Source organism: Populus trichocarpa, chromosome 15 (assembly GCF_000002775.5).
Source record: "Populus trichocarpa isolate Nisqually-1 chromosome 15, P.trichocarpa_v4.1, whole genome shotgun sequence".
Taxonomy (NCBI): Eukaryota; Viridiplantae; Streptophyta; class Magnoliopsida; order Malpighiales; family Salicaceae; genus Populus; species Populus trichocarpa.
Window position 1 is genome coordinate 3,473,438 of NC_037299.2, and position 57,401 is coordinate 3,530,838.

At 30.8% G+C, this 57,401-nt stretch overlaps 3 protein-coding genes and 1 long non-coding RNA gene across 4 annotated transcripts; all 4 read left to right on the forward strand.

Annotated features, from left to right (window-relative positions):
• Nucleotides 1-21,032: 21,032 nt before the first annotated feature.
• Nucleotides 21,033-22,283, forward strand: LOC7462492 (thaumatin-like protein). The gene is made up of 2 exons (XM_002322063.4): nucleotides 21,033-21,229; nucleotides 21,469-22,283. Exons 1-2 carry the CDS (start codon nucleotides 21,163-21,165, stop codon nucleotides 22,146-22,148), a joined length of 747 nt encoding a protein of 248 aa, XP_002322099.1. The 5' UTR covers nucleotides 21,033-21,162; the 3' UTR covers nucleotides 22,149-22,283.
• Nucleotides 22,284-22,619: 336 nt separating this feature from the next.
• On the forward strand, nucleotides 22,620-24,339 carry LOC112324256 (uncharacterized). Its single transcript, XR_002977998.2, has 2 exons — nucleotides 22,620-23,707; nucleotides 23,796-24,339. It is a non-coding gene; the product is annotated as an uncharacterized LOC112324256 (long non-coding RNA).
• A 7,626-nt stretch (nucleotides 24,340-31,965) lies between these two features.
• LOC7462491 (pentatricopeptide repeat-containing protein At3g18020) lies at nucleotides 31,966-35,794 on the forward strand. Its single transcript, XM_052447413.1, has one exon. It carries the CDS (start codon nucleotides 32,031-32,033, stop codon nucleotides 34,035-34,037), a length of 2,007 nt encoding a protein of 668 aa, XP_052303373.1. The 5' UTR covers nucleotides 31,966-32,030; the 3' UTR covers nucleotides 34,038-35,794.
• A 4,170-nt stretch (nucleotides 35,795-39,964) lies between these two features.
• Nucleotides 39,965-40,750, forward strand: LOC7462489 (probable calcium-binding protein CML27). The gene has a single exon (XM_002322060.4). The coding sequence runs from the start codon at nucleotides 40,041-40,043 to the stop codon at nucleotides 40,563-40,565; it is 525 nt and encodes a 174-aa protein (XP_002322096.1). The 5' UTR covers nucleotides 39,965-40,040; the 3' UTR covers nucleotides 40,566-40,750.
• Nucleotides 40,751-57,401: the final 16,651 nt, after the last annotated feature.

Sequence of the window (57,401 nt, forward strand, 5' to 3'; positions counted from 1 at the left end):
TGGAGAGGTTTGACCTTGAATTAATAAACTTTAGTCAACGACTAAGTTACAGCTCTAGAAGAAAGAAAGAATGGTGAATTCAATTCTTTAGATATGTTATTCTTTGAAAAAAAACGAAGACAAAAACCTGGGATATTGGAAGCTTCATATATCATTTCTGTAACATGGTTGTCTAAGCCAAGCATGGATCATAGAGTATTGTCTTTGAAATTTGGAGGTGGAAAATAATTGTTGTGTCAAAAGAACAAATGGCATGTGTGTGTGTGACTGCGTGTGTGTGTGTGTGTGTGTGAGAGAGAGAGAGAGAGAGAGAGAGAGAGAGAGAGAGAGTTGTCCCAGCCATTAATGCAATGACATTGAGAGATGGCTAACACGACAAGCTAGCCAGAATTATTTTCGAAAGATCATCACGGTCGGTTCCTCGGCAAAGCGCATTGTCTCATTTCACACCTCTCCTTGCTTTTTCCTTTCCTTTCTTTCCTTTTCCACTTCTTCACAACCACTGAATCATAGTGTACTGATCTCTTAATTTCTCTCGTTTCTATCTGTGCAGAAGCAGCAGCAGCAGCAGCAGCAGCAGCAGGAGGAGGAGGCAGCAGCCTGATCACCAATATGTTTTCAAAAGGGACAAAGACTTTGAAATCAAACTAGAGAGAGATAGAAAAAAGAAGGGGAGCTTCTTTCTTTCATGCATGCTACTTTTCCCTTATACCTTGGAATTAGGGATGGGATGATACCATTTCTCCCTCTTGTAATAACAAGACCAAAAGTAGAGTCAAATGCAGGCGTAACAGATTCTATTACTGAGTCAAAAGTATATATCTATAGTACTCTACGTTTTGCCTTTCAAACGATACATTGTGATCCACATTATTTTATATATAATAAACAGTATCATTTAGGATTCTTGAACCCTAAGAAAATCACAATAATTTGTTTTTAGATATGCTAATTTAAATGTGAAGGGTTCTTCAAACAGTTCTCTAGCTTGATTACGAGGAAAAAGGTTTAACCTAATGTCTTCAAGCTTGGATCCACTCCCGTTTGCCCCATTTTCATGCCCTTAACAATTTTATTCGTGCTTGTATATCAAAAGTCCATTAATAAATTATAAGTTAATATAACCTTACGAGTATAGTTTAAATTTGTTCTATGAAGATTAGTAATTTGAATATCATATAAGATTATGAAAATTTATATAATTATTAATTTTAGAATTTTAAAAATTTAGTTGAAATATATGTAAGTTGTCCCGATAATCACGAATGAAAAATAATAATAATAATGAACCTAATGTGTTGAGAATCAAATTTGCCATATTTCCTATTCATTTGGAGTAACGATTTACCTAATTAACCGAGCCATGAAATGTCCACTCATGGGTTTCTGCAACCTGCAGTTTACCTCTCCATGCATTTAATCTATTCACTTGCTTGTTAAATAACTGTACAAGATGGGCAGCCACATGTTGTACTATTACTCAGGCTATAATTTAACATAGAGCTAGCTAGCAGTGTCTAGCAATATTAGGTTTGACAATTTTTTTAAAGCAAATTTGGGCTCAGTTTGGTTTTCCTAGAGAGTTTTTTCCTAGACTAGCAAGGTAGTAGGAAAAGATATTTCCCAAACTAATAATACGTGCAGGTAATATATGTGCATTGCGCATGGAGCACATGGTCAACCACAAATCTCAATTCTTTCGTTCCTTTCTCAAATATTTCACTTATGGAAAAGTCAACATACATTTTATAAATATCCAATGACATGGAAAAAACAAAAATATCTAATGGCTAGGAAAAAAGAAAAAGAAAAAGGAAAACAAATGAGGTGTTCGGAGCTTCAATGATGAAACTTTCAGCACCACCAGAACAGAAAAAATATTGACAAAATAAATATATAGACACAATTAAAAAATCAACTTCGAAGCTATTGGTGAACCAAACGTGTATTCTAAAACTAATGACATGTTCACTTGCCAGCATCTCATCACCAGCTCAAAAGGTGGCTTTTCATGGTGCCTATAAATTTGTGTTGTCGATATTTTTCTGGTGGTACTGAGAGTTTTATAATCGGAACTCCGATGTGTCTCCAACATTTATTTCTACCTTTGTTTTATTTTGCTTTTCTCTCTTATCTTTTGTTTTTTTGCCATGTCATTTTTTATATATATAATCATTGGATCATTTGTGTTTCTTTATAAAAATATTTGTTGAGTTTTGCATAGATGAATTATTTGAGAAATTAATGGAGAAATTTAAATTTGTTTGTTCCACATATGATATATGCACAACACACACCTAGTTTGGAAATATTTTTTTTCTACAGTGCTAGACTAGAGAAAAAATCTCTTTTCTTAAATTATCGAAGGCCTGTAATCAAGATATAACTATATATGCTTCTCAAACTTCAGTGCACTCCACCTTGGTTTTGTAATTTTACCCTTCTAGTTTCGATCGAATGATCTCTCCCAACAAGAGGAGAAGTACCCGATCTTTATTGCAAGATTCCATTAAATGAAAAGAAAAGGGAATGGTGAATTTAACCCAAGTTGCTGTTCATTTTCTTGGGGGGAATTTCCCAGGAATGTGTTTGATTAAATTAAACTAAATAAGAAATAGACAATTATTTTCATAATTAATGTGGCTGTTTTTTTATTTGTTCAATCTTTCATTGACTAGTCTCTATCATATTTGTAACTAAAAACATTTCAAACGAAGGAAGCAAACTGGTGGGGGGGGGGAAAAGAATAGGCAAGAAATCAGGAAATTACATAACAATAATCAGAAAAGAGCAAAGAAATTGTTTTGTTGTTTTCTTAATTTCTTGGACAGAGGATGAGACAGGTGATTGGGTTGCTGTGTATGGAAACAATGGAATGAAGAATGTGGAAATGGCAGGGAGTGAATTGACTGAGCCAAGAGGGCCTAAAGGTTGCAGTCTGCCATGGAAATTGACAAGACCTGAGACTATGAGACATATGGAGACAGGGAGGTGGTGGACCAGAGATGTTATCCTTGGTGTAGTTAAGGCCATCATGTGAACTCCTCCCCCTTCCCTTGTATTTTTGAGCTCTGTATCATGTGAATGTGATCTCCTATTCGATTATCATGAGCTCATCATGTCATGTCTCATTCCTCTTCTGCCCAACGCCAAACTTGAATAATCTTATGGAGTTAAATCTTGTCCCTTTCTCTCTTCACTGGACGCATGGAATTTTGAGGACATTGCTACGGGTAGGGAGGGGCCTCCAAACTCTCAAAGAAAGAAAGCTATAATATAATATAATATAATATAATCCTGCCCTACGGAAGGGACTTGCTTTACAAAACGAAAGGAAAGGAAAGGAAATCAACTCCCAGCTAAGCTCGTTCTTATCCCATCATTTTATATAGCTTCGCACATAATTGAATATGACCAACATTATCTATATATATATATTACTTGTGTATTGAAGATAATAATATTATAATAATTTTAATTATAAAATAAAAATTAATTTGATGGGTTAACTCGGAACCTGGACTAGTATAAGTTTAAAAAGAAATAAAAAAAGAATTGACTTGATTTGGTCTGATCAAAAACTCAGTTCAACTTGAAATAAAATAATAATAATAATAATTTTTATCTTTGTCCCGGTTGACCCCGATTGAGTTTTAAAATTATAATAATAATAATTTTTATCTTTGTCCCGGTTGACTCCCGATTGAGTTTTAAAATTATAATAATAACAATTTTTATCATTACATTGATCCAAGTTAATATGGGTTGACCCTCTTAATCTGTGACTATGGCTTTAACTAGTGATCTAGGCTTTACTATGGATCGACCCTCGAATTGGATTTTAAAACTATGATAATAATCATCTTTATCCTTACATGTCTTATTTGGACAGTTTTGAAATTGAGATTTTTTTACAATGATAATTTAGAAATAAAAAATAATAAATATTACCTATAAAGGAAGCACATAAATTCACTTTAAAATTATCTTAGAGACAAATTTATTCTTATGTCTTTGTCTCTTCAATCAAACACAATTTTATCTTTATAATTTTTGTCCTTTCTGTTTCAGAACAGTAACCAAACACTACTTAAAAGACATATAAAATGATCAAGGATTAAGCCTTGTTAACAGGATTAGATCCCAAATCACTGCCTTGGATTTTAGAGCGTGTTTGACAGTGTGGTTGCGGGTGCTTTTCTAATAATTTTTCGTGCCAAAATGCATGTCAATGATGTTTTTTTATTTTTTAAAAATCATTTTTGACATCAGCACATCAAAACGATCCAAAACATACAAACCATATTAAATTTTAGTAAAAAAAAATTAAAATTTTTTGGGAACGCAGCCACAGCCGCGTTCCCAAACATTCCCTTAATAGTGCTGTACTACAAACCCATATATATCAATTTAGACAACTTTTTATTAAGAGTACAATAGATACTTTCATCATTAAAAATAATTGCAAAACAACTTATCTTATGTAGGATGTGAAGGGAAATTGTCATATTTTCTATTATATAATCAACATCTTACCTAGAATCTCTAAAAGATTAATTAAGGTTTCTAATTATTATAAAATTAGATAGTAACTTTTATTTTCAATTCTACCGCTATTAATTTTAGTCAGTTCGCTAAAATATTTATGGAACAACCTTATGAACAAAACTTTCATTAAACGAATTAGGGCAGGGTGGGGGGGGGGGGGGAATACAAAAATTGGTGCTTTGGGATGCATTTGGTATGTTGGACAACACAAGACAAGTTATGTAGTATTTGATACACACATTGAACAAGGCATGATAAGTTATACAGTGTTTGGAACAAATCCTTTTTATGTAGTATTTCTCAATCTTCTATATAATCCAATGTATATCCATCACTTTTTTTAAAAAAAAAATGGTTGACTAAAGTTTGACCAAGTTTTTCTATGATTTACTAAAATAAGCTTTTACATGTAGGAGATTAATTGTAGCTAATTAAGGGACTAAGTTACATATATTAAAAACTAAAGGACCAAAAATTATTTACAAAAAGAAAAAAATGACATAAAATTAAAATATATGGACTAAAATAAATTGTTGAGAAATTGAAGAATCAAAAAGATTTTTTTTGCATAAACTCCGTCAACCCTGTCCTCTTCGGTGCACCAAATTCAAGATAAACTTGTATTTATCTCTATATATTTATTGCCCTCCAGTGTAAATTTCACCACAAAATATCCAGTTTACAGAGTCACCAACCCTTGATGTAATGTAATCTTTATATTACACACGTGTGCATGTACAATATGCTGAGATTATCAAGAATAAATTTTAAGAAAAATTGTGATTCATCCAATCACAGGATCAATATAAGAGTTATTTTGGTCAACTCATAAATAACAAGGTACGGGCTAGATTAGACAAGCTGAGCAATTATAGGCTTGGCAGAACATTTATTAAGTACAGACCCTTTAATCATTTATGGGCTGGGCTGGGCTGGGCTGGGATGGGCTGGGAAAATTATCAAATATCGAGGTTAGAGTTATTTATGAAAAGGCCATCTGAAATATTCAATTGAACTTTGATGTCTGAATTGTTGAAATTGAAAGTTGAAAGACGAAAATGGAAATTACTAGATATGGCAACTTAGTCCTTGTTTAGAAGTGATGCTTTTAGATACTTTTTTTAGAATACTTTTGTTTTGAAAAAATATTAAATTGATTTTTTTTTTTTTTCGATGATTTCAAAAAAACATTTTAATGTATATTCAAATAAAAAATAATTTTTTCAAAATATTTTACACTATAATACCGAACATCGTAACAATTAACATCTATACCACGTCATCTTAATGGCAAATGAATATTTTTTTCACCCCGTTGCAGATTGAAAGGGCAACAATATGATATTCTTGCTCCTCACTCCAGCAACCTTATAGTTATGCTATTTCATTTTAATTATTTTTTTTTCTACTTATAAACATTAGATTTTCTTTTATTTTGTCGTGCTTCATGCATAAAAGTATTATGCTGCTGCTACATTCTCAAAACTCTATCTAGCTCCTCGCTCTAAGAGAGGATGGATAAAGAGACATGCCTACAATCTAGTTATAATGCAGAGAAAATGGATAAAGGAAGAATTAATTAGTAGAAAAGTAACGAAAAAGAGTTTCTGGAGAGGAAAGCATGAGTGTAAATAATGGTTCATGGACAGATGGATGAAACAATAACTGGTCAAGAAAGCATACCTGAAATTGTGATACTAATTGCGGTTTAAAGTGCTTTTTATTTAGAAATATATTAAAATAATATTTTTTTTATTTTTTAAAAATTATTTTTGAGATCAGCACATCAAACCAATTTAAAAATATAAAAAAATAAGTTTTAACAAAAATAAAATTAAAAATTAAAAAAAAAATACAATGCAAACCGTGTTTTCAAACGGGTTGTAACGGGGTCATATATACAGCCTTGAGTCAATAGAGCCGATGCAGGTGAATTTATCTGGAGAAGTGTCGGTGCTAGGCATGATAGGTTTGCTTATACTATTGGTGTTTGCTCTGCTACAAGAGCTGAATTAGCTATATATGTTGGGTTAACTCCTGCCAGGGATGAAGCTTACAAGGGTTATTGTCCTTGAATCATCGTCTTCCTAGATTGCGGTCCAGCTTCCTACAGAGAGTAGTTGCAATGACACTGTCCATGATCATCACCTTGTTCGGCTTATTCGCTGGATTTATTATATAGATGAAGACAAATTCAAGTCCATCATGCACATAGAGAGGCTAGTAAGTGTACAGACTGACTCGCCACCTATGTTTTCCCCTGCCATTTGGGAATTCACCATTTCCCTTCTATTATTTGGGGATGTTTATCCATTGTTTTAGCATATATGTATATGGGATAATTTTTTTGAGAACGGGTGTTGTATAATCTATTTTTTCTTTTCATTTTTCTTTAGGGTTTGAAGCCCTTTTTCATTACTAGAAAATTGTTAAATATAAATAGAAATACCGATGAAAAAAACCTTGTCAGTAAATTACGGTGACGTTTACTGATGAAACATGATGTTGTTGTTTCTTTCGATATTCACCGACAAAAATGTTTCCATCAATGAATGCCAAGGAAATTACAGGTGGAAATCAAGGGATGAAAAACAATTTGGACAAGTATTCTCTTGTTTTTTCTGTTGGAAAATATGATGTATCAATATTACATATAGAATTACCAATGAAAACTAATCGTTGTTAATATCTGCCAATTAACTTGTCGGTAATATTTAAGTTATGAACTGTCAGACAACCCCCCTCTCCCCCTCCCCCATTTCTTCTTCTTCTTCTTCCTTTTTTTTTTTTAAAATAAACAACACCCTTCCTCCCTTATTTTGTCACAAATCAAGCTCTTATCATCATAAATCTGGCATAAATCTGGTCACCTCAACACTTAGTCTGTCAGTATTCTTGTTCTTGTTCAATTTTGTTTTTTTTAAGATTTGCCACATCAAGTAAGCAAACCTAATCCATTTTTTATGTTAATGTTTTTTTTGCATTTTTATGTAGTATATGTAGTTTGTTTGTGTGTTTACTTGTTTTATAGTTTTTCCCATATAAATTTGTTGTATGAAAGTACGATTTGTACGGGTTTATTTGAGATTTTAAAAAATTATATTTGTTTGTCATTTGATGGCATTGTGTTTGATTTTGTAACTTAAATATTTTATAATGAAATAAATAATGGATTATTTAATGGGTACGTTTCACATTTTATCAATTTTATTATTAAGTTGAAAATTTAGGTAAATTTGGAGGAATTTGAATTTTTTGGAGAAAATTGATAATCATTAAAGGATACTATTAAAATAGATTGAATAATTTTGAATTCAACCAATGATAGCTAATAAACTAGGTACCGATAATTTACTTTGTTCTCATTATTAATTAAGACATGTTGTCATCAATATTCTATATAAGTTTCATATAAGTAATGGACGATCGTTCTTGGATGTATCAAGTTTCACTCACAGGATTGCGCATAATGGATTATTTTAATGGGGCTGAGGATTTATTAATTACGCATTACGTAATTTGAAAAATATTAGTGAAGCTGGTATTAGATGTTCATATAAGAGCTGTAAAAATAAAAGTTTCTCGATCCAGATATTGTTACTATGCATCTTATACAAAAAAGATTCATGGAAAAATATTTATGTTGGTTTGCACATGGAATACCCTATATTCCTTACGAGACCATGGTAGAAAAGATGGTTGGGTCAATTTCTAGTTCTAGCAACGTGTATGTAGTTATAGATGATAAAAGGAATCATTATAGGAGTATGATTATGGATGTAATAGGAATGAATCATAGTTATGCAGGTGAATGTTCAATTATAGATGAATAACAAAATGCAGATGCAGCTTGATTTTTTTTAACTTTTAGAAGATTTTGACGAACCATTATGGGATGAGTGCATAAATCACAGTGAATTATTGGTTGTTACACAGGTGTTCATCATCAAGCCAGATCATGGGTTAAGTGAGGCCGGTTACGACAAAATCATTAAATGAGAGAAAAACATTTTATCTAAAAGGAATAGGTTGAAAAGGAATTTTTATGCTTATAAATCCATGATACCAGAAAATTGATATATGTCCAAACTTTTACATGTTGTACTATCATGAAAATACATATTTGACTAAGTGTGGAACTTATATGCATTCTCAGTATAAACCTAAAACTGATAGGGGAATGACTCTTGTCGCACATAGAAAATTGCTTTCCAATCACTCCTAGACTGTAAAGGTTATTCATGTCTCTAAAGATTGTTGAGCACATGACATGACATGACATTATTCATATGATGTGGTGGATGGAGTCATGGTACATCCTTCCGATGATAAAGCATAGAAGCAATTTAATAGGGTGCATCCTCAGTTTTTAATGGAACCATAAAATGTACGTTTTGGATTATATAGGATTTAATCTATTTGGTTCATTTGTTGCACCATATTCTTGTTGGCTGGTGATATTCACGGTTTACAACTTATCATCGGAGATGTGTATGATATCGGAGTTCATGTTCTTATTTACAATTATACTCAATCCTAATAGTTCGGGTAGGAATATATAAGTTTGTCTTCAACCGTTTATTAATGAGTTGAAATAAGTTATTATCATTCAGGATTTTAACAAGTGATGTCTCAAGAAAACAAAATTTTCAAATGAAGACAACTTTAATCTGGACTATTAATAATTTTATATGTATGAAATGGTTTCTGGTTGGAGGATACATGAAAAATTAGCATGTCCATATTATATGAAAAATAACAAGGCCTTCACTTTAACAAATAATGATAAAACTTCTTTTTTTTATTGCTACCGGAGGTTTTTTCCAATTGATCATAAGAATAGAAAGGACTGTTTTTTAGGTATAGTTGAAAGAGATGTTGCACTACTGGTATCATCGTGATGCAGACCTCTTGATCATGTGATCAAGCAACTCCCTAATGAAATAGATAACAACCTAGAAAGCTAAAAATCAGGTTTGATAGAACCTTGACCTAGAGGTAACCCTGTACCTAAGAACTAAAGGTATTGGAAAATGACTTGGACCCGGATATAAAGTTGTATCTAAGAACCCTTAGTATGTCAATGACGCCATGAAGCCAGTTAATCTTTGATAAGTCCGTGAACGATCTTTATCCCTACAAAGAAAGGTTGTTTTGCCACAAACAAACAAAAGAAAAACTCACGTTTATTCTTGAACTTTCTATTGAATGTTTCAGCTAAAAAACATAATATAGTCTCCTTTAACTAACTTTAATGGACCCCTTTTGGGTTGCAAGTAAATGGGCATAAACTAGTAACCAACTACCATAAGTCCAATAATAAAATAAACTCTCAAACAATGTCTAATGAGCTATAACAAACTCAAATTAAACATAATTATTCAATATGAAAAAATAACTAAACTAGGATAAGAAAAAAAAGTCTTCACGCCAAAATTCCTCCATGTAGCCCGAATATTCAATTTTCACACATTATCAGCAGATTTTCAATCCTGACTTCAAACATGTCGTTCTCTTTCATCTGGATTAAGTACCGAGTCTACAATATATGGTCGAAAACATCAAGCTTGATATGTCTAGTTTTTATCTCAACTTGAATCGCAGCAAAATTCCACTTGTAGCTCAAGACATGTCCCAAACAATACATAAAGGTCTAGTCTGACATATTTGACAAGATTTGTTTGGTAATTTTGCCCCTCGAAAATAATATATTTCTAAACTCCATTTAACCTTAAAATTTACCAAACTATAGTTGCATATGTCTAATATCTCCTTGTAAAATATTAGGTCGCTCCGATATACAGTTTGAGAGATATATCTGATCTTGTAAAACTAATCATTAAACATTTTAAGGTCAAAAGTCGGACCTCATTTGTCTCATACCATTCTCTTCTTTTTAAAAAAGATTTGTCCTCAAATTTGTATCATGTAAAACATCTTCTTAGGTCAACAAATCAGTATCAAGCTGAAGAATAGTATCATCATTAAAACCAAGAAGAACCTTGCTAGCAAAGAAGGTCCCCTGATATACAAGCTCTCATTTTCAATAATCTTCACCTTCTTCAATTTCAGTTCTCCTGATATATTTTTTTAGGTGTCAAAGATACAAGAGTTATAGGTCTTCCATTCATCTCAAAAGAATACATATTTGTCACTCCATCTTGCATAATTCTCTTATCATATTGTCATAACTAGGAAAGGCATTAGCACCCCTAACGCACCTTATCTGAGGTAAGCTGTATTACGTGATTTGGATGTGGCTTAAAGGTATTAATGAGTTCCTAACCTATGGTTCATCTATGGCTTAGATTAAAGATTTATTCTCAAGAATAAATCTGGCGTTTCAAATTCATTATGAGTTCGTATACCTAAATAAATTCTTGTGATAAGAATTCATGTAGGTGTCTTGACAGGATTCACCTATCCTAGAAGACGAAAGTGTTTTTCATAACTCGTATATTGTGGTAAAAATATTTCCGATTAAAATTGGTGAATACTTGAAATAATTCTGGGAATTTTCTAGTTAACTTCATGTATTTAAATGCCAACCTATTTGTAGGTTTAGCACTTATACCAAAATATTGATCATTAATTCTCATAAATTAAAATGTTTATGAGTTATTGAAATATCGATCAAGTTCTCATAGATTCAATAAACTGGTTTTTAAATCCAAAAATGCATGTAAAGATATTTTTTGAATATATATATATATATATATATATATATATATATATATATATATATATAAAGTGTTAAATCTACATATATTGTTTCAAGCAAAATATGATTTTTATCTTTTGAGAGACTTGGCTAAATGAACACCAAATAAATTATATTTTTCTATTTTTGAAATAACAAAAAAAATTCAAAAATTTTGGAAAATTTTGAGATTTTGATGAAAAGCAGGTATTTTAATACTAGGTCAGCATCAAGTCTACAACCCTAATATTAAATAAAATTGCTGAAAAAATATACGAGGGACCCACAAATAATTTTAAATTGGTCTTTGAAATTTTTTAGAATATTTAGGAATTTATTTGGGATATGTTTGGCAAAAAATCATTTTTATTCATAACAAAACTGTTAAAATAGATTTAATGGTGTGTTTGCCAAACAACCCCTCAGGCCAAAAATGCCTTAACAAAAAAGTAACCAACCAATCAAAGCCTAGGTACCTGACCCAAAAACAAAACCAATTAGGTTGATTAAAAAACACTGGTTCAACCCTAAACCAAATTGAAAACCATGATTTGACCTGAAACCCTTGGTTCGACCATAAACCGAACCAAAGACTACTGGCTTGACTCGAAAAACAAACCAAAACTTAAACTAGAAACCAAAATGAATCAGACTTTAAAAAAAAAAACTCAAAAATTATTTATCAAAACAAATCAAAACCTAGAAAAAGATGAAGAACATCGATGTACATTCAAACTAAACCCAACAACACATATATCAATCCAGACAAGTTTTCAAGCAATCAAAGGCAGGAATTTGTTCGCAATCAACCATGGAGGGTTTTGGTTCTTGTTGGTTTTACTAGAGTAGAAGGGCAATAAGCCATTTCTTGCTTTTTGATCTTGAGAATGAGGTTTTAAAGCCCTTAATAAAAACCCTCTGGGAGGCTTTCAAGTGTGAACACACAAAACAAATGGGTGGTTTTTTAAAAATAGGTATCCAGTAAAGGTTGATTTGGTTGACCACTTTCAAAAGACTTCGTCAGAGCAACTACGATGTAAACATCATTGAAAACCACCTGAAGTTGGTAAAAGAGGTGCACACCTTTCGTTTGGATCCAACCTTACTCAATTTAAAGGTTTGTAGCTTCACATATATTCATTCAAAGATGTAAACTCAATCAACCAAAAATTTAAAAATATAGGGAAAGCTGATCGAGGATAAGATATTAGAGACTTCTGGGAAAGAATTGGGGTGTAAACATCCAATTTCATGGGCATGAGTTTGTAGAAGGGGTGTTTCTCAGTTGAATGGTGATGTTTATAGCTCGTAAGGTGGTAAGAGACAACACATTCATTCGTCTAAACATGCTCACTCGATCATCTAAAATTTCCAAGGAATGAGATGAACATAAGGGTTTTTTAATTTAGGATTTGGTCAATTTCAATTTGGTTCATGCTCTTTCAATTCCTTTTAATTGCACTTGTAATTGTTTTCTAACTTTTAATTGTATGCAATTACACCCCTGTTAAATTCAAATATCAGCCCCAAAGTTCAGCACCTTTTACAAACAAGTCCTTGGTTGTCAATTTTTCAATTTCATCTTTAATTGACCATCAAAATTTAAATTCTTTTTAATTTGGCCCTTGATTTGACCAATTTCTAGCCCTAAAATTGCATGCCACTTACATGTTGGTCCTTGGTCTTAGGAATCTGTAATTAAGTTCTTAATTGGCCACAAAACTTTAATGTTTTTCAGTATTATGCCGTCTATTTTACAAATTAAACCTTCTAAAGTCTAATTCCAATCCCCAAACTTTAATTTCTTCCAATTAACACCCAAATTGAGTCCAAAAACTTATTTTCCTTGCAATCAATTAAGCCTTTCAAAATTCTTATTGCATCTTTAACCATTCAAATTTGTATTTCTTTACCCCAAATAAAAATATTTACACCAATAGGGCCTTTTGTCAGTCAGAATTGGGCTGTTAATTTTTCAAATCTTATACATTTTAGTCCTTCAACTTTTTCACTTGTCATCTTGGTTCTCCACCACCAACTTGAAAAATCTTCTAGGCTTTCTTCTTGTATTTATTTTTGTGGTCAAAAGTGGGTAACAACAGTTTTGAAAGACCTAATGGTTAGCTTTACGGAATGGTACTCTTCTGTTTAAGTTGTCTCTCCACCTTCATGGTCATATGCACCATCTCCTCCAACTCCACATAATGATACAGCTTCATTATATGAGTAATATCATGATAAAGCTCATTGATGAATTTAGTTATAGTAGCCTCCCTATCCTTCTCAATATTAGCTCGAATCATAGCAAGTTCCATCTTTTTGAAGTACTCATCAACACTTTTTATACCTTGACTCAAACCCTGCAATCTTTGATACAATTCTCTATAATAGTGGCTAGACATAAATCTTCGCCTCATAAGGAATTTCATATCATCCTAAGTATCAACTTCCCTCTCATATTTTCTCCTGTGGTTTGTCACTAACTGATCCCACCACACAATTGCATAGTCAATAAAATTAATCTTAGCAAACCTGATTTCTTGGGCTACAAATAATTGTGACAATAAAAAATTCACTCCACCTTATTGTCCAATTCTAAATAAACTTTTAAATCATTATGTTCTTGAAAAGCTGGCATTTTCAGCTTAATTGTATCCAAATCTCCACTTAACTCAGCATTATGGTCCTAGTACCTATAATTACTACTTTAGCTAAAATTATCACCATATCTTTCCCCAATAAACTGATAATTTTTTCTTATCCAAAACATTCCTCATGCCTCATAGACACATTTGTAAAATCAACATCACTCAAGTCCGCATTATCAGTCACAAATTCATCCATATTAGTGTTAACTCACCTAACAACCCTACTAGATCTAATTTGAACACTACTATGATTATTAACATATTACCTCTCCAACCTATCTCCAAATTCATTGGCCATCTAATCTATCCGTTGATTCATAATGCATAACTAAGTTATGATTTCAGTGTATCCTTTCTGTGGTGCCTTGTTATTGGTTTCCTTCGATATTTTTGAATTTGAAAATTGGTTAGTTGACAAGAAATATATATTCCTTACCCACTTCATCGTGTGTTTACACTCCTTTCATGTTCCACTCAAATATAAGCTTTTTTACTCAAATATTTTTGTTATGTCTTTTTCCTCTCGTCTCATATTTGTTCAACTTTTGCGGAATTTATTTTAGAGCCTAACTCTGATACCAACTAATACGGACCTCTTGATCATGTGGTCAAGCAACCCCCAACGAAGTAAATAACAACCTAGAAAGTTGGAAATCATGTTTGATAGAACCTTGACCTAGAGGTAACCCTGTGCCTAAAAACCAAATGTATTGGAAAATCAATTGGACCCAGAGATAACCTTGTATCTAAGAACCCTAAGTATATGAATTACACAACTATAATAGTTAATTTTTTATAAGTCAGTGTACAATCTTTATCCTGTAAAGAAAGGTTGTTTTGCCACAAACAAACAAAAGGAAACCCCATGTTTATTCTCCAACTTCCTGCTGAAATTTACAGCTAAAAAAACATAATATAATCTACTCTAACTAACCTTAATAGACCCCTTTTGGTTTGAAAGTTAATGGGCCTAAACTAATAATCAGCTAACATAAGTCTAATAATGAAATAAATCCATAAACAATGTCTAATGGGATAGAACAAACTCAAATTAAAAATAATTATTCAACATTAAATAAATAAATAAAAATAGGATAAGTAAAACAAAGTCTTCATGCTAAAATTCCTCTATATAACTCAAATCTTCAATTTTCGCACATTCTCGGTAGATTTTCAATCCCGATTTCAAACATGTTGTTCTCTCTCATCTAGATTAATTACTAGGTCTACCATATATGGTTGAAAACATCAAGCTTGATATGTTTAGTTTCTATCCCAACTTGAATCGTAACAAAATTTCACTTGTAGCTCAAGATATATCCCAAACAATACACAAAGGTCTAATTTGGTAAATTTGACAAGATTTGTCTAGTAACTTTGACTCTCAGAAATAATATGTTCTTAAACTTCATTTGACCTACACATTTACCAAACTATAGTGGCATATGTCTTGTATGTCCTTATAAAATTTCAACTCGTTCTGATGTACTGTTTGAGAGATATATTCAATCTTGCAAAATTAGTCAGCAGACATTTTAAAGTTAAATTCAAACTTGACTTGATTCGTATCATATTGGGTGAAGAATTATATGATATGGTCTCATAGTAAAAGGTTTTTTTTTTTTTCAATACAGTAAATAGAAGTTTCCTAGTTTTCATGTAACCCATAATTGAGTAAAGCGAAGTATTTTTCGAGAGCTTCCTTATTGGAAAACTAATATTCCCCGCCATAATTTAAATGTCATGCATATAAAAAAAAATGTTTGGAGATATTTTTTAAAAGGTGATGGACGTGAAATGGAAGACAAAGGACAACATGAAGGCTAGAATAAATATATCTTTGTTTTGACACCGTAAGAATATAAAGTTGGTTATAATGGCCCATGGGTTACAAAGCTCAAAGCTAACCTTGTCTTAGACAAGAATGCACAGTTACTTGTCTACTAATAGCTTAAGAGTCTATATTTTTCTAATGGATATGCTTCAAACATATCTAGATTGGTGAATTTGAAGGATGACAGAGTATATGGAATGAAGAGTCATGACTGTCATATATTTATACAAACACTCATTCCACTTACTTATCGAGATTTATTTTCAAAATGGATATAAGGTGCACTTACAGAGATTAATCACTTTTTTATACATATATTCTCTAACAAGTTGCATACCTAAAATATAGAGAAGCTTAAAATAAATATCATCTAGACAATTTGCAAACTTGAAATTATATTCTCTTCATTCTTCTTCAACTCAATGGATCATCTATCATACATTAATTGTTTGAGACAAAAATTTGGGCCTTGTCCAGTATAGATGGATGTAATCATTCAAAAGGTTGGGGATTACATATGCATCATAATTAAATTAATATTGTCTTTATTTTTTAATTTAAAACATTTATTTAATTCCATGCAAATACTTGTTCAATCATAAGTAAAAGTTAAAAACAAGATTCATGTTAAGGATTCGATAAGCGAGACTTATATTGTTCAAAGAGATATATCATACATTTATCATTTGAGGTCAACTCTCATTGGTTCAAGTGGTCTACCTTGTTGCACTCCTGGTTCTAGCGACGATCCGCCTCCTCCTCTAGCTTTTGTTCATTAGATAAATTATATTCAATAAAATTCTTCAAATTAATAATAAGAAATTGTTTTTTATTTTATTTTTTTGTATTGTTTATTTTAATATTTTTTAAAAATATATTAAATACAATACTAACAGAATTACCAATGAAATTTGAATCACTGATGGAAGACTTGACGGACTTCGTCCCTTGAAAGTTCCAGAAAGTTGAAATTCCATTGGTAATTCTGGAACTTTCAAGGGACGTAGTCCGTCAAGCATTCCATCAGCGATTCAAATTCCATTGATAATTCTAAGTATGTTGAATTCCATTGATAATTCCATTGATAATTCCTAAGTTCTAGTCCCTTGTAGAGAGTTTTTGAATTCATTCTTCTTTTGGTATGTTGACTTTTAAAAGAAATACATACTTTAAAAGTATAGTTATTGAAATCTTAGAAGGTTTATTAACATTATTTATTTACATGAAAAGACAAGCAATAAAACTTGAGAATAATAAATTTATTCTCGACAACAATAAATTACTAGCTTACACTAATTCTAAGTATCTTCAACAAGTATTCTATATTAATTTTGTTTAAGGATAAATCATATATATATATATATATATATATATAAAATTAGTATTCATGCTAGAATTTTGTTTTGATTTGGAATTTACCTTGATATATAAAATGACATGCTTATAAATTAAGCTTGCGTGAACATTAGTTTACACTTGGAAAATTAATTTGATTAGAATGCACTTGTAATGATTAACTAAACAAACTTTAGACACTAATTTAAGAATTTTAAACAACACTACTATATTTAAGCCCTATCCATTACTTGATGAGTAAAAAATTTAGATATCCATATCATATTTATTGGATTTCAAGTATCTATATGGGTATTTCAACTTAATATTATGTGTGTTAATATTAAGATCTGTATATATTATATTGTATTAAAAAAAATATAAATGTTCTACATTTATATCTATATGATACAAATTTATATATTCTACGTTAGGTTTGAGTTGAGTTTATATCTTATCTATTATTCATCATGCAATATAATAATTCAAAAAAATTCTCTCATTCAATGCAAGTCGGATCGAATAATTATTCATTAATTTCAGATGAAATTAATGTCTTTGCTATTTATTTCTATTAATAAGTCCTTGTAATTTCTAAATTATTTATTAATTTCGAGACAAAAAAATTCTGAAAATGAAAATGTACGTTTGAATTTATTTTCCACAAGTGATAATTTATTTCAAAGTGGAAGGCTAAGCCCCTTAATCCAATCTAAAAGAATTTTATGTACTCCATTCTTTGAAATTAAGCTATATGTAATAATTGATAATGACATTAAAAATAAAAATTATAATATATGATTAATAATTAATATTTGTTCAATAAAAAACAAATAGTAGAAAATATGTATAAAAATAAAAATAAAAAATACAAAAAATAAATCCAGGTTTTTGTCATAGCCGGTCTAAGAACGTGCCCAGGCTGTCACAGGGGAGATGGATGAAGCCTTTTGAACTTCTTTTTTTTTATTTCTTTTTGTTTTTTTCAGTGTCACATCACCAGAGTAATTCACCAAAGTAATTCCCCCACAGAATTATTTTCCCATTCAAACAAGTCGCAGCCTCGTACGATACCCTAAGAAACTTTTTAAAAAACAAAGAACGAAAGTTCTTCAGTGGGGTAGCAGTGCTGATGGCCTCAGCTTTGCCTTTTCCTATGCTATCCCATGCCCGTTACCACATATTTAAATGTGTTTTCGTTCTTGTATTTTAACAGTGTTTTAAAAAAATTTAATTTTTTTTATTTTTTTAATATTTTTAGATCATTTTAATGTGCTGATGTTAAAAATATTTTTTTAAAAATAAAAAATTATTTTAATATATTTTCTAATAAAAATATTTTAAAAAACAACCGTTACCATATTTACAAACACTCGTAAATCTAACACAACACCACATTTTATTACTTGTTTATGCCTCCTCTAACTATAGGGATACAAAAACAAGACTCCAACGGCTTAGATCTCTCCTGTGCTCCATTACACGACAACTATTCCTGCAGAATCTCTTTCACCGATGAGATTTTTGTTTGGGACACAGAATGTGAGCAACAAAATATTATATGTGAAAGGATCTTGCTCACGTGCATGTTCAGCATTGAATGGAAGGTGCACATCCACCCATCTGTGCCATTGATCTTCAAGATCTTTGATCACGTCACATGGACCCCAGGATTTGAATTTATCTAGGTTTACAGAACAAGTATCTGCTGGCAGGCTCCATGAGAAGGTATTGGATTTGTTTTTTTTATAAATCTTGTAATATCACCGATCTTAAACAAAAAAACTAAAAAACCAAGAAAATAATAAAAAGAATAATAAAAAAAACCAAACCGTGAAAAAAAACCGATTAAACCAATTAAAATTTTGAAAAAATCGAACCGAACCGAACCCAAACCGGAAAAAAACTGAGCCAAACCGGAAAAAAACCGAGCTAAACTGAAAAAACCGAGCAAAACTGGTTTGAACAGGTTTTTGTCCTAAAAAACCGAACCGAACCGAAACCTGCTGGTTTGAATCGGTTTCGGTTTCGGTTTTTTTTAAATAAAAAAATTTCGGTTTGGTTATTTTTTTATATATAAAAACTGAACCGAACTGAAAATAATTACTCCTATCTTAAAGTTAATAAAAATTTATATTGTTATTAATTTTATAATTTTGAAGAATTAATCCAAGTATATCTAAAATACCACTAAAACAAAGGCGAATCTCGCCTTACCATGAGATTTCTTTTGTGGGTATGACTGAATATATGATTTTTCATGAAAAAAAAATCTGTTTACGTTTTTGGGAGCTAGATTGGAAAAGGAAGAAGAAGAAAAAGAAATGGCAAATGTAGCTGCAGAGTGGATAGTCATAGGGTACCGTCTGGGCAAGCTAGTATTGGAGGGTTCCACAAAGGCATGTGAGGAGGTTTTCTTTTTTCTGGGGATGCAGACATCTCCTCCACCACCCTCTCTGACATCTCTTCGAAAGCTGTGCAGTTTGTCCACCGCACTTTCCCAGATGAACCCTTAAAACCTGGGTTTTTTTTTTTTTTTTCAATCTAACACAGTTTTTCATAAAGTTTTTACAAATTAAAACAAAATGTAAAAAACATTATTTAAAAATTAATATAATTTTATTAAATATATGTTTGAAATTATAGTAATGGTTATTTTTTAAATTATTTTTGTTGAGAAAAACATTAAATAATATATATATTTTTTATTTTTTTAAATTTATTTTTAATATTATTATTTCAAAACAATATAAAAATTTTAAAAATTTTAATTTAAAAAAAAAACATTCATATTTTTAAGACAAGAAAGTTGAACAGCAACCAAAAACAAACATTAAAGTTATGTTTGGCGTTTTTAAGCATGACTTTAACCCCTAATTATAAATTAACTTTAAGAATACGTTTGGTGAAAACCGCGTTTTTAAAAATTTTTATTTTTTTTTAGTTAAAATTTAATATATTTTATATGTTTTAGATTGTTTTGATGTACTGATATCAAAAATAATTTTTTTAAAAAAAAAAAAAAAATATTGACATACATTTCGGCATGAAAAATTATTTGAAAAACAATCAGATCCACATTGTCAAATTCTCTCTAAATAAATCTTAAACTATCCCAACCCAATAAACCCTAAGTGTATGATTAGGGTTTGCTATTATTTTATTTGCATCACATGATTCACTATTATCTTCTACTGTCTTCTCTCTTCCACTAGGATCATTGTCCTTTGCAAGCAAGACTCTCTAACTGTATTGTTTTTGCATCCAAATATTAAGCTACTTAGATCACTCTCTCTCATATTCCTAGTTATTATACTTCTATTAATTAACGTTTTAGATGTTGATTTCCCCTCTAAGTTATATTTCTGCATTCCTTCTTGTACCTATTCTTTTTATTAAAAAATAAAAATAATGAGAAAATCTAAACTATCATCAACTTTTAATTCCTAAACTCTAAAATAATATTAAAAATCAAATATTTAAGGTTTATTTTTGTTTAGTTTAGGGTTGAAGGTTAAGGTAGCGGTAAAAAATAACAACTTTAACTAGACTGTGTTATTTTTTAAATAATTTTTTAATATATGCTAGTTTGTTAGCATATTTTATCAAATTATGTTAATTTAAAAAAAATCTAAAACTTATATATCTAAAAATTAAAAGTTTTTCACTTATATAAGTCTATTTCAATCAATTCAATTTGATTGATCTCTATTTTAAAAAGTATTTAAGATAATGATATAAATTGTTTAAAAATATATTTTTTATTTAAAAATATATTAAAATAATATTTTTTTTATGTTATAAAATTTATTTTTAATATTAATATGCTATAAAAAAAATAATTTTAAACGAATCAAATTTTCAAAAATTTTCAAAACTGTCAGAGCAAACTTTATTGGCTTTTCAAAATAATCAAGCGGCAGTAACTCTACTGACTTTATTCCACTTCTTTACTGTACCCTCACATTTTTTTTCCCTATAAAAACCCTACTAACGGGAAGCTCTCGAAAAGAGGAGAGAGAGGATTCTTTCTGCATAGTTATCCTCTACCTCAAATCCATTGTGTGGTGGTCGCAAGCTTCTCTCAGTTTTTCACCATGGCAGCAATGCTGAGATCTCTGCTAACTCTTACTCTCTTCACTCTTATATTCTCCCACATTTCAGGTACTAACTCGTGCCCTCTTCGCTTTTGAGTCCTTTTTTGCCTGTTTTCTTAGGCCTAAGTAAAGATCTAGTCTTTTTTAAAATTTCCCTATATTTTCATGTGCTGTTGTTTAGTTTGGCCTGGACCATACCACATTCCCTATAAACACAGCTTATTATGAGCAAATATATCAGTTTCTTAATTGTTGATTGTTGTTAACATTCTAATTGTTATTATTATTTGTTTCTACATAATGCAGAGGTCTCATCAACAACAATAACACTTCACAACAAGTGCACCCATCCAGTGTGGCCAGGCGTCCAACCAAGTGCAGGAAGGCCCGTGTTAGCCCGTGGAGGGTTCAAGCTCCCACCCAACAAGGCCTACACCCTCAACCTCCCACCACTCTGGTCAGGCCGTTTGTGGGGTCGCCATGGCTGCTCCTTTGACGCCTCTGGGCGGGGCGGCTGTGCTACTGGAGACTGTGGAGGCTCCCTCTATTGCAATGGCATTGGAGGCACCCCACCTGCCACACTAGCAGAAATCACCCTAGGCAATGACCAAGATTTCTATGATGTTAGCCTTGTAGATGGCTACAATCTTGCAATCTCAATAACTCCATTTAAAGGCTCAGGCAAATGCAGCTATGCAGGGTGTGTTCGTGACTTGAACATGATGTGCCCTGTGGGGTTACAAGTCAGGTCAAAAGACAACAACAGGGTCGTGGCTTGTAAGAGTGCTTGCTCTGCTTTCAATTCCCCGAGGTATTGCTGTACTGGTAGCTTTGGAACCCCACAAGCTTGCAAGCCAACTGCTTATTCGAGGATCTTCAAGGCAGCTTGTCCGAAGGCCTACTCTTATGCTTATGATGATCCTACTAGCATTGCAACCTGCACTCGTGGAAATTATTTGGTCACTTTCTGTCCTAATCAACACTGATGAGAGTGAGGTATCAGTGGCTGATCTATTCAATTAGGAGTGTTTGTTTCGGGTTATTATATAATGTAGTGCTAGTATTTATTCAGAGTGTAATCGGTTTAATGTATTTTTATAAAGAGTACTTTTTCATTAAAATTACATATATATATATATATATATATATTATTGGTAACATTAATATATAAAACTATTGAAAAACAAGAAAAATAATTAATTTAATATTTTTTAAAGTAAAAAATATTTTAAAAAACAAGTTTACATTGTCATGGTTCCATTGAAGTACCTTTCTAAATTCTAATAGATACTTAATTATGTTATATAATTAATAATATATAAAAAATATTTTGGCTTCATTTTGTTTTTAATTTTTTGGATTACCAACATTGAAAAAACATTATCAATACGAATGAAATACATAATTGATTCTTCAATATTATACAATAAAAAAATAATAATAATATAAAGTTTTTTTTTCAAATATGTTTTATAAATCAAGATATTTATCTTAGTCTAACTTTAAACTATAAAATAGATTCCAATTAGAATCTTAAAAAGTTATTGTTCATGTATTAGTATGTGATTCTATCATAATTAAATAAAAATTTGCCTGCATTACCAACATTGAAAAAACATTTTCAATATGAATGAAATACATAATTGATTCTTCAATATTATGAAATAAAAAAAAATGATAATATGAAGTTTTTTTTTCAAATATATTTTATAAATCAAGATATTTATCTTTGTCTAACTTTAAATTATAAAATAGACTCCAATTAAAATCTTAAAAAGTTATTGTTCACGTATTAGTATGTGATTCTATCATAAGTAAATAAAAATTTACCTTAAACAAATTACGTGGATAATTTAGTAGATGCATTATTAGACCATTAAGATAGATTTAGGTTCAAAATGAGATTTGGTTACGTCAGACTAGAATAACAGTTTTAAAAAAATCATACATTGAAATTTTTACATGAGTTTTTGGAGTTTGTTTTCTCTATTATAATGATTGTGTCACTATAAGCACCGTCAAATTTTTAAATATAAAAAAATCTTGCCGAGGACTTCTGGTTTTGATAATTTTAAAATTCTTTTTATTATTTTTTGAATCGATCGACTCATTTAAGTAAATAATAACACAATTTGAGTTCGATGATATTATGTTTCTGAAGAGTGATATAATCAAATTATACTATTATATTAATTTTTTTTTCTCATTTATCAATTTATCAATTTTTTTAATTTTTTATACTAATAGTACAATTTATCATATTTGCAATCACCCCATCATAAAAAATGAATTCAAAACTCTTTTTTATTTTTTTTTCTTATATTCAAAAGAAGCGAATAGTAGCTTTTCCCCTAGGTGAGAAATTTGCTTCTCATTAAGTCATTTGACATAAATACCCTCATCTCCCCCAAATCACCGAAAGCATCTGCAACAATCTCCCAAATCACAGAACGCATCTGCAGCTGCTAATCTTGCACGACTGGTTTGCCAAGGAGATAAATAGTAGAAGGAGAAATTTGCTAGAAGTCGAGCAGCTGCCAAAAAGGTCGTTGCTTTTGTATCTTTTCATTGTGTTTTCCATGAGATTTGCTAGAAGGAGATCTGGGTAATTATTTCATGCAATGTTCATGCAGGCATTTGCTTCGGCTGCTTTCTTTCCCATCATTGGGCCATGATGTCAACAAGCTGAAGCACTAAAACATCATAAGAGAAATAAGTCCTGTGTTGTACAATTCCTGCCACTGATTAGAATGGATACACAGTCCTTGGTTAGACATGAGAGATTGCAAAAACAAACAGGGGTTGATTCTTGCTAGATACATATTTTCATTTTTTTTTGTTTGAGAACCCCATGTGAATACTCAGTCCCCTGCTATTAAATTAAGGAAAACTGAAGAGTGTGATGAGGAAAAAAAAAAAACTGGCGACTTGCATGATGAGGCCATGAAGCGTGAGCTAAGATTAAGAATGTTGTAGATTTTCATTATCGTTTTCCATGAGATTTGCTGGAAGGAGATCTGGGTAAGTTTTCCATGGATGTAAGTATACAGGTGCTTTTCCCAAGATGTTTTGCAGTTTGAGTCGACCTTGATGAGTTGTATAGATGAATTTTTGAGGTATACAAATGCACTGGAGCTTTTTCTCTGAAGGTCTTGAATGCAGGTCTTGATATCTTCACTAATCACCTGATAATCTTTATACAGAAAATCACCAATTATTAGATATGCATCAATGTCATTTGGAACATTCAAGGCATTGTGAAGAGATACTGGGCATATTGTGAAAATGAAATTTCAGACTTAAATCTAGCCAAGGATTTAGGTGGAAGTGAACATTCATGTCTGGAGGAAATGGGATTATTTTTAGCAGTTGAATAATTTTTTCAATTGTAAGGGAACCCTGGGAAGCTAGTGTTTTTTAAATCATTAAAATAATATTTTTTTTATTTTTTAAAAATTAATTTTAATATTAACGTATCAAAAGATTTAAAAACATTAAATAATAATAATTTCAAGTAAAACAAAATTCAAAAAATGACGCGGTTTTTTCAAAACTTTTATTTAACTGTGTTAAAATTACAAAGAACAGTGTACACGGAAGAAATGGGGTTGTTTTTCCGCAGATGAATGGTTTTTTCAATTATAGGGAACCGTGGGATTGGTGGCAAGGCAGCGATAGCTAGAGCAGTCTATGGAAAGGTAGGTTGTCATTTTAGCTATAGCTTTATTACACATGTGAGTGTAGCATCTGAAAAGCATACCATGGTTTTTCTACGTGAACTTCTTTCACGGAGATTAATGGGGGAGACAAAAACATGGGTTTCCATGGAGGAATGGAGAACACTATGGTCTTGATGATGTTCATCAATTGTTCCAGTTTGAATCTTCAGTTTTAGATCATAATTGGTTTCATGTTGGAAATAGAATCCACCACAACTACAAGATATGAACATTTATTGAATCAAGCAGCCTTTATCAGCTTTACTATTTCTTTTCTTGAACATATTTACGAGATTCATCTCAAATGAGCAGTATTGGATTAAATTAGGCCCAGCTAGCACTTTTCATTGTAGGATTTCTGCATAGAAGGGCTTTTGCATGTTAAATTTTCTGAAATTTCCTTGTGGCGTGGGTCTAAAAAGGAGTTTTTTCACAGAAGATTGGTTTTTGAAATAACCTGCAAATCTTAGTCATGTTCTTAGAGAATTGACTCAATGATGCTCTCTGCTTGTTTGCGTGGGTGGCTGGGGAATTGGGCTGTGATTAGCAACAATATTCATGTTCTTGTTCTTTGATATAACCTCTTCCTGTTCTAAGACCTCTCCGACACCTTTTCCTTTAAAAAACTGATAATACTCTCTCACTTTTCCTTTACCTAATGAATCCGAGACTACAAATTTGGGTTACTGGTACCGACCTTGATGTTTCCGGTGCTTTGGCACCATTGAAAACCGACGAGTCTGGTTGTTCTGCTCAGGTGATTCCTTTTTTTCTTAATCTTTCAATTTTCAAGGTCTAAAATAATGAAAAAATAAAGTTATGGAATGAAACATAAAATTCTAAAATAATGACTAAATAATATATAAATTTAAACTTTAAGGATGAAAATGATTTTTTCTCATAAAAATAAAAAAAACGCTCTTTTGTTTATTTTGGACTTTATTCTTTCAATTTGTTATAATTATAACCTTAAATTCTATTTCATGAAATTTATCATTAATTCAATTTAAGAATTTTCTCAAACGCTTTGCATGCACGAGGACATGTAAAGAGAATCAAATCGTAGCATGTAAAATGATATCAACATAACTTGCAAGATTGAGGGCAATACCCATTAATCAACGGTAAAATCATAGTGTTTTCGTGAATATCAGAGAAAGAGACACTAGAAGCTATGCAGCAATGGTGAGGTCTACGCCTTCTTCTGTTCCAGATAAAACTGCAGCTATTATTGGGCAGGTCCGGGACCAAAACACAAAGAAACATGCGTTGTGGGTGTCAATCTATGTCCTCTCGTGGCTACGAATGACGAACATAATAAGCCTGTTGTGGTTCATGACACGATAGAGGAGGAAACTGAATGGCTCTAAAATAGTCTGGCTGGGCGGATTATAAAAGGGGTAAATTGTTGGAGTATTAAGGGATCGTTAGTTGACGAGGGAGTCCATTTCTGCGGTTTCAGATTCATGGGCGCAACACATGTTATTATTACTTTTGAGTCATATGTTTCAATGATGAAATCGTTTGAGTCGATCTCCATTAAAAACATGGGATCTGTTTTTTGATAATGTGCATAATGTTGTTGACTATCGGTTAGCAAAAGTCCCGTTTGGAACAAAAACTTGCCTACCTGCTAATTCATGGACACAGTCTGATACAGGGACTCAGCGACATCATCAATTACAACCTCATCCTATGGTCCTTTGAAGTTCTAGACAAAACGTAAAACTGCTCACAAAAACTTGTAGTATTGATAAAGAGGTAGCAGCTCACATGGAAGCTAGATCAGGTTCATGTGATCCGGCTATCAAACAAGAAATTTGCGTTTTGAAAAGGGGTACACTTTACAGTCATAATTGAAATCTTATACAGAGAAAAAGGTTCAAGGAATGTTAACAGATGGGCAATCACTAGGCTTAGGTGATAGTCTTTGAAGATATTCGCAGAAGAGATTAGAGAACCAGTTGACAGGGAGGAGGAAAATTGGGCAGCAACTCAGTAATACAGTGGTGGTACGTAGCTTCAATGTTCTGGTAAGGTTTTTTTATTCCTTTACATGAAGATTTTCTTTTGGAATTGTTATGGACTAGGAATGTTAGGTAAATGACAGTCCATTAAAAAGATGTTTGCTCAGCATGATATTGAAGTTTGTTTTCTTCTTCAAACTAAGAAGGAAATATGCTCAGATAGTTTTGCCAGTTCCCTTGGAATGTTAATGATGTTGCCTGGCATGCTTTAGATTCAGAAGGAAAGTCAAGAGGGATTCTGGCAATGTGGAATAATATTTATTTTAAGACCAAGACGATCGAGTATGGTGGTCAGGGGGGTAGCTTTATTTGGCTTGCATATTCAAACCAGTTTTAAATGTGCTGTTGTCGGAGTCTATGGTGCTTATTCTATTGCCTCACATAGATTTCTGTTGCTGGAGTTGAAAACACTTGATGCTACCTTTTCAGTTCTGATGTTTATTGTAGTTGGTTTTAATGAAACTTCAACTTCAGGCGATAAAAAAATGGCTTCCTAAACAGAAAAGGCTCCAAGGAATTTCATATTATCATCTCTGAATCTAACCTCATGGAATTCCCACTGAATGAGCACTGTTTTACCTGGTTTCGTGGAAATTTCATGAGTCATATAGACAGAGCAATTGCCAATGCAGCATGTCATATGAAATTTCCAACTTTGGCACCAACCAGGTACCCGAAAGGTCTATTAGATCATTGTCAGCTTACACTAGGGTCGATTATTCAGAATTAGGGGTGAAGACCGTTTTGGTTTTTTAATTGCTGGCTTCACAATCATAGTTTTATGACAGACCTTAAAATATTATGGAATGACTGTTGTAAAGAATTTCCAGGTGATTTTAGAGTTGTCAGAAAAGTATGAAGGCCGGAAAAATTAGAAGCTGGAATTATTATGTTTATGGTAATCAAGGACAAAAACTAAAGGATTTACAAAGTTAAATTCAGAATCTAGAGGCCTTAGAGGAGAATAAAGCCTTATCAGATAATAAAAGTACAAAGTTGTATAAGTTGACTACAGAACAGTGGGAGGTCAGTAAGAATATGGAAACCATATGGAGGCACAAGTCTAGGGAGAATTGGTGTAAACTGGGTGACAGGAATACAAAATACTTTCACTTGGCAACAAAAATCAACAGATCTAGAAATTCAATTACTACTATCCGATACAATGGCAAAGAGAACACAACTGCAGAAGCAATAAAGGAGTCAACAGTTATGTTCTTTTCCAATATTTTTGACGACAAAAAATCTCCACGGGCAGTAATAGGTAACACGGGCTTTAAATCAATTACTCCTGAATTGTTTGCATGGATGGAGTAGGATGTGACTTTAAAAGAGATCAAGCAAGCAATATGGAGCTGTGATGCCTCGAAAGCTCTAGGATCGGATGGTTTCACTCTTGTTTTTTTTTTTTTTTAATAAAAAAGCATGGACATTTACAGGGTCTGATGTTTTGAGGTTAGTGAATGAATTTTTCAAAACTGGAAGACTTCTTAAAGGTATTAATACTGCATATGTGGCTTCATTTAATAAATGCAAAGAACCTACATGTTTCTCTGACTACAGGCCTATAAGCTTGATTAATGGCTTCTACAAAATTATTGCTAAAGTAGCCAGGCTTAAGGTTGTTATGATTGATGTTATCAACTTCAACCAAACAACATTTATATTAGGTAGGCATATTCTTGATGGGTTTATATTAGGTAGGCATATCAGTCTTATTTCAGAGAGCTTCGGCCATTTCATATTATAGAGACATTGAGTATAGTTATGGAGATTATATCAATCATCTACAGTATGCAGATGATACTCTGATTTTCATTCCTAATTATTATCATTCTTTATTACATGTAAAATGGATTCTAAGGTGGTTTGATTTGTGCTCTGATCTGAAGTTGGATTTTTCTGAGAGTTCACTGTTAATTAGGAATAAACTTGGATGATGTTATATTATTGGTATGACAAATGAAATATTCTGTAGATGGGACTTTTTACCATTCAAATATCTTAGTTTACCGCTTGGAACAAATCCTAGAGGTATCTCTACTTGAAAACCTATCATATTTCAAATATTCAGAAACGACTAGGGTTGTGGAAAGCAAGAGTGCTTGGTTTGGCTGGTAGAATCTGTATGATAAAAACCATTATGTCTTCCTTGCCTATATACTTTATGCCCATCTTTCTCATGCCAAAAAGGTATAATAAGACTGATTAATTCCATTCAAAGAATATTTCTATGGAGTGTTTCCTCGTATACTAGAAAAATAAACAAAGTTTCTTGAAGTCAAATAGTGAAGGAAAAGGCTCGGGGTGGTTTAGGCTTCGGCTTTTTTACAAGGCAAGAATAAGGCTTTTCTGCTTAAATGGTTATGGAGCCTTCAGGATCAGAACTTAGATGGGTGGCAGGAGATGGTTACTAAAAAATAATGTCCAAGTTTTGAGAATAGTCTTTTGGTTTTTGCCTCTTCCTTGTCAAATATATGGCAAGGTATTTACTCAACTATAAATTGCAATGATGAATTTCAACTTACAATGAAGAGTGCTCTTCGGTTTAAAGTTGGGAATGGAAGGAATATTTGTTTTTGGTTAGATTAATGGATTCATCAATGTCTTCTAAAAGAAAAGTATCCTCGATTGTATGATTTATCAACTAATCAAGGCTCAATAATTGCCGATGTTCTTAGTAATGCTATGGTACCACAAATCTCAACTAGATTAGAAATCTGCAAGATTATATATAAGCTTCCCATCCTAGGCCATCTCATGGTTGATCTTGAGGGGATAGTCTTGACTCCTAATGCTGATGATGTTCGACACCAGGTGGCTAACAAGTCTGGAACATACAAGGTTAGGTCTAGAATTTTAATTCATAACAGGGTAATATTTCCAGGTCTGTTTCCTTACTCTTTTTTATACCGGAATGGTCTTGTTCCTCCAAAGACTAAAGTCTTCAAATGGCTTCTACTACATGATAGTATCTGCAGTAAAGATGTGTTAGTTCTTAGAAATTGGCTTGTTTATAGGAATGCTTCTTGTTCTTTTTGCAGAACTCATTTGGAGACTTCAAATCATCTTCTCTTACGTTGTATTTAGTTTTGGAAATTTTGGAGCAAATTTTTGGAATGTTTAAGTTTTCAATGGTGCATGTCATATACCATTGATCAAGCTTTGTTTCAGTGGAAGAAGAGAGACTTGAAGTCGGGCAATCCTTATGCTTGCATATGATATTTGTTGGGGAATTTGGTTGTGCTGGAATAATCTTATATTTCAGGATAAACTCCATGATTAGTCACTTAATTTCTAACTTGTTCTACACCACTTGGTGCTATGATTGAATGCTAACAATCTGAATTTCAATTATGCAGGCATGAATTTGTATAAAGGCTCAGAGGGTATTCTAATGTGGTCTAATTATATGATATTTACATTTATTTTTTTCATTTACTTTGTACTGAACTCTTTTTTTCTAGTGTCATTGTCACAATGGCTTTAGCTTTCATATTACTACATATTATCTCGATTATCATAAAAAAAAAAAATTAATGATAATAGAATTGCTTTTGAATTTCAATTCAAAATGTAGATGGTTATATAAACTTACTATTTCTTTCTTCTTTTATGAGTACATTGAATAAATAATAAACAATGCCAGACTCATTCTCTCAAAATGATATAGCTAAAAGGAGAAACCAAACATTGAAGGTTTCTTAAGAATGATGAGATTAGTGGGAGTAGCTAACTTTGAAACTTAGTTTTTTAAAAGGATAGCAATTTTGAATCTGCTCTTACATGTTCATATAAATTAGTCATGTTTCATGATAATTACCAAGATTTGATAACTCAAGAATAATAAATCATTGAAAAGTCATAGCATCACGAGGATATTCCTATAGATCTAGTTTATTATGCATTCTAAAGCTAAAGATATTGATATAACATTGAGAATATCTTTAAAAGTTAGGAAAGATATAATTTCTTCACATTATGTTTTGTACCTATAAGAATCTAAAGTGGATGTTGGGATGGCTCTATAGGAAAAAAAACCAGAAAAAAACCAAGTCAAACCTGAAAAAACTGAGTCAATCAGTTTGAACTGATTTTTTTTCAAAATAATTGAACCGAACCGAAATTGATTTCGGTTCGATTTCGGGTTTTTTTAAAAAAACCAATTTTGATTTTTTTTTTATAAAAACCAAACCGAACAAAAAATAATCACTCCTAATTAAACACATGAATACAAAATTAATGATTATTGATCCGTTGATAAAAGATTTACTACTTATTGCTTATAAAGGATATTTTGAGCATATGAGACTCAGTTCTATTATTTAGTTCTTATGTGATTAAGATACTCGCATTTAATCACTTTAAAAGACTCTACTAATTTTATATTTGTCTTTTTTTATGTAGTTATGTACATGAAATTTAGAGAATGACAATGCATGTTTGAATTTTATTTGGGACCCTAAATGAACATTTGAAAGTTCTTTCATAAAGATATGTATAACATATGGTTCTTATTTAAAAAAGAAAGTTGCATGAGGAAGATATTACTTGCTCCAAAAGACTTATTATCAAATATTAAATTGATACATATTAAGTGTTGAATGAGCCAAGAGAGAGAACGTTAATTACATTTTGGTTTTTAAACTAAAATGTTATTTTATGGCCTATTATCTATTTAAATAATAATTTTCAACATTAAATAATTTTTTTTCTCGAATGTTGAATATTCTGAAAGGTCATACACGAAAGGTTGTATATTTTGGATATGTTAATTACCCTTCAGTTAAATATATTTTCTTTTAATAGAAAATAAGATTTTAGAAAAAAAATAATACATGAATTTTTTCACAGAAAAAAAAAATCTGATCTAACAAAAAAAATAATACATGCAACGTTATGCTAAATTTTTCAGCCATGTCTAACATTTTAGAATAATTTAATATATATATATATATATAAAAAGTAGATTTTATAAAAGATATAAATCATTAAAATTATTATAAAATAGTTATAACAAGATTAAATAAAAATATATTTGGAATATGACCACTCGTTCTTGACTAATCAAGCAGTTGGCGCTTAAAAACCTAGTCACTCTCTGAAAGCATGCTCCAAAGCAATGTTCCTCGCCAATCTCTCAAAACTCAAGAAGCTCTCAATACCTTTCAAACCCAAACTCTCACCTCTCTCATTCCTCTCTACACACCCACAAAACCAAGAACAAGCACTGAACCACCAACAACAAAGCATTTGCATAACCAACAGGTCATACTGGACCCAAAAAATCCATGACCTCTGCACCAAACACCGCAACGTTGATGAAGCCCTCCGCCTTCTTGACCATCTCCGCCTCCGTGGATACCTCCCTGACTCCCTCAATCTCAGCAGCATAATTCACGGCCTCTGTGATGCCAACCGCTTCAATGAAGCCCACCAACGCCTTATCATCTTTTTAACCTCCCTTTGTGTCCCTGATGAGCGTACTTGTAATGTACTCGTTGCTCGCTTGCTTCATTCTAAAGACCCATTTAGGACATTGAATGTTATTCATCGTTTGATTGAATTTAAACCTGAGTTTGTGCCTTCGTTGATTAATTATAACCGTTTGATCGATCAGTTTTGCTCGGTCTCGCTGCCGAATGTAGCGCATAGGATGTTGTACGACATGATTAACAGAGGGCACTGTCCAAGTATTGTAAGTTATACTACCTTGGTTAATGGGTATAGTAAGATTGGTGAAATCTCTGATGCTTATAAGCTGTTCGATGAAATGCCTGAATGGGGGGTCGTGCCTAATTCGCTGTCTTATAGTTTGTTGATTCGTGGAGTTTTAAGAAAGAGAGACATTGAACGTGGAAGAGAATTGATGCACGTGCTCTTTCAGAGAATGAGACATGAAGAGGATCAGTCAGTGAATAGTGCCGCTTTTGATAATCTTGTTGATTGTTTGTGTAGAGAAGGGCTTTTTAATGAGGTTTTTATGATTGCCGAGGAAATGCCACAAGGAAATAGGGTGAATGAGGACTTTGCTTATGGACATTTGATTGATTCCCTTTGTAAGGTTGGGAGGAGCCATGGTGCTTCCAGGGTCGTTTATATAATGAGGAAAAAAGGGTTTACACCAAGTGTAGTGTCATATAATTCAATCATACATGGGCTTTGTAAGGAAGGGGGTTGCATGAGAGCTTATCAGTTGTTAGAGGAAGGGGTTGGATTTGGTTACTTGCTGTCTGAGTATACTTACAAGGTTCTGGTAGAAGCACTTTGTCAAGCAATGGATCTTGACAAGGCAAGGGAAGTTTTAAAAGTTATGTTGAACAAGGGAGGGATGGATAGAACTAGGATTTACAATATATATTTAAGAGCTCTTTGTCTCATGAATAACCCAACTGAGCTTTTGAATGTGCTTGTTTCTATGCTACAAACTAATTGTCAGCCTGATGTGATCACTCTCAACACAGTTATTAATGGGTTTTGCAAGATGGGAAGGGTTGAAGAAGCTTTGAAGGTGCTAAATGATATGATGACGGGGAAATTTTCTGCCCCTGATGCTGTGACCTTCACTTCCATCATAAGCGGTTTATTAAATGTTGGAAGAAGTCAAGAAGCTCGCAATTTACTGCTTCAAATGCTTGAAAAGGGTATCACTCCTGGTGTTGTGACATACAATGCAATTCTTCGTGGTTTGTTTAAACTTCAGTTAACAAAAGAGGCAATGGCGGTTTTTGATGAAATGATAACTGACGGTGTAGCTGCCAACAGTCAAACTTACAGTATAATAGTCGAGGGATTATGCGAGTCTGGCCAAATAGATGGGGCTAAGAAGTTCTGGGATGAGGTTATTTGGCCGTCAAAAATCCATGATGATTTTGTTTATGCAGCCATTCTCAAAGGACTTTGCCGCTCAGGCCATTTGAATGAGGCCATACATTTCCTTTATGAATTGGTAGATTCTGGGGTCAATCCTAATATTGTAAGCTATAACATTGTGATTGACAGAGCTTGCAGCTTAGGTATGAAAAGAGAAGCTTACCAAATAGCAGGAGAAATGCAAAAGAATGGGTTGACCCCTGATGCGGTAACGTGGCGGACTCTTGATAAATTACATGGACAAGTGAAGAATTGATATAACAATTAACATACGATTCAACTTGTCAGTGGGCAGAAGGCTTGTAGGTGAGGGGTGGATTCAACAGCCGTGTATGTGAAGCATATTCTGCAGATACTGAAGGGATGAAAAAAGTTCTTGTTAAGGATTATGTGTCCAAGAAGAATGGATTTCCTGCTTTCTCTCGCCCCATGTAAAGGAATCACAAACTGAAATCTCTAATGCCCCAAAATTGGTCTTCACGTCACAGTAAAAAGATACGATTCTTGGTGGAGATCTGCTTTGGTCTGTAAAGAAGAGCATTCTGGACAAACTCTCATTTTTTTGTCAGGAGAAATGATAATACAATTTGTGGGAGAAATTGTACATAAATGAGAAACAACATGATGCAGCAGTCTGGTGGGGTTTTGGTTTTTTATTTTTTGTGATCTTCATTCTCAGGAAATAAAGAGGCAATCAATTTGCAGTGGCTGGAATTGATTTTTGTTGCTTTCAAGCTGCAGTCAATCACCCCAACTGGCTATTAACTCTCTGGCGGTGGTCATTTCTGTTGTATTTTTTACAATTCACCCTGTTCTTTATAAAGCTTTCAATCTCATATGCATAGTTATTAAACCCGGACCGGCCCGGCGGGTTGATCTGGTGGCTAGACCGGTTCGGGTTTGTTAAAAGACCGGTCAGTGCAACAGCCTGACAAAACCCGGTTGACCCGGCGGGTTGACCCATGACCCGGACAAGACCCGGTGCCTTTTTTTTTCCTTTTCAAATCTGGTTTCTGTCCTTCAGACTCCCTTCTTATTTCTTCATCTTCTCTACAATGAGTTGCTGTTAGCAGCGAAGAGGAAGAAGGGAGAGGGCAGCTGGAGGCTGATCGAAGGAGAGAGAGCCAAGTCTCGGTTTAGCAGAGATGGGGGAAGCTGGAGACGGCGTCTGTGGGGCTGGTCTCCTGTGTCAGTGGGCGACGACTTTGGTTTGGCCAAGAGATGGAGGTGGCTGGTGAAGAAGAAGGAGGGGCTCTCTAGTTTTGGCCAAAAGGCCAGGGGGATGACAGAGAGAGGGATGAGGGAAGTTGTGGCCAGGCCTCTGTGGCAGCTGCTTTGGCCTAGTGAAAAGGGAAGCTTTGGCTGGTTCTAGGAGAGAAAATCCATGAAACACGGGCTGACCTACACTATCTTCCCACACTCTGGGGTTTTCCTCAAATTAAATCCCCTCTTGTTGGGAATCATGAAACACAAAAGGAAGCTCTGGTTGTGCAGGCTGTGTGGAGGCGGGTTGTTGTAGGAGCTAAAGGCTAGTTATTTTTTTGTTTTCTGTGAACATGGATGATGTATTGCAGCGGTTCCGGTATTAGCAGAGCAATGGGGTGTGGCAGTCCTCGTAGACAGAAAAAGGAAGGGACTTATTGATCATTCGAGGAATTGTCGTCTGATAGTCGGTGGGAACAAAATGATTGGCTCTCAAGATGGTGATGTTGCTAGCAATGGTGATAGAGGGCATGCAAGCTGTTGCAGGTAGGTGTGAGCTATTGTTTCTGTGGTTTGTTTTTGGTTTGTGGTGTGGTGTTCTGATTGGAATCTTTATATACAGTGGGAGGAGTCATTTGAGAGGAGACTGTAGAAACAAACAGTCTAAATGATCATCTTTGACTTCCAGCATCTAACTTTAAACCCCCGCTCTCTTGCCACTGCAACTTGGACACTTGTATTGCTTGATGTGCTCAGCTTCGGTAGGTGTAATCTTGACGCATTAACTTTAAATAATTATTTTTAATTTTCTGGGTTGATCTAGGTTAACCCATAAAACCTAGGACTCGGCTTCTTGACCGGGTTAATCTCCGAACCAGGTTTGATAACTATGCTCAGATTGACCACAGATTGACCAAATAAATTGATTCTATTATAATTATAATTAGATAGAAAAAATAGACGATGATATCATATTGATCAATTTTTTTTTTTAAAAAAAAGAGTAATCTCAGTAATATTGAAAAAATAATTTTTTTTCAAACAGAGAAAAACAATGTAGCTTTATTTCCTTTCTGTTAAATAAAAAAGGACCAAATAGGGTTAAAAAAAGAGGCAAAAAACTTAACTCGGATTAACATAAGAAACTTATAACTCAAGTAACAAAGGCAAAGTCAAACTAAGTTAACCCGTTAAATTTGTTGTTTAAATTATAAGATCAAGATATCCCGATATAAAATAAAATGAAGAAAATCTCAAAACCTATTTTTTAAAAAAAAATCATTATCAAATGATGAAAGCTAGAAAACAAATATGTAAAAAAAAGAATTATCAGCTCGCATTATCTTTTTAAACTCGTGATCTAAATCATTAAACCAAAAGCATCCCAACAAGAAAAACTAAAAAACTCAATTCTCAACCAATCAAATGTTAAAGGATGAAATTAATAAAAGAATTTTAATTATAAAAAAAATCTAAAACAAAAAAAAATAGAAATGAAAAGAATAAGGATAAAACAAGAAAATAAAAAATAATCTTGATTTTTTATGGAAGAGTGAAATTGAAATTAAAAATACAATTAACAAAAGAACCCAAAAAAGACAAAAAAAAAAATGAGGATCAAAATTGAAAAATAACAAAGAAAAAGGATGATTTGAAAAAAATAATCAAATGAAAAAGGGATTGAAAAAAAATAATAACAATAAAAGAACGCAAAGGTCAAAAACATAAAAAAAAAAACAGTTGTTGAAAAAAACAATAAACAAATAGCAACTTAACTCGAGCTAACTTGTTAAACCCGCAACCATAGATATAAAATTATAATAATTTCATAGAAAAGAAAGGGGGGAAAAAAGCTCGAAGATCAAACCCCAGTAAATCAAATGTTGAAAGATAAATTATAAAAAAAATTAATTTTAAAAGGGACAGAAAAGGATTGAAGTGAACTTGTGTTATCTTCCAAAATCGGTGACTTTAGTCATAAACCCTAGACTAAACCCATGAAATGCAAACCCTAAAAAATAATAAAGCAAAATTATAAATCAATGAAATGTTGAGAGATGAAACTGGAAAAAATAGAAAAATAAAATGGGAACAAAATTTGACATTAAAAAAACAAAGCAAATGCTTAAGGATAAAATTGAAAATAAAATTCAATTATGAAAATGAGAAAAAAATAAAAACAACAATCAAAAGAATGAGGACCAAATTTGATATAAAAATCAAATTAAACCAAATTATGATGGACGGAATTGAAGAGAAAAAAAGAAAAAAAGAAAAACAACAAAACAAATTGGAATCAAAATAATAAGGATTAAATTGGATATAAAAATCAAATTAAACCAAATGATGATGGATGAAATTGAAGATAAAAAATTAAAAGAAAAAACAACAAAAAAAATAGGAATCAAAAGAATAAGGATCAAATTAGATATAAAAATAAAATTAAACCAAATGATGAAGGATGAAATTAAAAAGAGAAAAAAGAAGAGAAAAACAACAAAATAAATAGGAATAAGAAAATAAAGATCAAATTGAATATAAAAAATAAATGACAAAACACTCTTGAACTTTTCCAAGGAGAAGAAAGAGAAAAAAAAGGAAAATAAAAAGTTTATCAAAGTGAAACCATTCCTCCAATGTAAAAACACACTTTACCATCAAAAAGATAATGTTAGGACACTTCTAACATCACTATTTAAAGCAGTGTTTGACCGCTAATAAAAGCTACATGTGTAGATGCGTGTGGCAATGCGCTAACCACTTTTTTCTAGAAATAATAATTTTTTATTAAAAAAAACCTAAAATAATCATAACCAAAGCAACCCTATCGGACAATTCTAAAAATTAAAAGTCAAAGGGCGAATATGAAGTTAATTACTTTTAAAAACTAGAAAGGTAAAAAAAAAAAAAAAAACCTTTCCATAACAATTCAATTAATTTTGCTTTTAAATACATTAAATTCGTTTTATTGTCCATAAAAAAAATATAAAAAAGGTGTCTATGGCCCTGGTAAATTTGACAATAATAATTTGATCTTAGTGGAAAGACTATCTTGCCCTCAACCTTAAGTTTAAAGGTTTTAACTTGTAAGGTCAAAATTGTTTTTACACTATTCCAATGAATAGTAATATATGAGGAGAGGTGCAATGATTTGATGAGGAGGCTTATGCTTTTGTTAATTATTTGATTTAAAAAATATCACTAGTTCAATAATTTTTTTGTGCAAAATAACACGATTTAAAAATTATTTTATAAAATACCACAATTTGATATATGTCACGGTTATGAATAACGACTTTGTAAGAAGTCAAGGTTGAGAATATCTACTTATTTCTCACAATTATTTTATGAAATACCACAATTTGATATATCTCACAAAACACTATAGATTGCTACAGTATTTCTCTAAATGGTTTTTTATTTTATTTTATTAGGAAAAGCACTGTAGTTTTTCTCACAAAACATTGTCAATTGCTACAACGTTTTTCCTCATGGGTTTTTTTCCTTCCAAAATTATCTTTGTTGGTTTTTTTTTTAATATTAAGTTGGTAGAGAATTTAGCTTTGTAATTTTTTTTGCTTCTTATTAACAGAAAAGCTAAATCATGTGGCGAAAGCACTGTATCTTTCCTCCCAAAATATTGTTGATTGCTACAAATTATTTTGTTCAGTCTCTAAGTTTTGATTACCAACACAACTTTTTTTCCGTCATGAAGTATTGGCTCCATCATACCTTTAGTTTCTATTACTTATTTAGCGCTGGTTCACAATTATAACACTATTAAATATATTTTTTTTATAAGCCCGCGACAGCGCGCGGGCATGCCATCTCGTCTACTTTTAAAGAAAGTGTTAAAACAAGTCGCACAAATATCAAGAAAAAGAGAAGATAGAAAAAGAGAGATAAGAAATAATGAAAGAAAGATACAATAAAGACACATTGAAGCACCAACAAGAAGATCTTGACAAGATAAATCTAATAACGCTAATAAATATCATTAATGGTGATTGAAGTGAGTCACATTCTTCTATCAAAAGGCAAATGAGCAATTATAATGATAAGAGAGTAAGAGAGGAAATAGCAAAAAAAAAAGAAGAAAAAAAAAAGAGACCTTTAGAGGCATATTGAGACTTTGATTTAAGACACCACATGTATTATTGAAAAAATTATGATAAGATAGATCTAACAACACTAAAAAGATTGCAAATAGTGATTGTAGTGGACGATACATGAAGGACAACTCGCTTTTTTTTAGGAAGAGTGTAACATGCTCTTATTATTAGTAATTTTTTTTGTTTCGTTGTATTTATTTCATCAAAATCTTCAAATAAAATCAGTAATATTATAATCAAAGTTTCATTGTATTTTTTGATGTTTTTTTTTCTCTGTCCTATTGTTTATTGAGATTTGTGCTGGTCTATTTTAATAATTTTTTTTAGAATTTGATATTTCTATCCTGTACTTCTTACAAAGTTATGTTTCCGATCCTACATGTATTAAACTGTGCCATTTGAGCAAAATAATTTCTACAAGTGTTATTTTGGGCATTTAAAAAAAAACAAAACAACAGTGTTAAAAAGTGAAAATAAATTCCTGTCCAGTGGTGAGGCAGAAAGGGAAAAGAAAGCTGGTCGATGCTTAATAACAAGACTTTTTTTTTAATTATTATTATTATTATTATTATTATTATTAATCACGTGCTTTATTATTTTAAAATACAAGACAAGACAGAGGTTCGTTTACTTTTACATTCTTTAGTCGACGTGTACGGATCATGCTTTTCCTTTTTCTTGCACAAAAAAAAAAGAAAAAGAAAAAGAAAAAAGAACACGCGTGACCTTCGCGACTCTTCTCTTTTTACTTGGTTTTATCACTATTCAATAAATCATGGGCCAGCAATTCTTTCCCTGGCCCACCTTACTCTTATTCAAGTCCACTACTGACAAACACTTCTCTCCCAATATAAATTTCCAATTTCTTCCTCCCCCCCTGCTATCCTCTTTTCTCGTTCCAACGGAAACTGCTTGCCTCCCCCCTCTCTAAATATATCCCGAAAATGGCAACCCCAATCTCGAACCCTAGCCCCGAAACCACCGCGCCGGCATCTTCCACTACCATCAACCTCGACGATACGGCGGAGCTCAGGAAGGTCTTCAACCAATTCGACACAAACGGTGACGGCAAGATCTCAGCTTCGGAGCTCGGAGAAGTGCTGAAATCCATGGGCTCTACCTACACCATGGAGGAGCTTCATCGCGTGATGGAAGATGTGGACACCGACAAGGACGGGTACATTGATTTGGCCGAGTTTGCAAAGCTGTGTCGATCCTCCTCCGCCGCTGCCGCCGCCTCTGAGCTGAGGGATGCGTTTGATCTGTACGATCAGAACGGTGACGGGATGATCTCGGCGGCGGAGCTCCACCAGGTGCTGAACCGGTTGGGGATGAAGTGTAAGGTGGACGAGTGCTTTCAGATGATTAAGAATGTCGATTCGGATGGTGATGGGTGTGTTAACTTTGAAGAGTTTCAGAAGATGATGGCTGCTAACATCAATAATGGCTCCGCTGTCGTGGCTCCCTAGATCTATTTCGGACGGTGCCGATTGATTTGATCAATGGATAATGTTTCGTTTAGTGAAAAATCTGGGGCCATGACGCTGCTAACTGGGTAAATGAAAATGTGATTGTGATTTTTTTCTTTTTCTTTTTAATTTTAGTACTTTCTAAAATGAAGAATGAAATCAATGAAATGACCGTTTCATGTCAATTATTCATTTTGTGCTTTCTGTGGATTGATTATCCCCACCCCTCTCTTAATTTCTTAATTATTTGATTGAATTACAATTCATGAAAAGGATATACTGGGGAGGGAGTTGATTCGTTGATTGTGCTTGTTTTTTCAAATTGTTTTTTCACTTAGAATAAATATTAAATTAATATTTTTAACTGATTTTATTGTATTTATGCTACAAATGAAAATGTTCTTTTCATGGTTAACTCGCTAATGATGGGATTATGGATGCAATTTTTAGGGTTAATAAGGAAAGATTAACAGCATTGCAGTTGTTAGTTATGATGGGGTTTTAGTGATTTGGATGTATTTCAATTTTTGGCATAGTTGAAGCTTCTTCTTCTTCTTCATGGGCAAAATCAATAACAAGTCTTGAATGCTGTAGTTGTTAGAGCATCTCCAATGGAAAGCAAGTTGTTAATTTCGTTCTATTAATGGTAGAAATATTTCATATTAATTTAAAAATAAAATAATTTTTATTTTATTTTAAATCTCAATCTGTTCTGAAAAAAATTTTCCAATAAATTTTAGTCAGAATATTCCGGTTTTATTTCATATAATTTATTTTGGGCTTGAAAAGCTATTAAATTAAATTGATATTTGATTTAAATTAAATTATTTTAAATTAAAGTTTTATTTAATTTTAATTATTTAAAAATATTTTAAGTTTTAAAATTATATTTGGATGATATAAATTTATAATTAATTTATTTTGAATTTAAATTATATTAATTGTTATATATAAACAGTATAATTTCAAAACAATACATATAAATATTTTGAAATTAAAATATTTTATTCCAATTGAAAAAAAAAATTCTATCAAAACAAAATTAATAACAGTAATGGAACGAGAAGAGATGCTTTAAAGAGTCAAATTGGGAATATAAAGTATCCAACGAAATAAGATGCTTAGGACAGTCAAATTAATAATAGTATAAATGACTTTTATGTTCGAAAGGTCAAAAGTCAACTGTTTTTTTAATATATTTAATAAACAACCATGATAAAAATTTGATATTTGCCGATTATTTTGAAAAATATTGACATTAATCTCTAAAAAAGAGATTTCGTTGATTTTAGAGAAAAAAAAATACATCAGTTCCTTTTAAAAAAGAAGAATTGTCTATTATTTTAAAAAATATTAACTTCAATCTCTAAAATGAAGATTTCATTGATTTAATACTAAATAAAAATTAAAAAAATATAAGTCAGTTCGAATAAATTTGTCAAACTTATAGTCATAGTTTTAAAACCTGGCCTAGTGGATCGATCCGGGGCTATAACCAAGTTGAGTTTAAAAAAAAATAAGTGAAGTTAAAAACCCGAGTGACCCGAGAAGTTGACGCGATGACCTTGTAAAATCCGGATTTAACCCGTTAACTATTTATTTTTTAACCAAAATAACATTATTTTGATTTAAAAAAAATTAGGGTTGACCCGGTGACCCGATCAAAACTCAATGACCTGGGTAAAACCTGTGATCTTGGTCTTGAGCCGGGTTTAAAAACTCTGCTCATAACACAAATTATGAGTTTAAAGAGAAAGCAGATTGAAAAAAATATAGATTTTAAAAGAAGAGAAAATAACTAGTGAAAAAAAAATATTAGGATGAATAGTATTTTATAAAGTTTTGATATTTTTGCTGGATATATAAAAATAATATTTTTTAACATTTTATTTAGCATTACTATTCGCCATCGCGTTTTCCATTCCCTTTTCCTTGTATTTTATTTTTTTTAAATGAACTTTCTCCCTGTCATTTTTGCTATTACACGCAGAAGTTCCTTTAACTATGCAGCCCCTTCAATTGGTAATGCCTCCTTTATACGATAGCGTTTTCTATTCTATGGCAGGCCATATAAAATGCTGACTATTTTTTAAATGTTGACTTGTGATGCTATTACCATGTTTTGTTAGAACAAACTTATGATGGAAAATATTATTGGCTTAATTTTATTTTACTGTTTTATCAGTTTTTATTTAAGAGTTTTTTCTTTATTAATTACCTTTTAAAATTTTTAATCATGGTTTTTTCCATCTACCTTTGTTAATTAAATTAATAGAAAATAATGTTCTGTTCCATAAACTTCAATTTCTCTCCTCAAAAGTATAAATAGTTTATCAATTGACTCTTTAAGAAAATATCTAACATGATATACACACACACATAAAATTTTATTTTGGAGACAAATTCACTATAAAAAAAAAGAAGAAAAAAGCATGAAAAATATAATTAATATGAGTTTTAATCAATAAAAGAAGTAAAAAAAAAATTCTTATGAACCGGGTTAAATTCTCCAAATGATTAAATCAATGAAATCTTCATTTTAGAGATTGAAGTTAATATTTTTCAAAATAATAGACAATTCTTCTTTTTTAAAGGAATCGACATTTTTTTTTCTTAAATCAACGAAATCTCTTATTTAGAGATTAATATCAATATTTTTCAAAATAATCGGGCAAGTATTCTTTCTTTTTTAATGGAACCAAAGTTAAAATTTTTATAAAATTGATGAAATGTCTTTTTTAGGGATTAACACAACATTTGAAAATAATAAACAAACTTTATATTTTTAAGAACCAATGTCATTTTTCAACGAGTCTTTTATTTTTAGGTGTCATGACATACACGACGTCAAATGACAGAGTTGTCTCTTAGAATAAAAAAGGTATTTAGTTTAATTATAAAGTTATGATTTGAGGAAGTCACCACCTAATATATGATTACTAGAAAACCTATAGTCTGCAGAGCCTGAGTAAGAGGACTAGTTGTGTAAGGAGAAGACGCATCAACCCTAGTACACCATACTTAAGATAGGCTGCATTGTTGATTGATTATTTTTCTAGGTCATGTACAAGGCAAATCTCCCTTCATGAGAAATTATCAATCTTATCCGGTTAAATCCTAATCGTTATAAGGCCTAAATTTTAGTATCACATTTATTTTCTATTTTTATATGTTTAATACTTGAGGGTATACTTTACAATGTAATTTTATACCCTAAATATTAAAATATATAACTAAATCCTAATACTCTGAATATTAATTAAACAAAATAATTGTTGTGGGATTTTTGGTATTTTTGCCAAATCCTAATGAATAATCATAAATTGGTTACGATATCCATTTTATATGATAAAATGCGATTTTATTTTTTAGAAAATATACATGAAAATCTTCAGAATTTGATTGTATGCACGAAAACAAAACATATTTTTTTTGTGTTTTTGAAATGAGAAATTCTTTTGAATTAGTTTTAGAGTTTTTTTAAATTCCAAAAAAAAAACGAGCATTTTTAATATCGGGTCCATATCTTACAGTGTAAGTCTACAACCTAATATTAAATGAAATTCTTGAAAGAAAACATGTTTTTTGTGTTTTCTAAAACAAGAAAATTGTTTTTGAATTTGTTTTTGAAATTTTAGGAGAAAAATCAGGTATTTTTAATATCGGATCCATATCTTCTTATATTGTAAGTCTATAGCCCGACATTAGATCAAAATGTTGGAAAAAAAAACACACGAGGGACCCATAAATCTACACCAAAAGCACTGTGGATTACAACAGTAAGTAATAGTATATTTTTTTTTTAACTTTTTGTATTTTGCATTTTTTTCTTTTTTTTTTTCAACTTTCCCCTTTTTCTTTTTTTTTTGTTTGTTTTTCAACTTTCCTCTTCTTTTTTTTTTTGCATTTTTTTTTAAAAATTATTTTTGTTGATTTTACTTTTTAAATATTGAACTACTTAAAAATTTCGCTTTGTAATTTTTTTCCTTTAAAATACTATGGATTGCTGCAGTGTTTTCCCACGTAGTTTTTCTATTTTATTTTTTGATTTTTCAAAATTATATTTGTCAATTTTTTTTTTAATATTGAGCTGATTGAGAATTTAGTTTTGTAATTTTTTTTTTTAAACATTGTTGATTGCTACAGTGTTTCTCCGCATGGTTTTTTTTAATGATTTTCTCCGAAATTATCTTTTTTTATTTTATTTTTTAATATTAAGCTGATTAAAAATTACAGTTACAATATGTGAGGAAAACACATAACTTTTCTCGCAAATTACTGTGGATTGCTATAATGTTTTTTCCCACATGGTTTTTTTCTGTTTTGATATGTTTTTTTCCTAAATTTATCTTTGTCAATTTTATTTTTTAAATATTAAGCTGATTAAGAATTGCAATTACAAGTAAATACAAGTTTTTCCTCACAAAACACTATGGATTGATACAATTTTTCCTCGCAAGGTTTTTTTTTCCAGTTTCTTTTGTGTTTTCTTTTTTTTGTAATATTTTTTTCCAAAATTATCTTCGTTGATTTTAGTTTTTTTTAATATTGAGTTGATTGAAATTTAACTTTGTAATAAAGCTTAATCATGTAAGGAAAGCATTGTAACTTTTCTCACAAAACATTGTGGATTGCTATAGTGTCTCTCTACATGGTTTTGTTTTTTCTTATAATTTTTTTCAAATTATCTTTGTCAATTTTATTTTTTTAATATTGAGTTGTTTGAGAATTACAATTACAAGCCATTACAAATAAGGCTAAATCATGTGGGGAAGCACTGTAGCTTTCATCACAAAACACTGTTAATTGCTACAGTGTTTCCAACATGATTTTTTTCCCTTTTTTTTGGTGTTTTTTTTGTTATTTTTTTTTCTAAAATTGTCTTTATCGATTTTTTTTAATATTGAGTTGATTAAGAATTTAGCTTTGTATTTTTTTTTAAAAACACTGTGAATTGTTGCAGTGTTTTCTCATATGATTTTTTTATGATTTTTTCCAAAATTATCTTTGTTGATTTTTTTTAATATTGAGTTGGTTAAGAATTATAATTACAATAAAACTAAATCATATGAGGAAAGCGTTGTAATTTTTCTCACAAAACACTGTGGATTGCTACAATATTTCTCTAAATGGTTTTTTATTTTATTTTATTAGGGAAAGCACTGTAGTTTTCCTCACAAAACATTGTCAATTGCTACAACGTCTTTCCTCATGGGTTTTTTTCCTTCCAAAATTATCTTTATTTTTTTTTTTGTAATATTTAGTTAGTAGAGAATTTAGCTTTGCATTTTTTTTTGCTTTTTATTAACAGAAAAGCTAAATCATGTGGCGAAAGCACTGTATCTTTCCTCACAAAACACTGTAGATTGCTACAAATCTTTTTGTTCAGGCTCTAAGTTTTTTTATCACCAACACAACTTTTTTTTTCCGTCATGAAATATTTGCCCTACATACCTTTAGTTTCTATTACTTATCTAGCGTTGGTTCACAATTATAACACTATCAAGTGCATTTTTTTTATAAGCCCGCGGCAACGTGCGGACATGTCATCTCGTACAATACTCTAAATGGTGTGGGGGAATCACCGTTCCCCTACACCAAAATCAATGTGGATTACAACAGTGCATTTCTCGTTTTCTTTTCTTTTTTTGTATTTTTTCCAACTTTCCCTCTCTTTTTTTTGTCTTTTTTTTTTCCACTTTCCTCTGTTTTTTTTTTTGCATTTATTTTTTATTTTTTTAAAAAAAATTATTTTTGTTGATTTTACTTTTTAAATGTTGAGCTGGTTAAAAATTTCGCTTTGTAATTTTTTTCTTTTAAAATATTATGGATTGCTGCTGTGTTTTCCTACATAGTTTTTCTATATATATTTTTTTTAAATTATATTTGTCGATTTTTTTAATATTGAGCTGGTTAAAAATTTCGCTTTGTATTTTTTTCCTTTAAAATACTGTGGATTGTTGCGGTGTTTTTCCACATAGTTTTTCTATTTTATTTTTTTATTTTTCAAAATTATATTTGTCGATTTTTTTTTAAATATTGAGCTGATTAAGAATTTAGATTTGTAATTTGTTTCTTTAGAACATTGTTGATTGGTACAATGTTTCTCCTCATGGTTTTTTATTATTATTTTCTTTGAAATTATCTTTTTTGATTTTATTTTTTAATATTGAGCTGGTTAAAAATTATAGTTACAATATGTGAGGAAAGTGTTGTAACTTTCTTCGCAAATTATTATGGATTGCTACAATGGTTTTTTCCACATGATTTGTTTCTGTTTTGTTATATTTTTCTCTAAAATTATCTTTGTTAATTTTATTTTTTAAATATTAAGCTGGTTAAATATTGCAATTACAAGTAAATACAAGTTTTTCCTCACAAAACACTATGGATTGATATAGTTTTTCCTCACATGATTTTTTTTCAATTTCTTTTGTGTTTTTTTTTGTAATATTTTTTACCAAAATTATCTTCGTCGATTTTGTTTTGTTTGTTTTTTTTCATATTGAGTTGGTTAGAATTTAACTTTATAATAAAGCTTAATCATGTGGGGAAAACATCGTAGCTTTCCTCACAAAACATTTTGGATTGCTATAGTGTCTCTCCACATGGTTTTTTTTCTTATAATTTTTTCTAAATTTTTTTTTTCAATTTTTTTTTAATATTGAGTTGTTTGGGAATTACAATTACAAGTCCTTACAAATAAAGCTAAATCATGGGGGGAAGCACTGTAGCTTTCATCATAAAACACTATGAATTGCTACAGTGTTTCCAATATGATTTGTTTTCCCTTTTTTTTGGTGTTTTTCTTGTTATTGTTTTTTTTTTTTTCTAAAATTGTCTCTGTCGATTTGTTTTTTTTAATATTGAGCTAATTAAGAATTTAGCTTTGTAATTTGTTTTCTTTAAAACACTGTGAATTGTTGCAGTGTTTTCCCATATGATTTTTTCCAAAATTATCTTTGTCGATTTTTTTTTTAATATTGAGTTGGTTAAGAATTATAATTACAATAAAGCTAAATCATATGAGGAAAGCGTTGTAGTTTTTCACACAAAACACTGCAGATTGCTACAATATTTCTCTAAATGGTTTTTTATTTTATTTTATCGGGAACAACACGGTAGCTTTCTTCACAAAACATTGTCAATTGCTGCAACGTTTTTCCTGATGGGTTTCTTTTCCTTTCAAAATTAATTTTTTTATTTTTTTTTAATATTAAGTTGATAGAGAGTTTAATTTTGTAATGTTTTTTGCTTTTTATTAATAGAAAAGCTAAATCATGTGGCGAAAGCACTGTATCTTTCCTCACAAAACACTGTAGATTGCTACAAATCATTTTCTTCAGTCTTTAAGTTTTTGATCACCAACACAACTTTTTTTTCCCGTCATGAAATATTTGCTGTATCATACCTTTAGTTTCTATTACTTATCTAACGCTGGTTCACAATTATAACACTATCAAATACATTTGTTTTATTAGCTCATGGCAGCACGCGGACATGTCATCTCATTTATTTCTATTATGTTTCTTTGCCTTAATTTGTTAAAAAGAAACTATTTCAAAATATCTTTTCTCTTTTTATCCTCGAACTCTTGATTTATGTGCAAGTTTTTTCAAACAATGACAAGAAGTGATAAAGAAGAACAATAAACTATTTTAAAATGAATGGATATAATTTTAATAAACATTAAAAATAAAAATAATTTAATTATTTATTATTTTTCTCTCAATAGCATCATATAAATTGATGAACTCAAGACTAATGTTAATATTTAAAAAACGATCAAGAAATAAAATATCCATTGATTTAAATAACATTTTTTTATATATATCACCAATGACAGAGCCAAAAAATTTTAAACGAGGGGGCAAATTATTAACAAATACTTGATATTATATATTATACAGACATGTGTTATATATAAAGAAATCAATTTGAAATGCATGTACTAACTCATGTCAAGCAAAATTAATTTAAGAATATTTTTAAAATGAAAAAGCTTACATTATAATTATTCTTTTTGAATTTTTATATTTTGAAACTGTTTCATAATGACTTTATTTTAATTTCATTACAGATATTCTTTCTCAATATATACAATTAAACTTTCATTCATCTATTTCTAAATCTTACAGGGACTAGTGAAATTATTGGCAACTTTTGTTGACTTGTTGTTTTATATAAGTGGGTTAAATATAAATATTAATATATATTTTTAATTTTTTTTATTGTGTCCCTAATTTTTTGAGTTGTTCAGTACTTCATTTTTAATCACTAGTAAGTTGATCACCATAATTTTTCATATGTAATTCATAACAAAATACATATTAATTCATCAAAACTCATTTCAATTCATATTCATATGCATATAATATTATCCATAAACATATATATATATATATATATATTAAATCCTTAATGCATTTTTATAGAATCAGTGCACTTTATTTAGGATTTTTAGTTTCTTAAAAAAATTAAGTGGCGACTTTATTTTTCTTAATTCTGAATCCAAAGAGGTAATGCAACATAATTAATTTGGCCTTTAAGCTTATTTTCAACTTATTTTGAATCAACATGCAAAGGTCCATTTAAAAATTTAGTTCTTAATTTATGTGGTTTTCCCTACCTTCAATTAGGCTTCTCAAAGAATCATCTTAACCTAAAAACTTAAACTATTAGGTGAAGTCACAAGATATGATTTATATTATTCTTTAAAACATCCCCTCAAGTGAAACCATTTGAGCTTGAAACTTCCATAGGTCCACATTACCTTACGCTTGATTTTTATCAAATTAATGGGAATGGTGAGATTCGAACTCGTGACAACTTGGTAATCAAAACTTTGATATCATGTCAAAGAACCATCTCAACCTAAAAGCTTAAACTATTAGGTGAGGTTCCAAGATATGATTTATATTATTCTCTAACAAATGATAAGTTGATAAATTCAGGTAAGAGATTAATTATTTTATTCAATTTTCCAATCACTTCGCTTATGGTTGGTAACAAATGCATAATAATCAAGTTGCACATTAAGATAATAAAAATGACATAAATTTAACTTGCATAAGACATTCTATTTAGATAAAAACTAGATAGGAGGTGATGTTATGCTACATGCCAGTTAAATTTTTCATAATGTAAAAAGAAAAATTGTTCAGATAATACTAGTGTTTTTAAAAAAGTAAAAAAAAAATGAGACCCGTGTTATTAATTTAAATGAGTTTAATAAACTTGGTTAATTTAATAATATGATTAAAAAATATCAATAATAAATAAAGCAAATAATAAAAATTTGGCAATAATTAACTATAAAAAATAAGATGTCAATATCATATCTAGGAGAGAAAAAAAAAAGCTCTTTGGAGACTTACTGTCGCTCCGCCATAAACACCACTCCACCACCAAAAAAGGCATACTGAGACGGTTATAATGCAACTGTAAAAGACTTCACGACAACATTGAAAGACGTTGTAAGGGTTGTTAGAGAAACAATTTGGAAAATAAATCAAATAAAATATCATGAAGAGAACACCTCATTTTTATATTTAATCAAATAATTTAATTTCATTAAAAAATAAAAATTATTTTTTAAAAGATAAAATTAACCAAGAACAAATAAAACGACCCGAGACAACTCTGGTCATTTTTAAAATCAGTGAAAATCCTATAGAATGCTAATAAAAAAAATAACAGAGCGCAATATCCAATTAAATAAGTGTTGAATGAAAAAATAAAGAAAAAACTTGAGCTTAAAAAAGTGAAAAACAAAACCAAGCAATCCCGGACGAATCTCCTAAACATGGGTTAATCTCTTAAACTCGCAACCCGTGAAATCCTAGACCCAAACTTAATAAATAAGCTCAATTCCCAACCAATTTAATATTGAATGATGAAATTAAAAAAAATCAATTTAAAAAATTGTCAAAGCAAAAAAAATCAAAATCAAAAGAATGAGGATCAAATATAATAAGAAAAAAATTGGAGAATGAAATTATAAAACAAATTATATTTTAAAATCTATCTCAAATAAAACAAATAGTAATAAAGAATGTGGACTAAAACTAACAATTGAAAAGATTGAAGGAGGATGATATTGAAAAATCATTTTAATTTTATAAATTATTATAAATTAAATAAATAGTAATCAAACGAACATGGACCAAATATAAAAGAAAAACAAAGTCAAGGGTTATTTTGAAAATTGAATGGATCAACATGAAAATCAAGGAAGAGAGGGAAAATGAGAAAAAAAAATAAAGGGTCGTCAGCACCAAAGCAGAAGTCTGTTGGCCATACACGACGTCTAGAAATGGAAAAGGCCGCCAACGCCAAACCAGAAGTCCGTTGGCCATACATGCCGCCTAGAAATGGAAGGGCCGCTGAGTCAATTCAAACACCATCACAAAAGTCACAATTTGGCATCCCAGGTGCGCCGCATGCATTGTGTAAACACTCGGAAATAATAATCTCATCTTGATTTTAGTAAAATAAAATAAAATAAAATACAAAGGATGTGGAGAAATGATTAAATTGCACAAATTAATTGGATTAAAAGAGAAGTTATTTAATGAGAGGGGTAAAATTAAAAATAATAATAAAGGAGTAAGGAGTTAGTAAAGAGAAAGAGAAGAAGTGGGGGTCAATAGATTAATAAAAGGAATGGTGGGTCAATGTGAAAATAGAAGTAAATATGGGGGGCAAGATGCATATAAGAAAAGAACATAATTATAAATAACAAAAAATCTCTAGAAATTCCTAGATAGTTTTTAAATAAGGAAAGAATATGAAGTTAGCTTTTTTTTTCATAAAAAATAGTTTTGACATCAAACATGAGCAACTATATAATTTATTCTTTAAATACACTAGGTTAATGTGAATAATACACTCTTAAAATAATTAAATCTTGATTAACATATAAACTAGTTTAAAAATATATATTAATCATGAAAAAAAAGCAATTATATATAGATCACAACTGATTTAGACGGGTAACCGGTTATGCCATAATTTGGTTTGATCATACACAAGACATCGGGTACATGAAAATAGTGGTGCCTTTGGATTTTTCCAAAGCACCCAAGATTTCAAGTAGCCACCGAGCATATACTTTTAAGCAACTTTTTTTCCAGTCTATATATAATTGCTCTAAAACTAATAATTTAGAGAAAAAAGCTACAAATTAAATATATTAAGAAGGAAAGAAAAAAATTATGAACCTAGTATTTAAAAAACATTCACGAAATATTTATAACTCATAAATCTTATTTTTTTTTATACAAAGAAGGGTTCAGATATTATTTTTCTCTATAATATTTAATGAATAATAAATATTTTTTATTTATCATCAATATTATTAATAAAAAGTAAATAAATCTATTTTCTAGATCACAACTGAATATATATATATATATATATATATATATATATATATATATTGTTATTGTTTCACGTACGTGATTATTTTGGTATCAAAGAAGCAAACTAAACTTCATTAATCATTCTGTAATTTGGTCTGTTTAAACAAAAAAGAAAAAGAAAAATGATAAAGTCTCCTCGTTTTGAGAGAATAAGGGTTTGAAGAGAGGATCATGGACTCAAGAAGAAGACAAGAAGCTTTTAGCTTACGTTGAAAAACATGGCCACGGAAGCTGGCAAACCCTGCCAGCAAAAGCTGGTGATTTATTAACTTTTTATACTCTCAGCCATGCTCTATAATCCTTTGATGATACACCACTCACCAATGAAAATTTCAGTCGGTATTTTGAGATGATATTTACTGATTGATTATATTTCATTGCTAACTTTATTAGTATTTATTGACAAAATATTTCTGTCAATAAATATTGAGGGAATTACAGTCGGAATAAAATGAATTGAAAAAAACTAAAAAGTACGATAACGAATAATTTTTTGTAGATGATTTTACCAACAGAATTACAATTGGATTAAAACAAGGAAAGTCGTACAGTGACATGTCACTTATACCGATAGAATTGCTGATGGATTTATAGACGAAATAATTTCGTCGGTAATTTCATCGGTAATAGTTAATATATGACCTGGTCATCGACCCTCCCCTCCCCTATTTCTCCTTCTTCCCCTCTGCACCCCCTATCTCAACACAACTCATCCATTTTCGACTTTTCCAACCACAACAACAATTTTATTGTGGATTTTTCATTTCAACATGGTCATGGTCATGAAGGGAAAGCCAAAGAATAACATCAAGGCTAGAATAGATATAACGTTGTTTTGTCATTGTAAAAATATGGATTTGGTTTATGCGGGGTCACGGGTCGCAAAGCCCAAAGAAAGTTTCGTCTTAGACAAGAATACACAACTACTGGTGTATAAATGACTGAAGAGTCTGTGTTTTCTCGATGAACATGCCTCAAACATATCAAGGTTGGTTAATTTGGAAGATTACAGATTGTATGGAATGAAGAGTCATGATTGCCGCGTGTTTATGCAAATACTCATTCCATTAACTTATCATGATTTATTGCCAAAAGGGATATGGGATGTACTCACAAAGATTAGTCATTTCTTTAGAGATATATAATCCAGTAAGTTGCAGACACAACACATTGAGAGGCTTGAAATGAATATCGTTGAGACAATATGCAAACTTGAAATGATATTTCTTCCATCAGTTTTTGACTTCATGAAGCATCTACCCATCCATTTACCGTATGAGGCAAAAGTTGAAGGCCCAATCTCGTATAGATGAATGTATCCATTCGAGAAGTTAGAGATTACATATGCAATGTAATCTTCGATATTATTTTCATTATTTTTGTTAATTGAAAACATTAGTTTTATTCCATACATGTACTTGTTCAACCTTAAAAAAAGATAAAAAAAACAAGGCGTATGTTGAGGCATCGATATGTGAGGTCTTTACGTGTATTTTTCATCTATAAAACCATCGGTGTTTTTTTTTACCATCAGAAATGAAATTATCAACAAAAGGTTTCCATCTGTGAATCTGTCAGTAAAATTATTGTCGAGGGAATGGTAGTGTAAATACAACAGAAAATTTCATTGATAAAACTGTTAAATGTGGTAGTGCACAGGACATCAATTTCATTCTCATGATCTCTTCCTTGTTTTCTTCATTTAGGATTTCAAAGATGCGGTAAAAGTTATAGACTCAACTGGATAAATTACCTGAGACCAGATATCAAGAAAGCAAAGTTCAATCCATAGAAAGAGCAAACCATCATTCCACTGCATGCTCTTCTTGGAAACAGGTCATATGCCAGTTCCTATATATATCAGCAATGAATCATAATATTCATCGTGATGGAGCAGTGTGTTTATATATATAATTTTTGTGTAATTTTTTAGTGGTTAAAAAGGAATCAAAGACATGGTGATAATCCAATATCCTTATAAGTCTAAGTATATATAGATTGAATTGACAATCTTTTTGGGCCCCTTATGGGGCTATAAAACTTCATTTATTTATTCTTATCATCCTTAACATGAAATGTTAAGTTCAAAGATGCTCATCTTCCAACAACCCTAGGTGTATGAAAGTCTTCTAAGGACTTACAATATTTCCATCAACATTAATGATGTGTAAGAGATATTTATCCCTAATTAATGATATGTAAAGAATATTCATGTAAAGAATATCCATCACTCGTTAAATATTATCAGGAAAAAATGACACTTTAACCCCTCCTATACATTAAAGGATAAGATTCATGGGCTATAAATATCTCGTGAATCCTTTAGACGTTAGGTCCACAATCTTTTCATTCTCAATATGTTTTAGCATACATATTTTTAGAGCTTTTCTCTCTAAAATATCATTGCATTTTCTCTCTCTAAAAAGATACATACTTAAGCATTGGAGAACCCCAAAGCCACTAAAAAGGATATTTTATAGGTACCAATCACTAGCCACCTTGGCTTATCATGTGCCAGGTATAGGCTACCAGTCATTTTAGTCAAGAAGAATGGATCAGATTGCTAAAATTAAGAGATTAACCGATTATCCAACATATGAAACTTGCTCCTAAGTTGTTTGGATATTTTGGGACATCATCACTAGCACTGTCGGTGGAAACCTGATAAAAAAAAGCCATCATTTGTCCTTTCGATACTAGTTTTTGACAATCTCAATCACTACCAATGATAAATGATCATAATACAGTTGAGATGGAACATACCGTAGACTACCAAAAGGGTTTAACACCTTGTTTAGTTTGCTATTTTTTGGGTTTAAGGGTGTCTTTGGCAAACACCTCTTAAGCCTATTTTTGGTAATTTTATTACAAAGAAAAATAAGTTTTTGCTAAACAAAACCTTAGAATAATAAAATAAAATAAAAAATATTTTCTTTATTTTTGCATATGTCTAAAAATTCTAAAATGTTTTAAGCATAGTTTTTATAAGAAAAAATTTAAAATACTTTGACATGTTTTTTAAAAAATATTGCGTGGATTTTACAATAAATTTGTAAAATTTCAAAGGATTTTGGCCTACATTTCAAAAATATCAAAAAAAAAATTCTTTTAATATGTGAGATTTTAAAGTTATATATAAGATATATTCTTGATATTAAATAAAAAGATAATTTATTTTATTTTTTATGTTGGCATTAAAACAATTATGTTTTTAACCTGATAAGATAAGAATTTCATTACTAAGAAAGACTTTTTTTAAGTCCTAGATGGATTAACGATTAGAAAACATAATATTTTCTTAGTTTATATCGAACAAATAAATAATGCAGCTTAACTGCCTAAGTGATATTTGAATAGATCTTCTAACATAAAGTTGGAACTAGGGTTTTCAAGTTATAAGGTTTTTAATATATTCTTAAAACTTAATAATTTATAAGATTATAATGAAAAAAATAACACATCAACAATTTATACAGTGGTAAAAACCAACCTAAAGAAAACAATTTGAAACTAAGTTGAGAAAATAATTAAAATTTAAAAATAGTTAGGAAAATAATCAAAACTACAAAAAAACATCTTCTAAACCTTATTTGAGGGTTTCTCCAACCTAGGTTATTGTAACCAACTAACTCTTTATAAAACTGGTATATAAAACCTTCTAATTGAGTTGAGCTTAATCCATTATTTAGATCTAAAGTTATAGTTCTTTTCGCCAGACTAGTCATTTGACGTGTCATGATTATTTTCTTAAACTTTATCATATCTATATGATCCATAAATGCATCAGCAAGACTTTTCATGTTGTCTCTGCAACTAGACCAAATTGGGTTACCAAGAGAGCTGCCATTAATATTGAACTTGATCCAACCATGTTTAAGGAGGAATTCAAGAAACTTGATGAATATAGTGTTCACTGTTGAGGAGAGGATTAGCAAAAACACCATTTTTAGTCATTAAATACATAATGAACCTATTGAAGTTGAGTAGCTAAAGTTCCATAAACAAAAAGCTTTTCTTTCTTTTTATGTTTTCAGTTCAAGTATTTTTTCTTCATTTCTCCCTTTTTTTTCTTTCAATTTAATTATTTTTTTCTCATTTTAATCCTCAAATCTTTTTTTTACAGTCTTTCGGATTGCCTTTAAACCTACCAAGTCAATTAAATCATGTCGATACAACTCCCACATAGTTTAATTTTAAAACCAGGATAAGCAAGAAGTTGGGTTAAAATGTATTTTTTTCTGTCAATTTCATCCTTATTTTTTTCAATTTCATCCTCATACTTTTTGAGTGGGTCACACCGAGTGATTTCATCCTTATACGTTTTGAGCAGGTCACACCGGGTTATTTCATCTCTCTATTTTAAAAAAAACTCGACCTGACATAGGCCCCGAGTCAACCAAGTAGCGGGTTAGCCAGAGTTTTATAGCAATGGTATTTTCAACCCTTAGACTTCAAAAAATATTATGCCATCATTTATTTGGTATTTCAATGTTTTTTTTTTTATCTAACTTAAAAAAAGCTTTTTTTATCAAGCTTTGAAAGAAGTTAGGCATGTTTTTATTTTAGTCCCATGAACAACCCTTGTTTTTCTTGTTTTGTATGGAAAAAAACTCACCCACCTGGTTAGGGCATAGATAATGAAAAACAATTTTCAAAATAAAAGGTTGTTAATTCCAGTGGGGGTGAATGATCTAGATTGTGGATATAGCAGGTTTGTTGAGGGTTAATTCGAGTCTTTTTTTTAGTCCTTATTTTAATTCAATATTTTAATTTTTAATTTTATTATTCGACATTGATTTAATTAAGAATTGAACATTATAATTTGTTGTGGTTTACTTTATTTATGGGGTTACGATATTTTCAAGACTTCAATAGTAAATTTATATAATTAACTCAGGTTTACTCAGGTTTATCTGATATATTGTTATCTTAATATTTTTATATATAAAAAATACCGTTGAATATGGGTCAGATTTTAAATTCATGATAACATTTTTTTTTGCTTTCGAAAACATATTAACAATACCTAAATATTGTTTTTTGCATTCAATTTTTTTTTTAATCTAACCCATGGTGTAACGTGGCCTAATAGTCCAGGACTTGTAACAGAGAATTCTCGGATTATTTAATTAATTGCATATATAAAATTTTTATTTGTGATTATAATTTATTTTTTTGTGTGAAAAAAAGGCTTTGTAAACACTTATAAATTCTTTCTTTTTTTGTTTCAGAAGAAATTTCATCTGGCGTGCGCGTGGCTAATGAGCTTCTAATATTGGTTGTAACTTGTAATGATCTGTAGAAGAAAATATATGATAAAATATAAGTAGAGACATCATGGATAGTTTGTACACTCAGCCTGGTAGCCGGTTAAATTCAAGGTTTAGGTTTCAGGTTTTGATTAAGTTGTTTG

Excerpts from the sequence above, each read along its gene's own strand:
- LOC7462492 (XM_002322063.4), top strand. The coding sequence starts at position 21,163 with ATGGCAGCAATGCTGAGATCTCTGCTAACTCTTACTCTCTTCACTCTT. Across the intron at positions 21,230-21,468 it reads TATATTCTCCCACATTTCAG|AGGTCTCATCAACAACAATA; the intron begins GTACTAACTCGT and ends TACATAATGCAG.
- LOC7462491 (XM_052447413.1), top strand. The coding sequence starts at position 32,031 with ATGTTCCTCGCCAATCTCTCAAAACTCAAGAAGCTCTCAATACCTTTC.
- LOC7462489 (XM_002322060.4), top strand. The coding sequence starts at position 40,041 with ATGGCAACCCCAATCTCGAACCCTAGCCCCGAAACCACCGCGCCGGCA.